The sequence below is a fragment of the Ylistrum balloti genome, unplaced genomic scaffold (genome assembly GCF_031769215.1).
Source record: "Ylistrum balloti isolate Yb309-2 unplaced genomic scaffold, AGI_CSIRO_Ybal_v1 Utg370138, whole genome shotgun sequence".
Lineage (NCBI taxonomy): Eukaryota > Metazoa > Mollusca > Bivalvia > Pectinida > Pectinidae > Ylistrum > Ylistrum balloti.
The window spans coordinates 741,708-813,796 of record NW_026782146.1 but is presented as its reverse complement, the minus strand read 5'-3'; the positions used below and the strand labels follow the sequence as shown (position 1 = coordinate 813,796).

At 36.8% G+C, this 72,089-nt stretch overlaps 4 protein-coding genes across 4 annotated transcripts; 2 read left to right on the top strand and 2 right to left on the bottom strand.

Moving 5' to 3' along the window:
• Positions 1–3,315: 3,315 nt before the first annotated feature.
• LOC132550654 (uncharacterized) lies at positions 3,316–14,473 on the bottom strand. The gene is made up of 7 exons (XM_060214746.1): positions 14,298–14,473; positions 13,345–13,447; positions 12,792–12,934; positions 5,905–5,992; positions 5,577–5,671; positions 3,904–4,030; positions 3,316–3,375 (listed from the first exon to the last, which is right to left on the bottom strand). Exons 1-7 carry the CDS (start codon positions 14,471–14,473, stop codon positions 3,316–3,318), a joined length of 792 nt encoding a protein of 263 aa, XP_060070729.1.
• A 5,383-nt stretch (positions 14,474–19,856) lies between these two features.
• LOC132550641 (elongation factor 1-beta-like) lies at positions 19,857–33,702 on the bottom strand. Its single transcript, XM_060214732.1, has 6 exons — positions 33,576–33,702; positions 31,555–31,680; positions 29,484–29,668; positions 27,112–27,237; positions 25,290–25,357; positions 19,857–20,007 (listed from the first exon to the last, which is right to left on the bottom strand). Exons 1-6 carry the CDS (start codon positions 33,653–33,655, stop codon positions 19,918–19,920), a joined length of 675 nt encoding a protein of 224 aa, XP_060070715.1. The 5' UTR covers positions 33,656–33,702; the 3' UTR covers positions 19,857–19,917.
• Positions 33,703–33,910: 208 nt separating this feature from the next.
• LOC132550639 (NADH-ubiquinone oxidoreductase 75 kDa subunit, mitochondrial-like) lies at positions 33,911–57,741 on the top strand. Its single transcript, XM_060214730.1, has 20 exons — positions 33,911–33,935; positions 35,552–35,615; positions 35,850–35,941; positions 37,753–37,860; positions 38,085–38,161; positions 38,812–38,893; positions 40,239–40,303; positions 40,635–40,712; positions 41,920–42,105; positions 42,514–42,613; positions 42,720–42,869; positions 44,038–44,183; positions 44,545–44,673; positions 44,868–44,934; positions 46,162–46,224; positions 49,992–50,153; positions 50,697–50,850; positions 51,335–51,510; positions 51,941–52,075; positions 57,230–57,741. The coding sequence occupies exons 2-20, from the start codon at positions 35,561–35,563 to the stop codon at positions 57,377–57,379; spliced, it is 2,175 nt and encodes a 724-aa protein (XP_060070713.1). The 5' UTR covers positions 33,911–33,935; positions 35,552–35,560; the 3' UTR covers positions 57,380–57,741.
• Positions 57,742–65,441: 7,700 nt separating this feature from the next.
• Positions 65,442–69,228, top strand: LOC132550678 (poly [ADP-ribose] polymerase tankyrase-2-like). Its single transcript, XM_060214769.1, has 4 exons — positions 65,442–65,757; positions 67,201–67,302; positions 67,659–67,865; positions 68,868–69,228. The coding sequence occupies exons 1-4, from the start codon at positions 65,442–65,444 to the stop codon at positions 69,065–69,067; spliced, it is 825 nt and encodes a 274-aa protein (XP_060070752.1). The 3' UTR covers positions 69,068–69,228.
• The last annotated feature ends 2,861 nt before the right edge of the window (positions 69,229–72,089 follow it).

Below are 72,089 nucleotides of genomic sequence, written 5' to 3'. Positions count from 1 at the left end.
CCAATTGCCAATCTACCCAATTGCGATTAGCGTCATCGCGAGTGTTTGCTGGGTTATTTTTCCTACCTAGAGAAAATACATATTTTCTCTCATTTCTAACGTCATATCACTGGTCTTTCCACGGCAATACACCCAAGTTCACTGTTCTTGTATTACACATCCATCCATACATATACAGGCACCTGCGTTTAGAACTATGACGTGTCCCTTCCCATGTGACGTCATCGGTTGTACAATGTATACAGATTTGTGTACGAACAGTTATTTACATTTACTTTTCATAGGACACATTTTGTTTGCCAAATCTAGGTGCGGATAAATCATTTTCTACGTCAATTTATCGATCAATTGTATGATAAAAGAATATAATGTTTTATGTGATATGACATCCTTAGTATATTGTCGACGATTTTGTGTTTTTTTTCTCAATATTTTGAAACGAGAGTAAAAACTCTATTTTGATATGTCTGGGTGAAGTATGGGATATTTCACCGTCGAGGGCATGAAATGTGAAATCTTCGACAAAGCCTCGGCCTCTACAACGACTCTGGTGTTACGACATTTTGTGACCAATCTTGTGGAATATCCTTACCCTACACTCCGACATATATATTGTATGAAAGAGTCTCATAAATATAACCGGAATGCATTTGCGGAGTATGGGAAACAAAGTGTCACGTGCAGGTCATTGCGATTCACACGTGAAGAAATAGTTTGGGTATATGATACTGTTGGATTTGTAAGTCGTAGTTACAAGTTAAACTGAAAGCTCAGAACATTAGAATATCCATGGAATGTATGACAAAATCCAACGTTTTTTAAATGCCATTTTCCGAAGGGAAGGTTCGATATACGTGTCTTTACGCTTCAAGTTTTTCGACAATTTCAGAATTGTATGTACATTGGAGTGCTTTTTGTATTAATTTATACTACTGACACAAATGAATTCCATGTTTTAATATGAATTTGCTATACATAATTAATAGATATGGTATTTGCTAAATAAGTAACAAAACAGCATTATACGATTGTTTCGTCTTTCAAGGACGCATAATCATTCCCAGAGGCAAAAATTGATACCCTGAAGGAATAAGTTGGACCGCTTAGTGGGCGGGCGTATCTCTATTCCACACCAACTCTAGGTACTAATGAGCAAAACGCTTGAATCAAATGTCTGTTCGCACGCGTTCTATTTTAACGCGATATATTCCGAGAGAGATCGTAGATACGCGTATTTGTTGGGTCCGCGTTATGATTACCTTACTGTCCGTTAGTATGTCCCCTTTTGAAGTAATTATATAAATCTGAGATGTAAGTACTTTGTCCTTCATTGTCTATTTTTGTTTTGGGTGAAATACCAGTCATAATTGTGGAATCGTGAGCTTTGTAAAACAATGTCTCCAATCTATTTCGAATTGTTTGTTTGTATTTGTGTTACCCATTTTCAATAAAAACAACAACAACACATTATTTTGATGTGTTCGCGTCTTGTACTGATTGGTTGATGACATTTCATATTAGCGTGAAATGTATTATTCCTAACATACAAATTTTGCTTGAATTACAGAATATTTATTGTGACATCAGAAAATATTACTTTTATCCTTATGATGATCGATGCTATTTAATTTCGTATTTCACTTTATCCTGATAACGAAAATACGTGTATAGATTAAATGATTTAGATAACATTAGCAGTATATCCCCTGTTTTGTTCTGATTGTCCATGGAACAGCTATTCCTGTTTCCTGTATTCCTGAAAGTTTTGTGAGGAGAAAATGGACCGATTCTGATACTGATTCGTGTAACACAATATAGTACATCTGATTTCACAGAGGAAAGTATACATCGCCGGCCAGTTTGTTGGTGAAAGTGTTACAAGTCTGTTCTGTTCGTGAGAGACACCAGGGACATGGGCGTGTAAAACCCTGCAAGGTAGCCATTGCATCCTCGATAATCTATAGGGACTATGGTCATTTTTGCTCTCTGCACCCCTGTAACAACATGTCCTGACAAAATTGAATGCAATAAAGAAATTGGATTGGTTCCGGAGGAAAAAAACTGACCAATCATAGGCTGATACGCTTCTTTTTAAGATCAGAAAGGAGCGAAAACCAACTTCAAAGCCAGTACCGTTATGCGTTCGATGCACACCATAGAATCAAACCAATCTTTTCGTCTTGTTCACAAGGTGTCGCAAACGAAACCTTCAAAATCGACATGACATATTACAAGGGTGCAGAGAGCGAAAGTGACCGTAACCCCTGGAGTGTCAAGGATGGTCCACAGGTGCAGAAAGAGAAAGTGATCGTAACCCCTGGAGTATCGAGGATGGTTCCAGAGAGCGAAAGTGATCGTGACCCCTGGAGTATCGAGGATGGTTCCAGGGGTGTAGAGAGCGAAAGTGATCGTGACCCCTGGAGTATCGAGGATGGTTCCAGGGGTGTAGAGAGTGAAAGTGATCGTAACCCCTGGAGTATTGAGGTTGGTTCGAGGGGTACAGAGAGCGAAAGTGATTGTAACCCCTGAAGTATCGGGGACATGTTCCAGCGGTGCAGAGAGCGAAAGTGATTGTAACCCCTGGAGTATCGAGGATGGTTCCAGGGGTGCAGAGAGTGAAACAGATCGTAACCTCTGGAGTATCGAGGATGGTTCCAGGGGTGCAGAGAGCGAAACAGATCGTAACCTCTGGAGTATCAAGGATGGTTCCAGGGGTGTAGAGAGCGAAGGAGATCGTAACCCCTCTAGTATCGAGGATGGTTCCAGGGGTGCAGAGAGCGAAACAGATCGTAACCTCTGGAGTATCGAAGATGGTTCCAGGGGTGTAGAGAGTGAAAGTGATCGTAACCCCTGGAGTATCGAAGATGGACAAACATTTTAAGCACAAATGGACGAGAATAGTGATCTGTAGAAACCATAAGTTGTAGAAATATTAAGCTTTACTTTTCTTCCTTTTGGACTTTTTGAATGTTTTCTCTGACGATGGTGCTTCAATGGATCGCCGTCCTCATTTTAATTCGACTTTGCGAGAACGTAGCGACTGATTAACGAATGGTATGTTTGTAATGAATTTAAGAGTTCCTCAGTTTTGCTTTTTCTGCCCGCTCTTTGATATTTACATGAATTATAAGAATGTGTTACCGAAATTCTTCCTTTTGGATGCTGTCGGTAAAGTGGAGACCACGATCAGACTGAAATCAATCCATATGTTCAACTGAATAAGTCTATACCTGATGTTTGGAATATGTAAACAAATATGATTTGGTATAGTACATTCGCTTCCTGTTGAGAGACACTGACCACCATTTCCCACTGTTAGATGTCTCTGTAGCCTTCAGGCATCCGACCTCTCGTGAAAACGAACAGAAACCCATCCTAAAAAAAATTACAGTTAGTTTCAAACTTTGTGATTCTTCGACAATTTTGTTGACAATCGCCTTAACGACTTGAATGTGAGCTATAAAGGCATGGTTATGGTACATATATGACAAAACATACATATTTAACATATGAGCCGATAGTTCATTTACCAAACCTATAAATACATTTCATTGCAGAGGGGGAAACAAAGCGCCATATTTAAATAATTACTTCCCGGTAAGTCTCGGTAATTTCCGCCATAAAGACACATGATTTTAGATGTTTAAATACCTGTCTTTATAAGTCCCGGTAATTTCCGCCATAAAGACACATAAGTTTAGATGTTTAAGTACTTAACTTTATAAGTACCGGTAAAATCCGCCATAAAGACACATGATTTTACATGTTTAAATACCTGTCTTTATATGTCCCGGTAATTTCCGCCATAAAGACACATGATTTTAGATGTTTAAATACCTGCCTTTATAAGTCCCGGTAACATCCGCCATAAAGACACATGATTTTAGATGTTTAAATACCTGCCTTTATAAGTCCCGGTAACATCCGCCATAAAGACACATTTGGAATCTTTTCCATTCCGGCATTCTTTTTATATAACGTGTTATAACTCACACCACCGATGACGTACACCAGAAGTAACACTAGTACCCTAAAGTCAAAACAACGCTAACATTTCAACATAATAAAGATGCTATTTGGTTAAGGGTGTTAGATGAATCTTTTGTGCAATTTTCAAAATAAGCTGTAGGATACAATTATTACAATGGTCCTATTAAAAGTTAAGCTGTAGGATACAATTATCACAATAGTCCTATTTATATTTAAGCTGTAGGATACAATTATCACAATAGTCCTATTGATATTTAAGCTGTAGGATACAATTATCACAATAGTCCTATTGATATTTAAGCTGTAGGATACAATTATCACAATAGTCCTATTGATATTTAAGCTGTAGGATACAATTATCACAAAGTCATATTGATATTTAAGCTGTAGGATACAATTATCACAATAGTCCTATTTATATTTAAGCTGTAGGATACAATTATCACAATAGTCCTATTGATATTTAAGCTGTAGGATACAATTATCACAATAGTCCTATTTATATTTAAGCTGTAGGATACAATTATCACAATAGTCCTATTGATATTTAAGCTGTAGGATACAATTATCACAATAGTCCTATTTATATTTAAGCTGTAGGATACAATTATCACAATAGTCCTATTTATATTTAAGCTGTAGGATACAATTATCACAATAGTCCTATTGATATTTAAGCTGTAGGATACAATTATCACAATAGTCCTATTGATATTTAAGCTGTAGGATACAATTATCACAAAGTCATATTGATATTTAAGCTGTAGGATACAATTATCACAATAGTCCTATTTATATTTAAGCTGTAGGATACAATTATCACAATAGTCCTATTGATATTTAAGCTGTAGGATAAAATTATCACAAAGTCCTATTGATATTTAAGCTGTAGGATACAATTATCACAAAGTCATATTGATATTTAAGCTGTAGAATTACGCATAATATATATAAAAGTCGAAATCATCTATATTACGTTTGTGTCTTAAATCAGAAGTTTACATGCTGCAGTAGAAATTAAACTTTTAATCGTATCGAAAATACTTGTACATATCATTGATGTTCACGTATAAAGATAAAGTGGACACAACAACGAGTCAATCAAAACACATTTATTGCCTGAATGAATTCAAATTAGAGTGCACTTAGTATTAAATGTGTGACTAACATAACGTTAAGTCATGATAGGCATTTATTTTAGTCAGTTTTAATTGTTGTTAGTAAAGTGAATAATTATTCTGAGACGACCATACAATTGTCATTATTTTCGGATTTTCTTATAATTATCCCTGAAAACATTAAAACAGTAAAACATTCTTAAACATAACATTTTAAACAAAGAAAGCCCACTTTAAGTACTTTTGGAGGGTTGACAGAAACCTACCGTCTCAGATAATAGTTTAAAATGGAAAAATAATCATGATACAAACTTCAGTTCTTTGAAAAATACCTGTACATTCCAACATTTTATCTAACCAATAAGTTATGTTCTGCAAAGTGTCGGCTTAAATAGATTCTTAACACCAGACAAAATATTTACGTTCAGCCCACCGAGAAAACTATATGGAGTAAATTGTTTTACTTACGACAAACAAATTATTGTTCCCACAGAGAACGGCTCTTCCGTATCCTCGTCGGTATTGTCTCCGTAACATGTGTATTTACTATGGAGCTCAAAGTGCTGTTAGATATAGAAAAAGCAATCGGTAAAAATTGTCTTCCTTTGTCGTGTGTGTTTTAAAGTCAGTATATCCTTTGATAAAACAAGTGTCGTATACACCTGTGTTGATAGGTATAACTGATGAAGTAAATATTTATCTAAAACATAAAATCAGTCTGATTTAAACAATACAATATTACTTTGTGTACTTATGATGTTTCCATAATACATTACTGGAAAAAAATCATGCTTACAAATTCACCACTTCCGGGTTCAAGTTCAAAAAGAGGCACGAACTTCCCATCCTCTGTCTGGTCGCAAAAGAGGGCGATATGAGAACTCCTACAACAGAACAACTGCTCAATCTAGGACAGAATGTCATATCACTTGGTAGGTATATAAAATTTACAGATATTGTAGACATGTTTTAATGGAGTACCATAAAAGAAAGGTAGTTTTGATCGCTGTTAAATGTTGTATTGTTTGATGATATATGTATATATACATTGTTTTGCTGCAATATTGAATTTTGATCTAGGATATTTTACTTATGTTTGATAGAACCAGCTAGATTCAAAATAAATATGTAGACATAATACAGAAACAAACGGGAGTGCGATCTCTTTATAAACAGCTTCTGAAAATCTGGAGTCAAGTTTAGATGGTAGAATTAACCAGTTCTAACTGTCAAGAGAGCTCATCTGTATGTCGGCTCAGTACCGTAACAATGGTATTTTTTGTGGTGACTGGTACTTAAACGTAAAGCCATGTACTGTATATGTCTATTTCTTTTTAAAGATTATGGCAAGGTGACAAGCATGACGTCGGCAAACGAAATTTGTAGAAGAAAATGTAGGTTATTGAACAAAGTTTATTGGCATTTATTCTATTGTCTGGAATTTACTAAGAAATAAAGGACGGAAATGCTTTGATACTCTTTGATGTTATTAATTGAGCCTCCTTGTTACATGGAGGTGGCAGAAACAAGACCGGAAAAACGGCACAAACGGCAGAAAGATTAACTCGGGAATTTTAAAAACGGGACAAAAAGAAGAAAGATTAACTCAGGAATTTTAAAAACGGGACAAACAGAAGAAAGATTCGCTCAGGAATTTTAAAAACGGGACAAACAGAAGAAAGATTCGCTCAGGAATTTTAAAAACGGGACAAACGGAAGAAAGATTTACCCAGGAATTTTAAAAACGGGACAAACAGAAGAAAGATTCGCTCAGGAATTTTAAAAACGGCACAAACAGAAGAAAGATTAACTCAGGAATTTTAAAAACGGCACAAACAGAACAAAGATTCGTCAAGGAATTTTAAAAACAGGACAAACAGAACAAAGATTTACCCAGGAATTTTAAAAACGGGACAAACAGAAGAAAGATTCGCTCAGGAATTTTAAAAACGGCACAAACAGAAGAAAGATTCACTCAGGAATTTTAAAAACGGCACAAACAGAAGAAAGATTTACCCAGGAATTTTAAAAACGGCACAAACAGAACAAAGATTCGTCAAGGAATTTTAAAAACGGGACAAACAGAAGAAAGATTTACCCAGGAATTTTAAAAACGGCACAAACAGAAGAAAGATTCGCTCAGGAATTTTAAAAACGGCACAAACAGAAGAAAGATTCACTCAGGAATTTTAAAAACGGCACAAACAGAAGAAAGATTCACTCAGGAATTTTAAAAACGGCACAAACAGAAGAAAGATTTACCCAGGAATTTTAAAAACGGCACAAACAGAACAAAGATTCGTCAAGGAATTTTAAAAACAGGACAAACAGAACAAAGATTCGTCAAGGAATTTTAAAAACAGGACAAACAGAAGAAAGATTTACCCAGGAATTTTAAAAAGGGGCATAAACGGTAGAAATATAACCTCGGGAATTTTAAAAACGGGACAAATAGAAGAAAGATTCTTCAAGAAATTTTTAAAAAGGCACAAACAGAACAAAGATTCGCTCAGGAATTTTAAAAACTGGACAAACAGAAGAAAGATTCTTCAAGAAATTTTAAAAACGGCACAAACAGAACAAAGATTCGCTCAGGAATTTAAAAAACGGGACAAACAGAAGAAAGATTCTTCAAGAAATTTTAAAAACGGCAAAAACAGAAGAAATATTCGCTCAGGAATTTTAAAAACGGCACAAACAGAAGAAAGATTCGCTCAGGAATTTTAAAAACGGGACAAACAGAAGAAAGATTCGCTCAGGAATTTTAAAAAAGGGACAAACAGAAGAAAGATTCGCTCAGGAATTTTAAAAAAGGGACAAACAGAAGAAAGATTCGCTCAGGAATTTTAAAAACGGCACAAACAGAAGAAAGATTTACCCAGGAATTTTAAAAACGGCAAAAACAGAAGAAATATTCGCTCAGGAATTTTAAAAACGGCACAAACAGAAGAAAGATTCGCTCAGGAATTTTAAAAACGGGACAAACAGAAGAAAGATTCGCTCAGCAATTTTAAAAAAGGGACAAACAGAAGAAAGATTCGCTCAGGAATTTTAAAAACGGGACAAACAGAAGAAAGATTCGCTCAGGAATTTTAAAAAAGGGACAAACAGAAGAAAGATTCGCTCAGGAATTTTAAAAAAGGGACAAACAGAAGAAAGATTCGCTCAGGAATTTTAAAAACGGCACAAACAGAAGAAAGATTTACCCAGGAATTTTAAAAAAGGGCATAAACGGTAGAAATATTACCTCGGGAATTTTTAAACGGCACAAAAAGAACAAAGATTTACCCAGGAATTTTAAAAAAGGGCATAAACGGTAGAAATATTACCTCGGGAATATTTAAACGGCACAAAAAGAAGAAAGATTCGCTCAGGAATTTTAAAAACGGCACAAACAGAACAAAGATTCGCTCAGGAATTTTAAAAACGGGACAAACAGAAGAAAGATTCACTCAGGAATTTTAAAAATGGGACAAACAGAAGAAAGATTCACTCAGGAATTTTAAAAAAAAAGGGCATAAACGTAGAAATATTACCTCGGGAATTTTTAAACGGCACAAAAAGAAGAAAGATTCGCTCGGGAATTTTAAAAACGGGACAAACAGAACAAAGATTCGCTCAGGAATTTTAAAAAGGGCATAAACGGTAGAAATATTACCTCAGGAATTTTTAAACGGCACAAAAAGAAGAAAGATTCGCCTAGGAATTTTAAAAACGGGACAAACAGAAGAAAGATTCACTCAGGAATTTTAAAAACGGCACAAACAGAACAAAGATTCGTCCAGGAATTTTAAAAACAGGACAAACAAAAGAAAGATTCACTCAGGAATTTTAAAAACGGCACAAACAGAACAAAGATTCGTCAAGGAATTTTAAAAACAGGACAAACAGAAGAAAGATTTACCCAGGAATTTTAAAAAGGGGCATAAACGGTAGAAATATTACCTCGGGAATTTTAAAAACGGGACAAATAGAAGAAAGATTCTTCAAGAAATTTTAAAAAAGGCACAAACAGAACAAAGATTCGCTCAGGAATTTTAAAAACGGCACAAACAGAAGAAAGATTCTTCAAGAAATTTTAAAAACGGCACAAACAGAACAAAGATTCGCTCAGGAATTTTAAAAACGGGACAAACAGAAGAAAGATTCTTCAAGAAATTTTAAAAACGGCAAAAACAGAAGAAATATTCGCTCAGGAATTTTAAAAACGGCACAAACAGAACAAAGATTCGCTCAGGAATTTTAAAAACGGGACAAACAGAAGAAAGATTCGCTCAGGAATTTTAAAAAAGGGACAAACAGAACAAAGATTCGCTCAGGAATTTTAAAAACGGGACAAACAGAAGAAAGATTCGCTCAGGAATTTTAAAAACGGCACAAACAGAACAAAGATTCGCTCAGGAATTTTAAAAACGGGACAAACAGAAGAAAGATTCTTCAAGAAATTTTAAAAACGGCACAAACAGAACAAAGATTCGCTCAGGAATTTTAAAAACGGGACAAACAGAAGAAAGATTCTTCAAGAAATTTTAAAAACGGCACAAACAGAACAAAGATTCGCTCAGGAATTTTAAAAACGGGACAAACAGAAGAAAGATTCTTCAAGAAATTTTAAAAACGGCAAAAACAGAAGAAATATTCGCTCAGGAATTTTAAAAACGGGACAAACAGAAGAAAGATTCTTCAAGAAATTTTAAAAACGGCACAAACAGAACAAAGATTCGCTCAGGAATTTTAAAAACGGGACAAACAGAAGAAAGATTCTTCAAGAAATTTTAAAAACGGCACAAACAGAACAAAGATTCGCTCAGGAATTTTAAAAACGGGACAAACAGAAGAAAGATTCTTCAAGAAATTTTAAAAACGGCACAAACAGAACAAAGATTCGCTCAGGAATTTTAAAAACGGGACAAACAGAAGAAAGATTCGCTCAGGAATTTTAAAAACGGGACAAACAGAAGAAAGATTCTTCAAGAAATTTTAAAAACGGGACAAACAGAAGAAAGATTCTTCAAGAAATTTTAAAAACGGCACAAACAGAACAAAGATTCGCTCAGGAATTTTAAAAACGGGACAAACAGAAGAAAGATTCGCTCAGGAATTTTAAAAACGGGACAAACAGAAGAAAGATTCTTCAAGAAATTTTAAAAACGGCACAAACAGAAGAAAGATTCTTCAAGAAATTTTAAAAACGGCACAAACAGAACAAAGATTCGCTCAGGAATTTTAAAAACGGCACAAACAGAAGAAAGATTCTTCAAGAAATTTTAAAAACGGCACAAACAGAACAAAGATTCGCTCAGGAATTTTAAAAACGGGACAAACAGAAGAAAGATTCTTCAAGAAATTTTAAAAACGGCACAAACAGAACAAAGATTCGCTCAGGAATTTTAAAAACAGGACAAACAGAAGAAAGATTCTTCAAGAAATTTTAAAAACGGCACAAACAGAACAAAGATTCGCTCAGGAATTTTAAAAACGGCACAAACAGAAGAAAGATTCTTCAAGAAATTTTAAAAACGGCACAAACAGAACAAAGATTCGCTCAGGAATTTTAAAAACGGCACAAACAGAAGAAAGATTCTTCAAGAAATTTTAAAAACGGCACAAACAGAACAAAGATTCGCTCAGGAATTTTAAAAACGGGACAAACAGAAGAAAGATTCTTCAAGAAATTTTAAAAACGGCACAAACAGAACAAAGATTCGCTCAGGAATTTTAAAAACGGGACAAACAGAAGAAAGATTCTTCAAGAAATTTTAAAAACGGCAAAAACAGAAGAAATATTCGCTCAGGAATTTTAAAAACGGCACAAACAGAACAAAGATTCGCTCAGGAATTTTAAAAACGGGACAAACAGAAGAAAGATTCGCTCAGGAATTTTAAAAACGGGACAAACAGAAGAAAGATTCTTCAAGAAATTTTAAAAACGGGACAAACAGAAGAAAGATTCTTCAAGAAATTTTAAAAACGGCACAAACAGAACAAAGATTCGCTCAGGAATTTTAAAAACGGGACAAACAGAAGAAAGATTCTTCAAGAAATTTTAAAAACGGCACAAACAGAACAAAGATTCGCTCAGGAATTTTAAAAACAGGACAAACAGAAGAAAGATTCTTCAAGAAATTTTAAAAACGGCACAAACAGAACAAAGATTCGCTCAGGAATTTTAAAAACGGCACAAACAGAAGAAAGATTCTTCAAGAAATTTTAAAAACGGCACAAACAGAACAAAGATTCGCTCAGGAATTTTAAAAACGGGACAAACAGAAGAAAGATTCTTCAAGAAATTTTAAAAACGGCACAAACAGAACAAAGATTCGCTCAGGAATTTTAAAAACGGGACAAACAGAAGAAAGATTCGCTCAGGAATTTTAAAAACGGGACAAACAGAAGAAAGATTCTTCAAGAAATTTTAAAAACGGGACAAACAGAAGAAAGATTCTTCAAGAAATTTTAAAAACGGCACAAACAGAACAAAGATTCGCTCAGGAATTTTAAAAACGGGACAAACAGAAGAAAGATTCTTCAAGAAATTTTAAAAACGGCACAAACAGAACAAAGATTCGCTCAGGAATTTTAAAAACAGGACAAACAGAAGAAAGATTCTTCAAGAAATTTTAAAAACGGCACAAACAGAACAAAGATTCGCTCAGGAATTTTAAAAACGGCACAAACAGAAGAAAGATTCTTCAAGAAATTTTAAAAACGGCACAAACAGAACAAAGATTCGCTCAGGAATTTTAAAAACGGCACAAACAGAAGAAAGATTCTTCAAGAAATTTTAAAAACGGCACAAACAGAACAAAGATTCGCTCAGGAATTTTAAAAACGGGACAAACAGAAGAAAGATTCTTCAAGAAATTTTAAAAACGGCACAAACAGAACAAAGATTCGCTCAGGAATTTTAAAAACGGGACAAACAGAAGAAAGATTCTTCAAGAAATTTTAAAAACGGCAAAAACAGAAGAAATATTCGCTCAGGAATTTTAAAAACGGCACAAACAGAACAAAGATTCGCTCAGGAATTTTAAAAACGGGACAAACAGAAGAAAGATTCGCTGAGGAATTTTAAAAACGGGACAAACAGAAGAAAGATTCGCTCAGGAATTTTAAAAAAGGGACAAACAGAAGAAAGATTCGCTCAGGAATTTTAAAAACGGCACAAACAGAACAAAGATTTACCCAGGAATTTTAAAAAAGGGCATAAACGGTAGAAATATTACCTCGGGAATTTTTAAACGGCACAAAAAGAAGAAAGATTCGCTCAGGAATTTTAAAAACGGCACAAACAGAAGAAAGATTTACCCAGGAATTTTAAAAAAGGGCATAAACGTAGAAATATTACCTCGGGTATTTTTAAACGGCACAAAAAGAACAAAGATTCGCTCAGGAATTTTGAAAAAGGGACAAACAGAAGAAAGATTCACTCAGGAATTTTAAAAACGGGACAAACAGAAGAAAGATTTACCCAGGAATTTTAAAAACGGCACAAACAGAAGGAAGATTCGCCCAGGAATTTTAAAAACGGCATAAACGGTAGAATGATTCGCCCAGGAATTAACAAAGACTCAAACGGGAGAAAGGTTCGCTCAGGAATTAGAAAAAACACAATCGGTAGGAAGGTTCGCTCAGGAATTAAAAAAGACACGAATAGGAGAAAGGTTCGCTGAGGAATTTTACCGTTGGATTGTTGGTGTGCCCGGGTCAATATGTTGGTAGGACACCACTACCTGTCCGGCATCGTTTGTGGAGAATACAGCTGAATCAGTCGTTCCCAGATTGAAGTAAATGGCCAGTGGTGGCGCCAGATGGATGTGACAAACCTTCAGATATTGATAAAATTTTCATGTTCACACGAAGTTTATTGAAATATAAAAGACATACAGCCAATCTTACCGTTACACACCGGCTGTTTTTGATGGACGATTATCTCCCTTTTTAAGCGTGGGACATCAACCTTATGTTATAAGAACTGTATCTGATACTGAATTGTAACTTATTTCGCACAATCATAGCTTTAGCCTTTGAATTGAGCTTCTCTCCATGTAAGAAAGGTAATTGGTTTTGCTACAAGTTATGAAAAACAAAAAAACAGGATCTTTAAAATGATCGGTGGGACGCTAATTTTAGAGAGTAACCCTGTAAAAATTAAATTAAACGGTTAAACATTACACTGGAGTAAAAACCACTTTCTACATCAATCATTTCTTTCCTATAAAGCTTTATTACTTACAGCCACACCTTCACACGTTGAACTGGACGGCTGTATAAAATCCACACACGGGTTCCAGGAAAACATATCATCACCGCCAGGGGTTACAGGTACATCGTAAAATCTAAAACATATCATCACCGCCAGGTGTTACAGGTACATCATCTAAAACAGATCATCACCGTCAGGTGTTACAGGTACATCATCTAAAACAGATCATCACCGCCAGGTGTTACAGGTACATCATCTAAAACAGATCATCACCGTCAGGTGTTACATGTACATCATCTAAAACAGATCATCACCGTCAGGTGTTACAGGTACATCATCTAAAACAGATAATCACCGTTAGGTGTTACAGGTACATCATCTAAAACAGATCATCACCGTCAGGTGTTACAGGTACATCATCTAAAACAGATCATCACCGCCAGGTGTTACATGTACATCATCTAAAACAGATCATCACCGTCAGGTGTTACAGGTACATCGTAAAATCTAAAACAGATCATCACCGCCAGGTGTTACAGGTACATCATCTGAAACAGATCATCACCGTCAGGTGTTACAGGTACATCGTAAAATCTAAAACAGATCATCACCGCCAGGAGTTACAGGTACATCATCTAAAACAGATAATCACCGCCAGGTGTTACAGGTACATCATCTAAAACAGATCATCACCGTCAGGTGTTACAGGTACATCATCTAAAACAGATCATCACCGCCAGGTGTTACAGGTACATCCTCTAAAACAGATCATCACCGTCAGGTGTTACAGGTACATCGTAAAATCTAAAACAGATCATCATCGTCAGGTGTTACAAGTACATTTGTAACATTATATAACATTTTTCTGTATAAAAAGAATGTAATCATTTATCTGATATTTGATGCCCATAGTGAGAATAATTTCTCTGGGACCATGGAGGAATATGCAGCTGACACAGTCTATAGTATATATAGTTACGTACCTTGGTGTGTTTACATCAGTACTTGATAACGGTGACAGGTCTATCGTTGTACCGTCAGAGAATTGACAAGAACACGAACTGATCTGTACACATTCCTCTTCTTTAGCGATCCCAGTAGTACATCTGATCAGAATCACCAATATTAAACATAAAGTCTGCGTCAATGACTTGGCCATTCCTCTTGTATTATAATTATTTATACAACAGTCCTATACCCATGTTTTGTATTCCACGTTCACCTGTGATAACAATATGAAACTGATAACTGTATATATTGTATGTAGATAAGTTAATCACGCTAACTTATCGGATATCCATATAAATGATATAATTAGATTCCATACTAAATTTGTACCTGTTATATGTACAATAAAATTCACTAGGTTCATTGGATCCCGACATTGATTTTTCATTTGTTTTTGTTATATTGATAATGCGATGGGTATGGACATGCAGGCTGAAATGCAGTAAATGTGACACGTGTAATGCTATTTTAGTTGTACATTTTCGTAGGATTAAAGACTACTTAAAACGAACATAAGAATTAACTATACAGACAAGTGTCCTAATCGTATTCAATAGATTTCACAACTTCAAATATAGGACGTTTTTAAAGAATATCAAGTAGGTGTATATACCTCCTGCTAATACAGTATAGCGATTTGTTACAACATCACGGCATCAGTTTTACTCAACCCCTGCTACTACTACAAGACGGCGATTTGTTACAACATCATGGCATCAGTTTTACTCGACCCCTGCTACTACTACAAGACGGTGAATTGTTACAACATCCCGTCATCAGTTTGAATCTATCCCTGCTACTACTACAAGACGGTGATTTGTTACAACCTCACGTCATCAGTTTTACTTTCCCCCTACTACTACTACTACTACTACTACAAGACGGTGAATTGTTACATCACATCAGTTTTACTCTCCCCCTACTACTACTACCAAACGGTGAATTGTTACAACATCACGTCATCAGTTTTACTCTCCCCCTGCTACTACTACAAGACGGTGAATTGTTACAACATCACGTCATCAGTTGGACTCTATACCTGCTACTACTACAAGACGGTGAATTGTTACAACATCACGTCATCAGTTGGACTCTATACCTGCTACTACAAGACGGTGAATTGTTACAACATCACGACATCAATTTTACTCTATCCCTGCTACTACTACAAGACGGTGAATTGTTACATCACGCCGTCAGTTTGACTCTCTCCCTGCTACTACTACAAGACGGTGAATTGTTACATCACGTCATCAGTTTTACTCTCCCCCTGCTACTACTACAAGACGGTGAATTGTTACATCACGTCATCAGTTTGACTCTCCCCCTGCTACTACTACAAGACGGTGAATTGTTACATCACGTCATCAGTTTTACTCTATACCTACTACTACAAGACGGTGAATTGTTACATCACGTCATCAGTTTTACTCTCCCCCTGCTACTACTACAAGACGGTGAATTGTTACATCACGTCATCAGTTTGACTCTCCCCCTGCTACTACTACAAGACGGTGAATTGTTACATCACGTCATCAGTTTTACTCTATACCTGCTACTACAAGACGGTGAATTGTTACATCACGTCATCAGTTTTACTCTCCCCCTGCTACTACTACAAGACGGTGAATTGTTACATCACGTCATCAGTTTTACTCTCCCCCTACTACTACTACAAGACGGTGAATTGTTACAACATCACGTCATCAGTTTGACTCTCCCCCTGCTACTACTACAAGACGGTGAATTGTTACAACATCACGTCATCAGTTGGACTCTATACCTGCTACTACTACAAGACGGTGAATTGTTACAACATCACGTCATCAGTTGGACTCTATACCTGCTACTACTACAAGACGGTGAATTGTAACAACCTCACGTCATCAGTTTTACTCTCCCCCTGCTACTACAAGACGGTGAATTGTAACATCATTGTAATGTGTTACCTGTATGATACAGTATCAGTTACGTCCCCTACTGTAATGTATTACCTGTATGATACAGTATCAGTTACGTCCCCTACACTACTGTAATGTATTACCTGTATGATACAGTATCAGTTACGTCCCTCATACTACTGTAATGTATTACCTGTATGATACAGTATCAGTTACGTCCCCTACACTACTGTAATGTATTACTTGTATGATACAGTATCAGTTACGTCCCCTACACTACTGTAATGTATTACCTGTATGATACAGTATCAGTTACGTCCCCTACACTACTGTAATGTATTACCTGTATGATACAGTATCAGTTACGTCCCCTACACTACTGTAATGTATTACCTGTATGATACAGTATCAGTTACGTCCCCTACACTACTGTAATGTATTACCTGTATGATACAGAATCAGTTACGTCCCCTACACTACTGTAATGTATTACCTGTATGATACAGTATCAGTTACGTCCCCTACACTACTGTAATGTATTACCTGTATGATACAGTATCAGTTACGTCCCCTACACTACTGTAATGTATTACCTGTATGATACAGTATCAGTTACGTCCCCTACACTACTGTAATGTATTACCTGTATGATACAGTATCAGTTACGTCCCCTACACTACTGTAATGTATTACCTGTATGATACAGTATCAGTTACGTCCCCTACTGTAATGTATTATCTGTATGATACAGTATCAGTTACGTCCCCTACACTACTGTAATGTATTACCTGTATGATACAGTATCAGTTATGTCCCCTACTGTAATGTATTACCTGTATGATACAGTATCAGTTACGTCCCCTACACTACTGTAATGTATTACCTGTATGATACAGTATCAGTTACGTCCCCTACACTACTGTAATGTATTACCTGTATGATACAGTATCAGTTACGTCCCCTACACTACTGTAATGTATTACCTGTATGATACAGTATCAGTTACGTCCCCTACTGTAATGTATTACCTGTATGATACAGTATCAGTTACGTCCCCTACACTACTGTAATGAATTACCTGTATGATACAGTATCAGTTACGTCCCCTACACTACTGTAATGTATTATCTGTATGATACAGTATCAGTTACGTCCCCTACTGTAATGCATTATCTGTATGATACAGTATCAGTTACGTCCCCTACACTACTGTAATGTATTACCTGTATGATACAGTATCAGTTACGTCCCCTACACTACTGTAATGTATTACCTGTATGATACAGTATCAGTTACGTCCCCTACACTACTGTAATGTATTACCTGTATGATACAGTATCAGTTACGTCCCCTACACTACTGTAATGTATTACCTGTATGATACAGTATCAGTTACGTCCCCTACACTACTGTAATGTATTACCTGTATGATACAGTATCAGTTACGTCCCCTACACTACTGTAATGTATTATCTGTATGATACAGTATCAGTTACGTCCCCTACTGTAATGCATTATCTGTATGATAGTATCAGTTACGTCCCCTACACTACTGTAATGTATTACCTGTATGATACAGTATCAGTTACGTCCCCTACACTACTGTAATGTATTACCTGTATGATACAGTATCAGTTACGTCCCCTACACTACTGTAATGTATTACCTGTATGATACAGTATCAGTTACGTCCCCTACACTACTGTAATGTATTACCTGTATGATACAGTATCAGTTACGTCCCCTACACTACTGTAATGTATTACCTGTATGATACAGTATCAGTTACGTCCCCTACACTACTGTAATGTATTACCTGTATGATACAGTATCAGTTACGTCCCCTACACTACTGTAATGTATTACCTGTATGATACAGTATCAGTTATGTCCCCTACACTACTGTAATGTATTACCTGTATAATACAGTATCAGTTACGTCCCCTACTGTAATGTATTATCTGTATGATACAGTATCAGTTACGTCCCCTACACTACTGTAATGTATTACCTGTATGATACAGTATCAGTTACGTCCCCTACACTACTGTAATGTATTACCTGTATGATACAGTATCAGTTACGTCCCCTACTGTAATGTATTACCTGTATGATACAGTATCAGTTACGTCCCCTACACTACTGTAATGTATTACCTGTATGATACAGTATCAGTTATGTCCCCTACACTACTGTAATGTATTACCTGTATAATACAGTATCAGTTACGTCCCCTACTGTAATGTATTATCTGTATGATACAGTATCAGTTACGTCCCCTACACTACTGTAATGTATTACCTGTATGATACAGTATCAGTTACGTCCCCTACACTACTGTAATGTATTACCTGTATGATACAGTATCAGTTACGTCCCCTACACTACTGTAATGTATTACCTGTATGATACAGTATCAGTTATGTCCCCTACTGTAATGTATTACCTGTATGATACAGTATCAGTTACGTCCCCTACACTACTGTAATGTATTACCTGTATGATACAGTATCAGTTACGTCCACTACACTACTGTAATGTATTACCTGTATGATACAGTATCAGTTACGTCCCCTACTGTAATGTATTACCTGTATGATACAGTATCAGTTACGTCCCCTACACTACTGTAATGTATTACCTGTATGATACAGTATCAGTTACGTCCCCTACACTACTGTAATGTATTACCTGTATGATACAGTATCAGTTACGTCCCCTACACTACTGTAATGTATTACCTGTATGATACAGTATCAGTTACGTCCCCTACACTACTGTAATGTATTACCTGTATGATACAGTATCAGTTACGTCCCCTACACTACTGTAATGTATTATCTGTATGATACAGTATCAGTTACGTCCCCTACACTACTGTAATGAATTACCTGTATGATACAGTATCAGTTACGTCCCCTACACTACTGTAATGTATTACCTGTATGATACAGTATCAGTTACGTCCCCTACACTACTGTAATGTATTACCTGTATGATACAGTATCAGTTACGTCCACTACACTACTGTAATGTATTACCTGTATGATACAGTATCAGTTACGTCCCCTACACTACTGTAATGTATTACCTGTATGATACAGTATCAGTTACGTCCCTCATACTACTGTAATGTATTACCTGTATGATACAGTATCAGTTACGTCCCCTACACTACTGTAATGTATTACCTGTATGATACAGTATCAGTTACGTCCCCTACACTACTGTAATGTATTACCTGTATGATACAGTATCAGTTACGTCCCCTACACTACTGTAATGTATTACCTGTATGATACAGAATCAGTTACGTCCCCTACACTACTGTAATGTATTACCTGTATGATACAGTATCAGTTACGTCCCCTACACTACTGTAATGTATTACATGTATGATACAGTATCAGTTACGTCCCCTACTGTAATGTATTACCTGTATGATACAGTATCAGTTACGTCCCCATACTACTGTAATGCGCGATATAAAAAGTTGACAACAATTCAATGCTGCAGCAGTATTGGAGACCTTGTATTTTGATCAAGTAATACATCAAATATGTTCATGTGATTCAAGGTTTTACACTTGTTTGGACATAAAGCACATGGAAAAAAATAAAGTAAAATAAAGGCGGTTGTTTATTATTTATTATAGGCAAATTAAGAGCACTTTAGACCCAGGTTTTCATTGACACTATATCTTCTGGAACAGATGAATGTCAACAGACTGTACATAATCTTCATAATCTGCTTCAATTTTTTCTGTGATGTCATCCACACTAACCTGCAAGTACACAAACACACATAAAGTGACCATAAAACAGGTTTCTCAATTTTTTTAGAAATAACATGTAATGTACTACTTTACTCGTTTACTTAGGAGACATCCAGGATACTGTGGATAGAAAACAATTTAAAATGAATGAAGTTGTGTGAAGAGCACCAAACGTGGGAGCATGATATCCACATCACACCCACCTAACAATGTAGTGATATTGAGAGCATGATATCCACGTCACACCCACCTAACAATGTAGTGATATTGACAGCATGATATCTCTGTCACACCCACCTAACAATGTAGTGATATTAAGAGCATGAAGCACTGTCACACCCACCTAACAATGTAGTGATATTGACAGCATGATATCCCTGTCACACCCACCTAACAATGTAGTGATATTGCCAGCATGATATCCCCGTCACACCCACCTAACAATGTAGTGATATTGACAGCATGATATCCCTGTCACACCCACCTAACAATGTAGTGATATTGAGAGCATGATATCGCTGTCACACCTACCTAACAATGAAATGATATTGAGAGCATGATATCGCTGTCACACCCACCTAACAATGTAGTGATATTGACAGCATGATATCTCCGTCACACCCACCTAACAATGTAGTGATATTAAGAGCATGAAGCACTGTCACATCCACCTAACAATGTAGTGATACTGAGAGCATGATATCCCTGTCACACCCACCTAACAATGTAGTGATATTGACAGCATGATATCCCCGTCACACCCACCTAACAATGTAGTGATATTGACAGCATGGTATCCCCATCACACCCACCTAACAATGTAGTGATATTGACAGCATGATATCCCTGTCACACCCACCTAACAATGTAGTGATATTGAGAGCATGATATCCCTGTCACACCCACCTAACAATGTAGTGATATTGAGAGCATGATATCGCTGTCACACCCACCTAACAATGTAGTGATATTGACAGCATGATATCCCTGTCACACCCAGCTAACAATGTAGTGATATTGACAGCATGATATCCCCGTCACATCCACCTAACAATGTAGTGATATTGACAGCATGATATCCCCGTCACACCCACCTAACAATGTAGTGATATTGAGAGCATGATATCCCTGTCACACCCACCTAACAATGTAGTGATATTGACAGCATGATATCGCTGTCACACCCACCTAACAATGTAGTGATATTGACAGCATGATATCCCTGTCACACCCACCTAACAATTTAGTGATATTGAGAGCATGATATCCCCGTCACACCCACCTAACAATGTAGTGATATTGACAGCATGATATCCCTGTCACACCCAGCTAACAATGTAGTGATATTGACAGCATGATATCCCCGTCACATCCACCTAACAATGTAGTGATATTGACAGCATGATATCCCTATTTTGTTAAATTTTCTTTTGTCACACCCACCTAACAATGTAGTGATATTGATAGCATGATATCCCTGTCACATTTATATACACCTAACAATGTAGTGATATTACACAGCATGAATCCCTGTCACACCCACCTAACAATGTAGTGATATTGATGATATCCCCGTCACACCCACCTTGTGTAATTTATATACAATCCTGCTAATGATATTGAGAGCATGAATATATACCCTGTCACAATATACCACCTCCAATTGTAGTGATATTTATATACAAATAATCCTGCTGTACTATTTATATACCAATTTTGTATTTATATATCCATTCAAGCATCCTGCTGTAATTTATATACCACCCTCCTGTTGTAACTGATATACAACACTTTTTCATTCATATACAACACTCCTGCTGTATTTATATACATCCTGCTGTATTTATATACAACGTATGGTTTTCTATTTTTGTTAATTTTTACTCCTGCTGTAATTTATATACCCTCCTGCTGTAACTTACATACCAAACTGCTGTCATAATTTATATACCAAACTGCTGTCATAATTTATATACCACTCCTGTTGTAATTTATATACAACACTCCTGCTGTAATTTATATTACACACTCCTGCTGTAATTTATATACCACACTCCTGCTGTAATTTATATACCACACTCCTGCTGTAATTAATATACAACACTCCTGGTGTAATTTATATACAACACTCCTGCTGTAATTTATATACCACACTCCTGCTGTAATTTATATACCACCCTCCTGCTGTAATTAATATACCACACTCCTTGTGTAATTTATATACAACACTCCTGCTGTAATTTATATACAACACTCCTGCTGTAATTTATATACCACACTCCTGCTGTAATTTATATACCACACTCCTGCTGTAATTTATATACAACACTCCTGCTGTAATTTATATACAACACTCCTGCTGTAATTTATATACCACACTCCTGCTGTAATTTATATACAACGCTACTGCTGTAATTTATATACCACACTCCTGTTGTAATTTATATACCACACTCCTGCTGTAATTTATATACAACACTCCTGCTGTAATTTATATACAACACTCCTGCTGTAATTTATATACAACACTCCTGCTGTAATTTATATACAACACTCCTGCTGTAATTTATATACAACACTCCTGTCGTAATTTATATACCACACTCCTGCTGTAATTTATCTACAACACTCCTGCTGTAATTTATATACAACAATTTATATACAACACTCCTGCTGTAATTTATATACAACACTCCTGCTGTAATTTATATACCACACTCCTGCTGTAATTTATATACCACCCTCCTGCTGTAATTTATATACAACACTCCTGCTGTAATTTATATACAACACTCCTGCTGTAATTTATATACCACACTCCTGCTGTAATTTATATACAACACTCCTGCTGTAATTTATATACAACACTCCTGCTGTAATTTATATACCACACTCCTGCTGCAATTTATATACAACACTCCTGCTACAATTTTTATACCAAACTCTTGCCGTAATTTATATACCACCCTTTTGCCGTAATTTTTATACTACTCCTGCTGTAATTTATATACAACACTCCTGCTGTAATTTATATACAACACTCCTGCTGTAATTTACATACAACACTCCTGCCGTAATATATATACCACACTCCTGCTGTAATTTATATACCACCCTCCTGCCGTAATTTTTATACTACTCCTGCTGTAATTTATATACCACACTCCTGCTGTAATTTATATACAACACTCCTGCTGTAATTTATATACAACACTCCTGCTGTAATTTATATACCACTTCTGCTGTAATTTATATACCACACTCCTGCTTTAATTTATATACCACTCCTGTTGTAATTTGCATACCACACTCCTGCCGTAAGTTTTATACTACTCCTGCTGTAATTTATATACAACACTCCTGCTGTAATTTATATACCACACTCCTGCTGTAATATATATACCACACTCCTGCTGCAATTTATATACAACACTACTGCTGTAATTTATACACAACACTTCTGCTGTAATTTATACACAACACTCTGCTGTAATTTATATACAACACTCCTGCTGCAATTTATATACAACACTCTGCTGCAATTTATATACCACACTCTGCTGTAATTTATATACCACACTCCTGCTGTAATTTATATACAACACTTTCATGTAATTCATATACAACACTCTGCTGTAATTGATATACAACACTCTGCTGTAATTGATATACCACACTCTGCTGTAATTGATATACCACACTCTGCTGTAATTGATATACCACACTCTGCTGTAATTGATATACCACACTCTGCTGTAATTGATATACCACACTCTGCTGTAATTGATATACCACACTCTGCTGTAATTGATATACCACACTCTGCTGTAATTGATATACCACACTCTGCTGTAATTGATATACCACACTCTGCTGTAATTGATATACCACACTCTGCTGTAATTGATATACCACACTCTGCTGTAATTGATATACCACACTCTGCTGTAATTATATACCACACTCTGCTGTAATTGATATACCACACTCTGCTGTAATTATATACCACACTCTGCTGTAATTGATATACCACACTCTGCTGTAATTGATATACCACACTCTGCTGTAATTGATATACCACAGTTCTTTTTTGATGATAATTGTCATACACATTTGTGTTGTAAAACACATATGCCTACAGTTTGCGGAGATCTGCTCTGGGCATTTTTGGTCAAATTTAAAAGGAATTTCTTGTATTTGTACACAATGCACATGCTTTTAAATAAACTCAGCAGGTCATTTTTGCCGTGCCAGACAAGTTTACACTTGTATTCAGATAAATTCTTATTGATCTAATTTTTTTTTCAAACATGCATTTGACTCTTGAGACTAATAAAGAAAAGATTTCTTTAATTAGCCAAATGTATCACAGTCCTTTTCTACTAAGTGTAACAAGTACTGTCCTCCTAAGTGTAACAAGTACTGTCCTCCTAAGTGTAACAAGTACTGTCCTCCTAAGTGTAACAAGTATTGTCCTCCTAAGTGTAACAAGTATCGTCCTCCTAAGTGTAACAAGTATCGTCCTCCTAAGTGTAACAAGTACTGTCCTCCTAAGTGTAACAAGTACTGTCCTCCTAAGTGTAACAAGTACTGTCCTCCTAAGTGTAACAAGTACTGTCCTCCTAAGTGTAACAAGTACTGTCCTCCTAAGTGTAACAAGTACTGTCCTCCTAAGTGTAACAAGTACTGTCCTCCTAAGTGTAACAAGTATCGTCCTCCTAAGTGTAACAAGTATCGTCCTCCTAAGTGTAACAAGTGTCGTCCTCCTAAGTGTAACAAGTGTTGTCCTCCTAAGTGTAACAAGTACTGTCCTCCTAAGTGTAACAAGTACTGTCCTCCTAAGTGTAACAAGTACTGTCCTCCTAAGTGTAACAAGTATTGTCCTCCTAAGTGTAACAAGTACTGTCCTCCTAAGTGTAACAAGTACTGTCCTCCTAAGTGTAACAAGTACTGTCCTCCTAAGTGTAACAAGTACTGTCCTCCTAAGTGTAACAAGTATTGTCCTACTAAGTGTAACAAGTATCGTCCTCCTAAGTGTAACAAGTACTGTCCTCCTAAGTGTAACAAGTGTTGTCCTCCTAAGTGTAACAAGTATCGTCCTCCTATGTGTAACAAGTGTTGTCCTTGTCCTCCTAAGTGTAACAAGTGTTGTCCTCCTAAGTGTAACAAGTGTTGTCCTCCTAAGTGTAACAAGTATCGTCCTCCTATGTGTAACAAGTATTGTCCAATTTTGCCAACAGAAATACCATTACAGAGGAATCATTTTCTCTGATGTATCAAGCTACACCTACCTTGGCGTCCTCCACCACCATGGCGATTTGTAATTTTTTGATGCCAAATGCAACAGGAACCAGTTTAGCTGAAAGTAAAACGAATAAAATCACCAGGATTCTAACAACAAAAACAGTTTTGCGCTTCCTGACCATATATATGTAACATGGTTGAAAATTACTTCTTCATTAACAACAAACAAGAGATTCTCATTGGCACTTAATGGCCTAGCTCTTATCTAATGTATATTGCAACATTCCAATCTAGGTACTTTGAATTGAATCAAGATGACGTTCTGGTGGGGACTTGTAGGGTACCAAACACTACAGACCAAATTGTAACTTCGTTAACACTAATGGACAAGGGAAATGTGAGACAGTTGATCATTATTATTTATCAGGCAAACTTGTATGAAGTTACTGTAGAACTTGTATCAAACTTATGTAAATTCTGATGCCTCATTGCTTTGCAGGCTTCATTGAATCATCTTTATATTGGTTCCATATAAGTCAGGTCTTTTTCTTTCCACTTAATTAACCTTTTTTTTAGACATTTTTATTTTTCAGCTGGAAAACAGCATGCACAACAAGAAACAAAGTGGAAATTTGAGATCCATACATCCTGTCCTCATCAAAGAGCAACACAATTTTAAAATCTAAATATGAATTTTGAGGGAGATCCAACGAGAATTTCTCAAGCAGAAGTGGCAAAATTTTGATATCAAAATCTAACATGATTTCCTTTTCAAGATCCCCCCAACCCCTAGAAAAATGAAGAGTATTGAAATTGATGAATGCTTCCCAAAAACTAAACATTTTTCTGTAGTTACGGGGCTTCAGGCCCTGAATTTGGTATACTGCTCTTTCTCTTAGTATGACCAAGGAACATATGTAAAAATGCAAGCAAAGCTATGATGATGACAAAGGGCAATAACACTGCACCTAGGTACACTGCACATTGTCTTCAAATGGTCAATGTATGCACCAAGATTCATTGTTCTAGTTTAAATGCAAATCAAGTTATTGCTATGGACACAAAATTGTAACCAAGGACAATAATAGAACTTGTTGTTATGATACTATGAGGTAAAAACAGTTTGTTGGTCTACAACTTCATTGTGTGCTGACTATATCAGCGAAGTTTCACAAAATTTACACAACAAAGAAGATAACTCTCAATCCACCAATGCATACATGATCGTTTTTGGTTTTTTTTCACTTCTTTTCTTATCAAATATACACAATAAGGGACAGACTATATATGAAATGTGAGAATCATCCATCTAGAACTTCTCCAGAAATAGTGATAACATCTGTTACTGTCAAAATTCAAGATGGCCACCTGTCAGCCATGTTGTTGTCTGATCAGTCCTAAAACAAATTATATACAATAAGGAACTAAGGAATATCTAAATGAAGTATCGGTTCTATCCGATATGTCCAAAGACATTAACAACAAAATATCTAAATGTCAAAATCCAATATGGTCGCCTGTCAAATGTTACTGAAAAGTAAAAATGGCCAAAGGAAATCAATATTATATGAAATTTGAGTTTGAACAATAACAGATATGTATAAGGAATGATAGATCATGGACAAAGGATGATTTGAACAACAGCCATATACCATTTGATGATGGTGAGCTAAAATCTACAGCAAGAGTTGTGGAGACTAGATCCTGTCCTTAGATAGAGGATCCAGTGTACTGATCTCGTGGAGCAAATAATTAGGTCAGTAGGGGTTTTTTTTAAGAGAAAAAGACACATGATCAACCAAACATAATCATAACTGGTTACATGAGATTCGGAAAAGAAACACAAGGAGACCTTTGGAAACGACATACCTGCTCCCCACAGCAGACCATCCATAGCAATGGTACGGACTTTTTGCTCTACTTCAGCCATGTCGGTCTCATCATCCAATGGTTTGATATCTAGAACTATATTACTCTTGGCAATGACAGTTGGTTCTGTAAAGGAAACAGAAATAACCTAGATTATCATCTGTCTGTAAGACAAAAAAAACACAAGTGAATAGTCAAAGTCTATACAGGGAGGTGCAGCAGCCCCATCAGTGAATAGTCAAAGTCTAGACAGGGAGGTGCAGCAGCCCCATCAGTGAATAGTCAAAGTCTAGACAGGGAGGTGCAGTAGCCCCATCAGTGAATAGTCAAAGTCTAGACAGGGAGGTGCAGCAGCCCCATCAGTGAATAGTCAAAGTCTAGACAGGGAGGTGCAGCAGCCCCATCAGTGAATAGTCAAAGTCTAGACAGGGAGGTGCAGCAGTCCTATAATTATATAAATTTTGTAATTTTCATAATCAATTATTATACATATGTTTTATTTCTTTCTTTCCTGGTGAGCATTTTTAATGTTTACTAAGTATAACAAGACAACACAAAATGAAATATTATTCCCGCGCCCCAAACACAAAGACACACAATTATATATGTGTTAATGTTACAACAAGTTTAATTCATATTTGTTATTCTTAATTGTTCCATACAAAGTATTGAAATTGAAAACTTTGTGATTTGGCCTATCTGTTTCCATGCTAACAAAAGAAAGTATTTTAATGGATACTAACTTACTTAATAGGTCTTTAAAGTTTTGAGTAATTATCTTGAATGGTTTCAGAGCACTGGTCTAGAAAATCTTAAATCTGTGATCAGGGTTATCTGTCTCCATGGTAACAGAAAACAAGAGATCCCAGAGGGATCTTGGCGCCCACCATTTGAGGATCTGTTTTCAGTTCTTGAAGATTTGTTTATTTTTTGTTTGTTTGTTACAGGTGTTTGTTAATGTTCAGGAACTGGTCTTCATTGAATGTACTCAATGATGGCACAAGATATTTTTATTAAGCACCTATTAGCAAATATCATTTGAAAAAGATCCCAAAGTATTATTAGATAGCAGTCAGTTACAGGTGGATAATGGACAATATACTTGTGCTGTATTACTGTTGACATCCAAGATGGCTGCCTGTGGGCCACCTTGATTTCAAATCAGTCCAAAAAAGGTACAATGCACAACTAGGGACCAAGGGAAACCAATATTTATGAAATATCAGAAGGATCCATCCAGTACTTCCTCAGATATAGCAGTAACAAGATTTTACTCTCAAAATCCAAGATGGCTGCCTGTCAGCCATCTTGATTTCGGATCAGTCCAAAAAGGTACAATGCACAACTTGGAACCAAAGGGAACCTGCATATGAAATTTGAGAAAGATCCATCTAGTACTTTCCAAGAAATAGCGGTAACAAACTTTTACATCCAAAATCCAAGATGGCCACCTGTCGGCCATCTTGAATTCGAATCCGTTCAAAAAAGGTAAAATGCACATCTAGTGACCAAGGGGAAACTGCATATGAAATATGAGAAAGATCCATCCAGTACTTTCCAAGAAATAGTGGTAACAAACTTTTACTTCCAAAATCCAAGATGGTCATCTGTCGGCCATCTTGAATTTGAATCAATCCAAAAAAAGTACAATGCACAACTAGGGACCAAGGGAAACCTGCATATGAAATTTGAGAAAGATCCATCAAGTACTTTTCCAGAAATAGCGGTAACAAGAATTGTTTACGGACGTATGGACGGACCACGGACGCAGGGCGATTTGAATACCCCACCATCTGATGATGGTGGGCTAAAAACTAGGGCACTAAATTACTATATACAGAAAGTTTTGTGGAGTTGAGTGGTTTCAAAGTTGTAGCTTGGAAAGGAAAGTAAACATTATTTTTGTATTTTTAAGCTATGTTTCCATGGTAACAGAAAAAATATAAGAAAAAAAAAATTGTCGCCAATATCAAAAGGCAAAACTAGGGCACCAACTTAATATATACAGCAAGTTTTGTGAAGTTGAGTTGGACAGTTTTGAAGTTATAGCCCAGAAAAGCCCTTCGACAGATGGACAGATGCATGGACGGAGCCCAAATTAATGTCCACTGTAAATGCATTTTGCAGGGGAAAACAATGAAAATCAAATTATATATAAAAAGGTAACTAACAATCTTATTTGTCCTTAGGTAAAAAGAATGAATCTTATCTGTCATTTGTTTCTTTCAAACTTCCATCCAAATTTGTGATTTCTTTTGCTGAAAATATTATACAACTAACATTCGAAGTCTGTAACTGAAGTGAAACATCCATATTCCATCCATCTGTATAGTGATACCTATTGTCTGTATTGTGCCAGCTATGATACCTACTTTTGGCCTTTTTGGCTGAGTATTCCTCTAATCTTTTCTGCTTTAATGCTGCTACTTCAGCGGCTTCCTCCTCATCACTGGAACCAAACAGGTCAATGTCATCGTCATCATCATCATCATCTTTACCAGGCTTGGCATCTCCTCCAGGTCCATATGTAGCCAAGTCTTTCTTCTGACCACCAAATCTACAAAAAGAGGATATGTAAAGTCTATATGAAAGACAATTGCGATAAAAATAAAAGATTTTTGAAAATCTGTTTTTAATGCACACTGTTTTATGTAAGGTCTAAAACATGTATCTTTCAGATGTCACTTTTTCAAAAAGTTTGGGTTGGAACATTAATTTTTATCTTCTTTTTTCAATTGTAATTTTTGATAGTGTTGATATATTTTACTTGTAAAACTACATAAGAACACGTTTTAAGTTATCAATACATTATTATTAAGTCGTTAAAAAGTTATTAGTTTTTAATGGATATATCAAAGTACTGAGTTATTCAGTGACCAAAGAAGGTCGACGATGTGTTGCCCTCTATAGCTGACCTGTTTGATCTGACAATGCATGTTTTTTGCAAAACTTGGTTTTCTGGTTATTACTATGCTAATCATGAAAAATATCATTTAATGGAAAACTTTCATTTTAAAAAGTTTCCAGTTTCACAATCTCACTTTATTACCCTGTAACAGGAAAGTTTCATTTAATTTCATAAATTCTACCTGGACATGGACATCATAATTATGTTACAATTAATGAATCTGATTCGGCTCAATGATACAATTTCACATTCTATAACAGATATCAATTAAGGCATCTTGGATACAGTAATATTTAAATATCTACTACCAGTTAGCTTGTAATAAGAATAATAAAAAAAACCCAGAGAATTTTATGAAAAATTGTATTCAAGTGACAGTAATATTAAAGATATATATCTTGACGCTTACCTAGATAGAAATAATAATAATTTTTCAAAATTAAATCAGACACATTTTTACTATTAGAGGGAATGATATCTCTTGAAGAAGCTTCAAATACTTTAAGAAATATGAAAAATAATAAAAGTCCTGGGTCAGATGGTTTCACCGCTGATTTTTACAATATATTTTTGGGGTGAATTAAGAAATTATGTGGCAAGATAAATCAATTATGGATTTATTAATGGTAAATTATCATAAACTCAAAGTAAGGGAATCATTACATGTATACCTAAGGGAGACAAACCAAGGCAGTTTCTTATAGAAATTGGAGACAAATTTCCTTAGTCAGGGTCATAAGCAAGTAGACTAAAAATGTTTTACGACAAATAGATAAATAGGGATCAAACAGTTTTATTATAGGGAGGTATATAAGGGGGAAATACAAGGCTAATTTACCATATCATGAGAATGCAGAAGAAAATGAAATACCTGGTATGCTCTTATCTATAGATTTTGAAAAGGTTTTCGATTATGTTAGTTGTTTACTAAGTCTAGTAGCTATAAAACGGAATGTGTATACATCCACTAAAGCAATTCATGTATGGTATTCCTATCAAATCAATTAATTTTTGTTCATTTTAGTCTCTATTTCAATTTAGTAACAGGTTTGACAAATACAATAGTCCTAGCTTACTTAGTCAATACAACATGTCATCAGGAAAACAGGACATCAAAATAAGCATCCTTACCATATACCATATAGAAAACAGGACATCAAAATAAGCATCCTTACCATATACCATATAGAAAACAGGACATCAAAATAAGCATCCTTACCATATACCATATAGAAAACAGGACATCAAAATAAGCATCCTTACCATATACCATATAGAAAACAGGACATCAAAATAAGCATCCTTACCATATACCATATAGAAAACAGGACATCAAAATAAGCATCCTTACCATATACCATATAGAAAACAGGACATCAAAATAAGCATCCTTATCATATACCATATAGAAAACAGGACATCAAAATAAGCATCCTTACCATATAGAAAACAGGACATCAAAATAAGCAGTATCTATTGTATTGCATTTATAATAGCATAACAGTAATAAATAAGTCTAACTCTTCATTACTAACCCTTTTTTTTCAGCATCACTGTAAGATTTAATATGATTGAACCATCTCAGTGCATTAGGTAGGTCAGCTGGTGGAGGCTGTGATAGCGCTGCAAATACTACGACATCAGCTTGTGAGGGCTGGAATCTACAAAATAACACACACCGCATCAGCTTGTGAGGGCTGGAATCTACAAAATAGCACACACCACATCAGCTTGTGAGGGCTGGAATCTACAAAATAACACACACCACATCAGCTTGTGAGGGCTGGTGTCTACAAAATAACACACACCACATCAGCTTGTGAGGGCTGGTATCTACAAACACACACCACATCAGCTTGTGAGGGCTGGTATCTACAAAATAACACACACCACATCAGCTTGTGAGGGCTGGTATCTACAAAATAACACACACCACATCAGCTTGTGAGAGCTGGTATCTACAAAACAAGAGGTTCAAAAGGCCTGAATCGCTCTCCCAGTATTCAATATTCATCTCAAATATACAAGTACTTCACACAATTGTTTTAAACTACCTTCAAACAAGACTCATCTTATGAACTTATCTGCTATATATCATAGTTCTTGGCATTTTGTTGGCAATTACTTCAATACATATGTACAGTCATGTAAAGTTTTAACAAAACAGACCCCTGTAACTTTGATTACAGAGTCAAGGTAATTTCTTTTCCAAACAATTGTCAGCCTTTATCTCATGAATCTATCAGAAAAATAAAAAAACAATATATCAAGCTTCTAGGCCTTTTGGCCAATCAGAAGTCATTTTAGGTTTTTACAAATATGACCCGTGTGGCCTTGAATATGAGCCATGGTTATTTCTTTTCACAATCTTTGTTAGGCTTCATCCCAGCAAGCCGACAGCCAAATACCATCACATTTTGTCTCTTAAGTTACAGAGCAGAAGTCATTTAGATGGACAGACATACAACAGGCAACGGACACTGCACCTTCAGGCCAGGTGAGCTAGTAACAGAAAAAGTTAATAAATAATTAGGGGTAATGGTTAGATCTATCTCAAAATTCATATGAAGGTTGTGACTGTAAAAGGGCAGCAAAAGCTCACACCATAGACAGTGGGTATACACACAGGCTTTGCTATATGGTTTATCAAACAATTATTGACAGTGTGCAGTGAAAGAGTTTAGAGGTGTTGGGTTACTTATGTAGAGTTGAGAGTACAGGTCGCCTTACTAGCCTCGGCTAGTAGGAATTTCCCTCCAGTCGAGTGGTGGAGTTTCCAGCTAGAGACTGAAGGATCAGAGTTCGAACCTTTGCAGTGGCAGGGTGATTCTCATTACTCCTTCCTAATACATATTTGGTGTCGTTGATCACTCCAAGGGTAGAAGCTATAAGAGATTGAGACGCTTCCATGGGGGATATTGATATTGTTGTTGTCTTCAGGGGTCAAAGACTTTATGAAGGGGGGAGTAGTGTAAAGTTGAGAGTACAGGTTTCCTTACTAGCCTTGGCTAGTGGGAATTTCCCTTTAGTCGACCGATAGTGTCTGGCTAAAGACTGAAGGGTCGCTAGTTCAAATCCCAGCGGTGGCTGGGTGTTTTTCATTACTCCTTCCTATTACACTTATACACAGTTTATGTTCAACACAAAACAACCGCAATAGTATGCACTCACAGGCAACTCTGAGAAACTGTCTATATTGGTTACTAGGCATTAAAGTAATGTCTAGGTAGCAGTATCATATACTCAGGAGAAACATACTAATCTTCTACCATGATTTAATCTACACAAGTGATCCATTCATGATTGTTATTTATTTGACTAGAACATTACGGAACTGTTTATTTATTTATAAAATTGGTACAGGTGCGTCCGTTAATAGTTGAATAATGAATTAACGAATAATTCCACACCGCCTGTATCGTTCAAACCGGGAAACGTGACAACGGACCAGGGATGATAAATCGTTTTAATACATTTATGTAGGCCTAGTAGTATTGTCACAGTCATTTACTAAAAGCATTAATAATTTCTGGCAAATCGACTTAAATATAATTACCCTTCAATGTAGCTTTTGTCGGCAACAAAAGCGTCCAATGCTTGTTGTCCAGCACGGCTTTTAAGATCTCCAAAACCCATCTTTGATACGACCGCTGATGATTCCAACGTGGTCTTGACACCGCACGGTCTCCGTCGAAAAGACCGGAAGCAGAAATATGTGCGCGATCATGAGCAAACACCGTAAAAATTATGTCGGCATTTTTTAAATTTCTGGTATTTATTGCATTTGACAAATAATAATGAAAAATAAATAGCTCGTCTTTGTATTAAAACTTGTGCATTTGATATATGTAAATTTTAGTAAGTGCGGAGATGAAATTCCTGAGTTCCGGTTTGGTGTCCCAGAAGGTTTGCCAAGGTGAGTTGTATAAGAAATATACACATTGACATAATTAAATCATTCATATTTGAAATGCAATGAGAATAATCACCATGCAGTGCGATGTTGTATTTGATATGCGGTACGATTTGATCTGACAAGGGTTTTTTTCTGGACATAGGAACAGCGCAGTTGATTTATCCTGTTGCCCCCCCCCCCTCCCCGGTATTTCAATCACACTCCACTGTATTGAAGTAGAGCAATTTATTTATACTGCGTGTAAGATAATAACGTGCCGGTGCGATGTATGCATGTATGTTTTGGTTTAGTGTCTATGGCATTCAAACATATTTTAATTCATTTATATATATTATACTTTACCATCATGCCAGAATGCACAATGGTAGTTCGAATCATTCTGATCACGACGTCCCGTCGACGGGAAGCAATGAATGTCTGAAATAAGTAACACGTGCTTGGTTCGGTATTCAAACTATAATTGCGGAAGAAATCATCATTTTAACATATCGCTCATGGATCAAAAGGTCTGTTCTTTATCTACAAGAAGATACCGATGTCATATTTTTGAAGTTCAGTGCAAACATATATTTTCATTCTTTTTCTGTATCTACCCATCTTTTGATGGCAATTACAACAGGAATTAGGAACCGTGACTTAACAAGATCTTGAGATACCCGAAGGTATTTCTCAAAAGTTATCACAGATATTATTACAAAAATAAATGTTCTTAGATAAAATTAGCTTTACATCTATCTGAACTGATTATGTTTTAGTCATATAAATATTTGGCTTCATTATTGTACAAATGGCACAGAAGTTACAAGAGTAAACTGTCTTTGTTTAAATTATCATCTGAATGTTTTCTTAATTATTTCATTAAAATTGACAAATTTATCATGCTATATGTAGGGAATGTCCAGTTTTTTGTGTTATGGGTAGAAAATATTCAGATGATTTAAAGTAACATAAGATAAAAAAATTCTTGATGTGTAAAATTTGGCATCATATGATAATGAATCCTCAGAACAGATATTACTTGTTAACAAAGTGTCTTCTTTGTAAATAAGCTGTGGTAGAAAAGGGTTACAGCGTCAGCCACAAAGCAAAAGATGGACAAAGGAAAACCCCAGTTTTTTGCTAGGGAAGCAATATGGCAGATGTTAACTGTTTCAGTTAGGAAAAAAATTGACACATTATGTTATCAGCGCTATATCTGAGTGGGATTACCTGAACAAACTGAGTGGTCAAGCTGGACATTGTAAATCAATTGTGAACAGTTGATTGTTCAATATATATCATATTGAAAAGTAGAAAGAATAATTTCAAATGAAAAAGGAATTAAAGAAATTCTGTTACAAGTGAGTTATTTATGTGTCAGTAACATGTTAACCATGCATACAACATTGGGCATCTAAACAGTCGAAGAAAAAATGTTGGAATGGCACCTATATTTTTAATGGCAGAAATGCATAGAAGTTTGTAGTTAAACTTTCATTTACAAAGAAAAAACTGTGGCCAAATTTCTTTAAGTGGTATAATTTTCATAGTAAAGCTTGAAATTAGTGGATGGTAATGTATTAGATTAATTTGATTCACTTCACCAAACTATTTGATTCATCATGTTTGCATTTCAGAAAAGGAAAATGCTCTGGCTTTGGACCAGGGGCCGAGTCCTTGGGGGCCGAGCTATCGCTGCTGGTAAGTTGAAGTGTATTTATATGATACATATATTATAAGTATTTGATGATTTAAAGATTGAGCTGGCTAAATACTTTTTTTTTGTCAATTTGAAATGTTATGAAATCATGAAGGCAACTTTGAAAACATTTGACTGAAAAAAAGATAATTTAATCCTATTCCAGATGTGTTTATCAGTAGGCCATATTTTGTCTTAACATAACTTAGACTGATGGAGACTGTTGATACTTTCAGTACGTTGCAGCAGCACTAGTGCTCCAGAGAAAGTGGAACTTTTTGTTGATGATAAACCAGTGTATGTGGAACCAGGAACTACAGTATTACAGGTATAGATACAGGCACTTGTTCAATTTAAACGCACTGATACAGGCACACAGTCAATTAAAACACAAAGATACAGGCACACAGTCAATTAAAACACAAAGATACAGGCACAAGGTACACAGTCAGGAAACAAACACAGGTACAGTACACTGTTAAGAAACATGGGTAGCGTACATAGAAACACAGGAACACCGACGCACAGGTACAGGAAAACAGGTACACAGCCAGTTAAGAAACACAGGTACTGTACAGCCAGTTAAGAAACACAAGTACTGTACAGCCAGTTAAGAAACACAAGTACTGTACATCCAGTTAAGAAACAAAAGTACTGTACAGCCAGTTAAGAAACACAGATAGTGCACAGCAAGATAAGGAAAACAGGTACTGTACAGCCAGTTAAGAAACACAAGTACTGTACAGCCAGTAAAGAAACACAGGTACTGTACAGCCAGTTAAGAAACACAAGTACTGTACAGCCAGTTAAGAAACACAGGTACTGTACAGTCAGTTAAGAAACACAAGTACTGTACAGCCAGTTAAGAAACACAAGTACTGTACAGCCAGTTAAGAAACACAGGTACTGTACAGCCAGTTAAGAAACACAAGTACTGTACATCCAGTTAAGAAACACAAGTACTGTATAGCCAGTTAAGAAACACAGGTACTGTACAGCCAGTTAAGAAACACACAAGTACTGTACAGCCAGTTAAGAAACACAGGTACTGCACAGTCAGTTAAGAAACACAAGTACTATACAGCCAGTTAAGGAACACAAGTACTGTACAGCCAGTTAAGAAACACAGGTACTGTACAGCCAGTTAAGAAACACAAGTACTGTACATCCAGTTAAGAAACACAAGTACTGTACAGCCAGTTAAGTAACAAAGGTACTGTACAGCCTGTTAAGAAACACAGTCACTGTACAGCCAGTTAAGAAACACAAGTACTGTACAGCCAGTTAAGAAACACAAGTACTGTACATCCAGTTAAGAAACACAGGTACTGTACAGTCAGTTAAGAAACACAAGTACTGTACAGCCAGTTAAGAAACACAAGTACTGTACAGCCAGTTAAGAAACACAGGTACTGTACAGCCAGTTAAGAAACACAAGTACTGTACATCCAGTTAAGAAACACAAGTACTGTATAGCCAGTTAAGAAACACAGGTACTGTACAGCCAGTTAAGAAACACACAAGTACTGTACAGCCAGTTAAGAAACACAGGTACTGCACAGTCAGTTAAGAAACACAAGTACTATACAGCCAGTTAAGGAACACAAGTACTGTACAGCCAGTTAAGAAACACAGGTACTGTACAGCCAGTTAAGAAACACAAGTACTGTACATCCAGTTAAGAAACACAAGTACTGTACAGCCAGTTAAGTAACAAAGGTACTGTACAGCCTGTTAAGAAACACAGTCACTGTACAGCCAGTTAAGAAACACAAGTACTGTACAGCCAGTTAAGAAACACAAGTACTGTACATCCAGTTAAGAAACACAAGTACTGTATAGCCAGTTAAGAAACACAGGTACTGTACAGCCAGTTAAGAAACACACAAGTACTGTACAGCCAGTTAAGAAACACAGGTACTGCACAGTCAGTTAAGAAACACAAGTACTATACAGCCAGTTAAGAAACACAAGTACTGTACAGCCAGTTAAGAAACACAGGTAGTGTACATAGTCAGGTTCCAAGATCCAGAGATACTCTACATAAAAAATAAAACTGGTGCACAGTCAAGTATATAAACACGCAACACAATTAGAATTCATGTCTGGTTATACCTAATGACATTGCTTTATTTTCAGGCATGTGCAGAAGCAGGAGTGGAGATACCCAGGTTCTGTTATCATGATCGACTGTCCATAGCGGGCAACTGTAGGATGTGTCTAGTGGAAGTGGAGAAATCTCCAAAGGTAAACAAAGCAGAGGCTAAACAAAAGATAAATCTTTATCAAAAGATAAACAAATCAGATCAAATGAACAACTTACAAACTACTTATCACTTTAACCACTATGAAAGTTGAAACATCTTTGTATCTAAACCAGACGTATACTGTATAATGTCATACACCAGTTTGATTAGAAGTTAAACTTTGTCAGTACTCTAAAGGATTATAGTGTGATATTGTATTTACAGCCCATTGCATCCTGTGCTATGCCAGTGATGAAAGGAATGAGGGTAAAAACTGATTCTCCAGTCACACGAAAGGCCAGGTATTGTTATCAATACACAACTAGTGGTATATGGAAGCTGTGTCACACGACAATACCATATTGTCATGCCCAGACTGCGTTATATAACAACACCATATTGTCATGCCCAGACTGCATCATATGACAACACCATATTGTCATGCCCAGACTGCGTCATATGACAATCCTGTATTCTTATACACTGACTGTGTCACATGACACCCCTGCTATACCCAGATTGAGTCACATGACAATCCTATTTTTGTTATACCTTGACTGTGTCACATGACACCACTATATTGTTGTACCCAGATTGAGTCACATGACACCACTGTATTGTTGTACCTAGATTGAGTCACATGACACCACTGTATTGTTGTACCCAGATTGAGTCACATGACACCACTGTATTGTTGTACCACATAACTTTGCTGAAACATTAATAAGACAATGGTCCCAACACATTGCTTCAGTTGTACAAGATGAGAGAATAACATTTACTAAGTAGATTTAAATGAACGTAAATATTAATTATGTTAAGAGCTTTTGAACATATGAGATAATCGTGAGATAGTAAGGCTACAATTATAATGATGGGAACCCTACCAGTATCTGTATCAGATTAATCCACGAGGATAACAACTCTTCAGCTTCTGTTCTTATGTCAACAGGGAAGGAGTGATGGAATTCCTATTGATGAATCATCCACTGGACTGTCCCATCTGTGATCAGGGTGGGGAATGTGACCTTCAGGTAAGTTAATAGGACTGCTCCATCTGTGATCAGGGTGGAGAATGTGACCTTCAGGTACGTTAGTAGGACTGTTCCATCTGTGATTAGGGTGGGGAATGTGACCTTCAGGTAAGTTGATAGGACTGTTCCATCTGATCAGGGCGGGGAATGTGACCTTCAGGTAAGTTGATAGGACTGTCCCATCTGTGATCAGGGCGGGGAATGTGACCTTCAGGTAAGTTAATAGGACTGTTCCATCTGTGATCAGGGTGGGGAATGTGACCTTCAGGTAAGTTGATAGGACTGTTCCATCTGATCAGGGCGGGGAATGTGACCAGGTAAGTTGATAGGACTGTCCCATCTGTGGTCAGTGCGGGGAATGTGACCTTCAGGTAAGTTGATAGGACTGTCCCATCTGTGATCAGGACGGGGAATGTGACCTTCAGGTAAGTTGATAGGACTGTCCCATTTGTGATCAGGGTGGGGAATGTGACCTTCAGGTAAGTTAATAGGACTGTTCCATCTGTGATCAGGGTGGAGAATGTGACCTTCAGGTAAGTTGATAGGACTGTTCCATCTGATCAGGGCGGGGAATGTGACCAGGTAAGTTGATAGGACTGTCCCATCTGTGGTCAGTGCGGGGAATGTGACCTTCAGGTAAGTTGATAGGACTGTTCCATCTGTGGTCAGTGCGGGGAATGTGACCTTCAGGTAAGTTGATAGGACTGTTCCATCTGATCAGGGCGGGGAATGTGACCAGGTAAGTTGATAGGACTGTCCCATCTGTGGTCAGTGCGGGGAATGTGACCTTCAGGTAAGTTGATAGGACTGTCCCATCTGTGATCAGGACGGGGAATGTGACCTTCAGGTAAGTTGATAGGACTGTCCCATTTGTGATCAGGGTGGGGAATGTGACCTTCAGGTAAGTTGATAGGACTGTTCCATCTGTGGTCAGTGCGGGGAATGTGACCTTCAGGTAAGTTGATAGGACTGTTCCATCTGATCAGGGCGGGGAATGTGACCAGGTAAGTTGATAGGACTGTCCCATCTGTGGTCAGTGCGGGGAATGTGACCTTCAGGTAAGTTGATAGGACTGTCCCATCTGTGATCAGGACGGGGAATGTGACCTTCAGGTAAGTTGATAGGACTGTCCCATTTGTGATCAGGGTGGGGAATGTGACCTTCAGGTAAGTTGATAGGACTGTTCCATCTGTGGTCAGTGCGGAGAATGTGACCTTTAACACTGTATTTCACTTCTTTTTTTCTTTTTTTTTTTCCTGACGTTGATGATGTAGACTTTAACTGACAACATTAGCTCCTTTAAATATGGCATGTAGCACCTGTACACATTATTTTGTTTGTCCAGGATCAGTCCATGAACTTTGGCAGTGACAGAAGTAGATTCACGGACATCAATTTTACTGGTAAAAGGTAAGGCTAGCCACCTCTGAACATTTCTACCTTACAGATATGTATTTATAATTTCTAGGAAAAGCTGAAAACATCAGAGAATACTTCTCTAATACTTGATTATCTTTATTATTTATCAAATCCCAGATTTCACCTCTGACAGTTTCTGTCATTTCACATTACATGTACCATTGTTTACATGTGTTTGTACCTAGTTTTATGATTACAGATATTTCAAGTTCTCCATAGATACCTTTACGGAGAGGTCCACTTAACATCAAAATTACTTATTATCATGTGATATTTTTTTTGCAAAATTGATACCATTTTCTTAACATTTTTTTCTTTTCAGAGCTGTTGAAGACAAGAACGTTGGTCCTCTGATTAAGACCATAATGACACGTTGTATACACTGTACTAGATGTATCAGGTAAGTGTAGACTGGACCATCGTCTCCAACACTGATGTTTACTGTTTCCTTTGATCGATAGCTTTAATGTAGACTGGTTAACTGTATAATACTGTATTAAGGGCAGGGTTAGAAAAATCCACTCGTTCGCTCGTCTAGACGAGTCAAAGCTACTTTGCTGATTTGTTTCAGCTACTTGTCCGGCGGCCAATTGAAATTTGTAGTTCTGACTATGGAATATTCCATAATAAATGACGTTTATCAACTTAAACACTCTTAAAACTAATTTAAATCCACTGATAGTCAATCAAATACATCCTTGTTTACACCCCGTGTCAAGACTCGGACTGATCCAGACTACGCAAAAACCTATTACGTCACCACAAACATTGTAAACAAGGTTGTTTTGTGTATGTAGTTACTGTCAAAAGTCGATGTTCTCGCTCGCATTAACAGTGAATTAAATATGAGTAAAACAATAAAAGCAAGTGTTGAGTTCAAACATTTGATACAGAAATTGATGAGTTCCTTAAATTATGTTTTGTTGCCTTTTTCCTTCGGGTGAGTGAATATTGGATTTGGGCAAGTGAATTTCTAGTTTCACTTGCCCGACATACGAGTAGCTTAAAATATTTTTTTCTAGCCCTGAAGGGGTCCACCATATTTATTCTCAATGTCAGGGGCTGGCTTATTTTAGAACAGTAACTGTACACTTTCTTGTTGTTGATTTTGCAGCACTAATATTTCGTGGTTGTCCCCGTGTTGGTTAGTCCACAGGTTTTTAATTTCGTGCCAGTTAATCAACTTATGTCCATGTATTCAGGCATAAATGATATTTCCTGAGATTTTCATTCACTGTAGAGCTGTTCACGGGTATTTTTGTCCATGATTTATAGTGCAATTAAATCCCACCCCAATATTACCAACTGTACAGTAAGTCCAGGGTCCAACATACTAAGTCTAACTCAATGTCAGGGGTGGGCTTATTACAGGACAATGAACAGGGGTCCAACATACTAAGTCTAACTCAATGTCAGGGGTGGGCTTATTACAGGACAATGAACAGAGGTCCAACATACATAGTCTAACTCAATGTCAGGGGTGGGCTTATTACAGGACAATACAATTATTTTATTGTTCTTCTACTAAACAGAGTTATGGATGTGCTTATTACCAGACATATAGTTATTACCAGTACTTAAGTGATATTGGTTATACTGTTTTCTAGGTTTGCCAGTGAAGTAGCTGGAGTAGACGACCTTGGTACCACAGGTAGGGGAGGAGACATGCAAGTCGGTACCTATGTAGAAAAAATGTTCCAGTCCGAGTTATCAGGGAATGTTATTGATCTGTGTCCTGTGGGAGCTTTAACATCTAAACCCTATGCTTTTACAGCGAGGCCGTGGGAAACCAGGTAAAGAAAACATCACAAAACAATTGTTTTGATTCAAACATTAAATTTGTGTGACACAGAGTTTCTTTAGTTCATTTGCATATAGTATCATGTCTTCTGGTCACCACTGACATATTCCTTAAAACCAGTTATTCTGAATAACTTGATTGACCAAAGTCCTTGTATTTGCCCAGTAAGAATGCTGGAATAAACAACTACAAAATTATGACTTTGGTGTCTACAGTGTGCTATGAGCAGGACTACCAACTTTTAAATATGAACATCGCACATCATGATACTTTGTTGTTAAAAGCATGATCATTTTTATTAGGTAAAAAAAATTTGACAATAAAAAAAGTAACACCTGCAGAAATAGCATTAACCAGCTATTTTCAAATGGAAGAATATAATGCCAATATTTGTTTACAGGAAAGTGGAGAGTGTGGACGTTATGGATGCTCTTGGCAGTAATATTGTCATCAGCACACGCACCAACGAGGTCATGCGTATTCTCCCTCGCATGAATGAGGTACGATTATAAATTATCAAAGAATTGAAAAATCATTTTCATGTACTCACTGAAAGATGTGTATAGTTTGACACTTCATTCATGTAATGATAATCATTTTTGGTAGGACATCAATGAAGAATGGATTTCAGACAAGACAAGATTTGCTTATGATGGTCTAAAGCGACAGAGGTTGACAAGTCCCTTTGTTAAGGATGGAACTGGAAACTTAGTGGCTGCAAGTTGGGAGAATGCCTTCATGGCTACAGCAGAAAGGGTTTGTAATACACACTGTTAACTACTGGGTTGCATGCAGAATGCAAGATCCACTTGTTTATTCCAACTTAAATGAAAATAAAAAAGAAATGAAATGGTTCTGCCTAAGTAATGATTGATGTTATATGACTAGTAAATAAGCGAAAGTTGATGTCATAAAAATTTTTAGATAATATAACAGATAAGTAAGTTCCAGCTTTTGTAAATGTTTCAGGTCTGCACTTTGAATAAAAGTATCAATTGAAGGGCTAGACACCATTCATATCTATATAATTGAGATAAAACCTTGACTAGGTTACCATGGGTACTGAATTCCTCTGATAAAATGGCTTTGTTGTAGACACCATTCATATCTACATAATTGAGATAAAACCTTGACTAGGTTACCATGGGTACTGAATTCATCTGATAAAGTGGCTTTGTTGTAGACACCATTCATATCTACATAATTGAGATAAAACCTTGACTAGGTTACCATGGGTACTGAATTCATCTGATAAAATGGCTTTGTTGTAGACACCATTCATATCTACATAATTGAGATAAAACCTTGTTACCATGGGTACTGAATTCATCTGATAAAGTGACTTTGTTGTAGACACCATTCATATCTACATAATTGAGATAAAACCTTGACTAGGTTACCATGGGTACTGAATTCATCTGATAAAATGGCTTTGTTGTAGACACCATTCATATCTACATAATTGAGATAAAACCTTGACTAGGTTACCATGGGTACTGAATTCATCTGATAAAGTGGCTTTGTTGTGAGAATCAAACTCAGTTTGAATAATTTGTATTCATAGAAATATTCGGCCTCATTCTCAGTTTAAGGAAAAAAAATTAGATTCTGTGACATTTCAATAGATAAACGACACCTCATGCAACCATATCAAGGAACACGTTTCAGAACCCTACTCAGCTATCTATTATGTCAAACTACTGATTTAGGTTAATTGTATGGGAATGTTTGTCTCAAAACAACTCTCAGTATGTTCTTGTATGTAAAGAGGTCAAGATTGAATTCTACATGTTAATGGAGAAATCAGTGGGGTGATCCTTGTTGATGAGAGAGGATGACTTGTTTTTGTATACATGATGTAAGGGTGTGTATACTACACATCTCCAATGAGTGTTAGAGTTTTTATATATCTGTTTCTCCTCAGTTGTCACGTGTCAAGGGAGAGGATATCTCTGGTATTGCTGGGGGACTCATGGATGCAGAAGCTCTTGTGGCTTTCAAAGATTTCCTGAACAGGATGGGCAGTGATGGGCTGTGTACCGAGGAGATCTTCCCAATGGATGGGGCAGGGTAATAAATTAGATTTGGAATCCTTGTCTTTTTTAGAAGGGAGAGAAAAACATGAAATTTTGGTGGACTTTTGAAACCTATTAGATGTTCAAATCTTTTTTTTTAAGACATTTTCATTAAATAATAATTATTATATTTGTTAACATAGCCAAAATACTATGAATATGCATTTTGGATGTTTCAATAAGAATGGCTTTTTTATATCGTTTAATATTAGAATGTTATTGGTAATTTTGAACAAACAATATCATGGGAAAAGATGAGACAAAAAGTTCCTTTTAATTCATAACATACCATACCAAATAAGGGATAGCTCAGGTGGCCTTGGTGACATACAATAGTATTTAACATTTTGTTCCAGAACTGACCTAAGATCAAATTACCTACTGAACACGAAGATAGCTGGAGTTGAGGAGGCAGACCTCATCCTGCTGGTCGGTACTAACCCTAGATTTGAGGCTCCTTTATTGAATGCTAGGATGAGGAAAAGGTAAATACACAGTAAGGTGCAGGACAATATAATACTCTGTCTCAAACACTAAAAAACATCACAAAGACCAGCTTCTGGAATACAAATGAGCTGGAAAATAATTCTGCCTATGAATTTGAGTAACATAGATGTACCTGATAAAATGGAGGGTTATTCAGACTTTACTTCTCACACTGTTGTCTTGTGTATTACAGCTGGATTCACAACGATTTAAGAGTTGCGCTGGTTGGATCTAAGGTTGACCTTACATATGAATATGATGTAAGTATTAATCACTTGACAAGAAAATGATTTTTTCAATATTGTTCTCATTTAAATAAATTCCTGTACTTCTGACTAATCCTTCAGGGTATTAATTAGAGACATTGAGAAGCAATGACCTTCAACATTTTGTCCCAGGCCTGGAACAGGCTGTCAAAATTATACTGTTCACCCTGTTATAGTCAAGGTCAAGGATCATTTCTGTAGTAAGTTCTATCTAATGCTATTTTTTTGTACCTGTCGGGTATACTGATCCATGCTATTTTTGTACCAGTCAGGTATACTGATCCATGCTATTTTTACCTGTCAGGTATACTGATCCATGCTATTTTTAACTGTCAGGTAAACTGATCCATGCTATTTTTTTGTATCTGTCAGGTATACTGGTCCATGCTATTTTTGTACCTGTAAGGTGTCCTGATCCATGCTATTTTTATCTGTCAGGTATATTGATCCATGCTCTTTTTACCTGTCAGGTATACTGATCCATGCTATTTTTGTACCTGTCAGGTGTCCTGATCCATGCTCTTTTTACCTGTCAGGTATACTGATCCATGCTATTTTTGTACCTGTCGGGTATACTGATCCATGCTATTTTTATCTGTCAGGTATACTGATCCTTGCTATTTTTTCCTGTAAGGTATACTGATCCGTGCTATTTTTATCTGTCAGGTATACTGGTCCATGCTATTTTTATCTGTCAGGTATACTGGTCCATGCTATTTGTCTGTCAGGTATACTGATCCATGCTATTTTTTCCTGTAAGGTATACTGATCCTTGCTATTTTTTCCTGTAAGGTATACTAATCCATGCTATTTTTATCTGTCAGGTATACTGGTCCATGCTATTTTTATCTGTCAGGTATACTGATCCATGCTATTTTTATCTGTCAGGTATACTGATCCATGCTATTTTTATCTGTCAGGTATACTGATCCATGCTATTTTTATCTGTCAGGTATACTAATCCATGCTGTTTTTATCTGTCAGGTATACTGATCCATGCTATTTTTATCTGTCAGGTATACTGATCCATGCTATTTTTATCTGTCAGGTATACTAATCCATGCTATTTTTATCTGTCAGGTATACTGATCCATGCTATTTTTATCTGTCAGGTATACTGATCCATGCTGTTTTTATCTGTCAGGTATACTGATCCATGCTATTTTTATCTGATTTCCTTACTGAACTACTTGTTGTACCTGCTTTGTTTATGTGTTTCAGCATCTTGGTGATTCTACAAAAGTACTACAAGATATTGCTAATGGAAGTCACCCTTTCTGTGAGGTGAGTTGATGATAGAACCATCATGTGCACCAGATACCTACCAAGACTTGCTGAAAGCATCCATCTACATCTGGAGAGGCTTATCAAACTAAAAATCAGTCTCAAACAATTACAACAATCTTCATTATAGATACAATCAGATCAGGTCTTCATTGGGGTGGTTTAATACTAAGTATCAGCATTTTGGTTTCTTAACCAAGGTTTACTTGTTGTCTTTATGATGTGATAAGGTGAGCTTCGACAGGGTTTACCTGTTGTCAGAATGATGTGACCAGGTGAGGTTAAGGACAGGGTTTACCTGTTATTAGTATGATGTGACCAGGTGAGGTTAACGACAGGGTTTACCTGTTGTCAGTATGATGTGATGAGGTGAGGTTAACGACAGGGTTTACCTGTTGTCAGTATGATGTGATGAGGTGAGGTTAACGACAAGGTTTACCTGTTACTTTTATGATGTGATGAGGTGAGGTTAACGACAGTGTTTACCTGTTTTTAGTATGATGTGACCAGGTGAGGTTAACAACAGGGTTTACCTGTTGTCAGATTAAAGTGACCAGGTGAGGTTAAGGACAGGGTTTACCTGTTTTTAGTGTGATGTGACCAGGTGAGGTTAATGACAGGGTTTACCTGTTGTCAGTATGATGTGACCAGGTGAGGTTAAGGACAGGGTTTACCTGTTATTAGTATGATGTGACCAGGTGAGGTTAACGACAGGGTTTACCTGTTGTCAGTATGATGTGATGAGGTGAGGTTAACGACAGGGTTTACCTGTTGTCAGTATGATGTGATGAGGTGAGGTTAACGACAAGGTTTACCTGTTACTATTATGATGTGATGAGGTGAGGTTAACGACAGGGTTTACCTGTTGTCAGTATGATGTGACCAGGTGAGGTTAAGGACAGGGTTTACCTGTTTTTAGTATGATGTGACCAGGTGAGGTTAACGACAGGGTTTACCTGTTGTCAGTATGATGTGACCAGGTGAGGTTAAGGACAGGGTTTACCTGTTATTAGTATGATGTGACCAGGTGAGGTTAACGACAGGGTTTACCTGTTGTCAGTATGATGTGATGAGGTGAGGTTAACGACAGGGTTTACCTGTTGTCAGTATGATGTGACCAGGTGAGGATAAGGACAGGGTTTACCTGTTATTAGTATGATGTGACCAGGTGAGGTTAACAACAGGGTTTACCTGTTATTAGTATGATGTGATGAGGTGAGGTTAACGACAAGGTTTACCTGTTACTATTATGATGTGATGAGGTGAGGTTAACGACAGGGTTTACCTGTTTTTAGTATGATGTGACCAGGTGAGGTTAACAACAGGGTTTACCTGTTGTCAGATTAAAGTGACCAGGTGAGGTTAACGACAGGGTTTACCTGTTTTTAGTGTGATGTGACCAGGTGAGGTTAATGACAGGGTTTACCTGTTGTCAGTATGATGTGACCAGGTGAGGTTAAGGACAGGGTTTACCTGTTTTTAGTATGATGTGACCAGGTGAGGTTAACGACAGGGTTTACCTGTTGTCAGTATGATGTGATGAGGTGAGGTTAACGACAGGGTTTACCTGTTGTCAGTATGATGTGATGAGGTGAGGTTAATGACAGGGTTTACCTGTTATTAGTATGATGTGACCAGGTGAGGTTAACGAGAGGGTTTACCTGTTATGTGAGGTTAACAACATGGTTTACCTGTTGTCAGTATGATGTGACCAGGTGAGGTTAACGAGTGGGTTTACCTGTTATTAGTATGATGTGACCAGGTGAGGTTAACGACAGGGTTTACCTGTTATTAGTAGGATGTGACCAGGTGAGGTTAACGACAGGGTTTACTTGTTGTCAGTATGATGTGACCAGGTAAGGTTAACAACAGGGTTTACCTGTTATGAGTATGATGTGACCTGGTGAGGTTAACGAGTGGGTTTACCTGTTATGAGTATGATGTGACCAGGTGAGGTTAACGACAGGGTTTACCTGTTATTAGTATGATGTGATGAGGTGAGGTTAACGACAGGGTTTACTTGTTGTCAGTATGATGTGACCAGGTAAGGTTAACAACAGGGTTTACCTGTTATGAGTATGATGTGACCAGGTGAGGTTAACGAGTGGGTTTACCTGTTATGAGTATGATGTGACCAGGTGAGGTTAACAACAGGGTTTACCTGTTATTAGTATGATGTGATGAGGTGAGGTTAACGACAGGGTTTACTTGTTATCATTATGATGTGACCAGGTGAGGTTAACGACAGGGTTTACCTGTTATTAGTATGATGTGATGAGGTGAGGTTAACGACAGGGTTTACTTGTTGTCAGTATGATGTGATGAGGTATTTACATTAACACAGAAGTCAGCATGAGTTCCTCACTGTTACAAAGGATGAGTCCAACACATGCATTCACTTTGCATGGACAGGAAGGCTGCTAATAAATGACTATAGAACATTAAACAATCCAAACCTAAAACCATTATTAGAGCAGTTTCAAACTGTATATCAGTTCAGCTGTCAGTTAGAGGGGAATTAAATAGAGGGTTAAAGGTGGTGGTGGGTTAGAGGTGAGTTAAGGCATTGGTTGAAGGTTAGTTAAGTGGTGTGTTAAAGGCGAGTTAATAGGTGGGTTAGAGGCGAGTTAAGGCATGGGTAAGAAGTGAGTTAAGGCATGGGTTAGAGGTGAGTTAAGTGGTGGGTTAGACATGAGTTAAATGGTGGGTTAGAGGTGAGTTAAGTTGTGGGTAAATGTGAGTTAAGTGGTGGGTTAGAGGGGTGTTCAATAGAGGGTTAAAGGTGAGTTAAGCAATGGTTTATGGTGAGATAAGGGGTGGATTAGAGGTGAGTTAAGTGGTGGGTTAGAGGTGAGTTAAGAGGTGGGTTAGCGTCAAGTTAAGTGGTGGGTTAGAGGTGAGTGAAGGTGTGGGTTAGAGGTGAGTTAAGTGATGGGTTAGAGGTGAGTTAAATGGTGGGTTAGAGGTGAGATAAGTGGTGGGTTAGAGGGGAGTTTAGTGGTGAGTTAGAGATGAGTTAAGTAGTGGGTTAGAGGCGAGTTTAGTGGTTGGTTAGAGGTGAGTTAAGGTGTGGGTTAGAGGTGAGTTAAGGTGTGGGTTAGAGGTGAGATAAGTGGTGGGTTAGAGGTGAGTTAAGAGGTGAGTTAAGGTGAGGGTTAGAGGTGAGTTAAGTGATGGGCTAGAGGTAAGTTTAAGTAGTGGGTTAGAGGCAAGTTTAGTGGTGGGTTAAGGTGAGTTAAGTAGTGGGTTAGAGGCAAGTTTAGTGGTGGGTTAGAGGTGAGTTAAGTGTTGGGTTAGATGTGAGTTAAGTGTTGGGTTAGAGGCGAGTTTAGTGGTAGGTTAGAGATGAGTTAAGAAGTGAGTTAAAGGTCTGTCTTGTTACTTACAATTCCTTGCTATCTCTGACTAATTTATAATGTACATCTTCAAATATATCTATATATATATTATTAACAAATCTGACTGAATTGACTTAAACGATAACATTACATATTAGTTAATTATAGTTAATATTTTAAATATGCGTATTTTTTAAAAATTTCACACAAATCCATGTAATTCTGATTTCTTTACTATGCTGGTGTAAAATGGAACATGATAGATGTTTTATAAATCAGCTTTACAATTATAAATACACAGATTTCTAAAACAGGTAAACTGAGGTGAGCAGAATAACCCATATATTTAACATTATTGTCTGAGTTTACTAACATTGGTTCTAAATCTTACAAATTTGATAATTATTATTGTTTAAATTACATTTTCAGACACTCAACAAAGCTCAGCGTCCAATGGTAATAGTCGGAAGTACAGCACTACAACGCCCAGACAATGGGGCCATACATGCTGCTGTATCACAGCTCAGTCAGTCTCTACGAGTCAAGTCCGACTGTGGGGACTCCTGGAAGGTTCTAAACATACTGCATAGGGTCAGTCCATTTCCAATGTACAGGAGGTTTTTTTTTGTTTTTTAATTATTTCAAGAAAAATTAGATATTTATTTTTTATCTTGTCTGAGGGATCAGCTGTCAGAAGTTAGCATATTCTGTAGGTCAAAATCTATTAACAATCTTCAAGTTATTATATATATCTTTAAGTTAGAAATTACCAGATATAGAAGTTGTGAGACTGGGATCTAAGCCGAGGACAGAGCCCAGATACAGCAGGTGTTAAACTGGGACCTAAGTCTAGGACAGAGCCCAGATACAGCAGGTGTTAAACTGGGATCTAAGTCTAGGACAGAGCCCAGATACAGCAGGTGTTAAACTGGGACCTAAGTCTAGGACAGAGACCAGATACAGCAGGTGTTAAACTGGGATCTAAGTCTAGGACAGAGCCCAGATACAGGGGGTTTAAAACTGGGACCTAAGTCTAGGACAGAGCCCAGATACAGGTATATACTGGGACCTGGGACAGATAAATGTTCTATTGTCTAGTTAACTTGGTTTTTTAGTGCTTCTTTCCCTTTACAGGTTGCTGGACAGGTGGCAGCACTTGACCTCGGTTTCAAGGCTGGTGTTGAACACATTCGCCAGAATCCTCCAAAAGTGCTCTATCTACTGGGAGCTGATGAGGGAGCTATTACACGAGAGGATATACCAAAAGACTGTTTCGTTATATACCAAGGTACACTGCCTAGTTTGTGTAATGTATTAAGAAACTATTTTGTTCCTCCCCAAAACTATAAAATTTTAGAAAGGCTTCATTGCAGGTCTGAAATTGAAGTCCAAGTAATCTAATGCTGATTTTAGGACATTTTTTGTGAAAAAATGGAAAGTTTCTTTATCATAACATTTTTTCATCAAAAACTCTCTTTTGGAATAAATTATTGAAAGGCTTCATAGTCCATAAACTAAGGTAGAATTTGTATCACCAATTTAATCCTTCTTCTTTAGAACCTACAGGCCTGGAATATTGATTGAGGAACATTCTGGCCCAGAGTGCTACAAACCTTCCTATTGGACGATTTGTTTGCTAGAACAAGGTCTTCTAAAATAATATTATATATTATTACACCATTTAAACCTTGTATATTAATGCCCAGTGGTAAACATTTTAGAACCATAGAACACATTCTGCCACAGCTTTCCAATATTATTTCCTTGTCCAGGTCACCATGGTGATATCGGTGCCTCCATGGCTGATGTGGTGTTCCCAGGGGCAGCTTACACGGAGAAAGATGGCACATATGTTAACACAGAGGGTCGATCCCAGCAGACTCGCATGGCTGTTTCTCCTCCAGGCCTGGCAAGAAATGACTGGAAGATCATTCGAGCACTTTCAGAGGTTAGTCAGAGGATAATTCAATGTCGTCTCCAGTCTCAAGTTTAGGTCACTCTGGTATGAAAACAAAATTTTTCAGCAATTTTTTTTCGCTCATGCAAACAGGTTTAAATAGTCAATATCCAATTGTAACTAAGGTACAGATAGAAAAGACTAAACTGTAGTGGTACTGTTTACTTGTAGTCTAGTCTGATACAAAAGTGATGGATATGAGGCTTATAGGACTAGCCCCATTGTCTACATCAAATAACAGGAAAAGTTGTTGAAGTGAAGAGATGGTGTCAAAGGAAGAAAAGCACTCCTAAAGCTATTGAACTTTTATTAAACTATTGAATTTCAGTGAGACTGATTTGATCATGATTTTGCTGGACTTTCCAACTTTTTATTGTGTACAGAGAAATAAGAATGAATTATTGATTTGTTGATATTACAGATTGTGGGCTCTCCATTACCATACGACAAACTGGAGGAGGTACAAGGTCGTTTATTTGAAATATCACCCAATCTCATCAAATATGGTGATGCTGAGGAAGCCAACTACTTCAAGCAGGCCCAGGAGCTTGCTCAGGTGTGTAACTTATCAAATAGTGTTTAAAAACAGGCGAATTAGCTTACTCAGGTGTGTAACTTATCATATAGTGTTTAAAAACAGGCGAAGTAGCTTACTCAGGTGGGTAACTTATCATATAGTGTTTAAAAACAGGCGAATTAGCTCACTTAGGTGTGTAACTTATCAAACAGTCTTTACAAATAGGCTAATTAGCTTACTCAGGTGTGTAACTTATCATATAGTGTTTAAAAACAGGCGAATTAGCTTACTCAGGTGTGTAACTTATCATATAGTGTTTAAAAACAGGCGAATTAGCTTACTCAGGTGTGTAACTTATCATATAGTGTTTAAAAACAGGCGAATTAGCTTACTCAGGTGGGTAACTTATCATATAGTGTTTAAAAACAGGCGAATTAGCTTACTCAGGTGGGTAACTTATCATATAGTGTTTAAAAACAGGCGAATTAGCTCACTTAGGTGTGTAACTTATCAAACAGTCTTTACAAATAGGCTAATTAGCTCACTCAGGTGAGTAACTTATCATATAGTGTTTAAAAACATGCTAATTAGCTTACTCAGGTGTGTAACTTATCATAAAGTGTTTAAAAACAGGCGAATTAGCTCACTTAGGTGTGTAACTTATCATACAGTGTTTAAAAACAGGCGAATTAGCTCACTCAGGTGTGTAACTTATCAAATAGTGTTTACAAATAGGCTAATTAGCTCATTCAGGTGTGTAGAATATCACATAGTGTTTAAAAAAAGGTGAATTAGCTCACTCAGGTGTGTAGAATATCACATAGTGTTTACAAATAGGATAATTAGCTCACTCAGGTGTGTAGAATATCACATAGTGTTTACAAGTAGGCTAATTAGCTTACTCAGGTGTGCAGATTATCACATAGTGTTTACAAATAGGCTAATTAGCTCACTCAGGTGTGTAACTTATCAAATAGTGTTTACAAATAGGCTAATTAGCTCACTCAGGTGTGTAGAATATCACATAATGTTTAAAAACAGGCGAATTAGCTCACTCAGGTGTGTAACTTATCATATAGTGTTTACAATAGGCTAATTAGCTCACTCAGGTGTGTAGAATATCACATAGTGTTTAAAAACAGGCGAATTAGCTCACTTAGGTGTGTAACTTATCAAACAGTCTTTACAAATAGGCTAATTAGCTTACTCAGGTGTGTAACTTATCATATAGTGTTTAAAAACAGGCGAATTAGCTTACTCAGGTGGGTAACTTATCATATAGTGTTTAAAAACAGGCGAATTAGCTTACTCAGGTGGGTAACTTATCATATAGTGTTTAAAAACAGGCGAATTAGCTCACTTAGGTGTGTAACTTATCAAACAGTCTTTACAAATAGGCTAATTAGCTCACTCAGGTGAGTAACTTATCATATAGTGTTTAAAAACATGCTAATTAGCTTACTCAGGTGTGTAACTTATCATAAAGTGTTTAAAAACAGGCGAATTAGCTCACTTAGGTGTGTAACTTATCATACAGTGTTTAAAAACAGGCGAATTAGCTCACTCAGGTGTGTAACTTATCAAATAGTGTTTACAAATAGGCTAATTAGCTCACTCAGGTGTGTAGAATATCACATAGTGTTTACAAATAGGCTAATTAGCTCACTCAGGTGTGCAGATTATCACATAGTATTTACAAATAGGCTAATTAGCTTACTCAGGTGTGTAACTTATCATAAAGTGTTTAAAAACAGGCGAATTAGCTCATTCAGGTGTGTAGAATATCACATAGTGTTTACAAATAGGCTAATTAGCTCACTCAGGTGTGTAGAATATCACATAATGTTTAAAAACAGGCTAATTAGCTCACTCAGGTGTGTAACTTATCAAATAGTGTTTACAAATAGGCTAATTAGCTCATTCAGGTGTGTAGAATATCACATAGTGTTTACAAATAGGCTAATTAGCTCACTCAGGTGTGTAGAATATCACATAATGTTTAAAAACAGGCGAATTAGCTCACTCAGGTGTGTAGAATATCACATAATGTTTAAAAATAGGCTAATTAGCTCACTCAGGTGTGTAGAATATCACATAGTGTTTACAAATAGGCTTATTAGCTCACTCAGGTGTGTAGAATATCACATAGTGTTTACAAATAGGCTAATTAACTCACTCAGGTGTGTAGAATATCACATAGTGTTTAAAAACAGGCGAATTAGCTCACTCAGGTGTGTAACTTATCAAATAGTGTTTACAATAGGCTAATTAGCTCACTCAGGTGTGTAACTTATCATATAGTGTTTAAAAACAGGCGAATTAGCTTACTCAGGTGTGTAACTTATCATAAAGTGTTTAAAAACAGGCGAATTAGCTCACTCAGGTGTGTAACTTATCATATAGTGTTTACAATAGGCTAATTAGCTCACTCAGGTGTGCAACTTATCATATAGTGTTTAAAAACATGCTAATTAGCTTACTCAGGTGTGTAACTTATCATATAGTGTTTAAAAACAGGCGAATTAGCTCACTCAGGTGTGCAACTTATCATAAAGTGTTTAAAAACAGGCGAATTAGCTCACTCAGGTGTGTAACTTATCAAATAGTGTTTACAAATAGGCTAATTAGCTCATTCAGGTGTGTAGAATATCACATAGTGTTTAAAAACAGGCGAATTAGCTCACTCAGGTGTGTAACTTATCAAATAGTGTTTACAAATAGGCTAATTAGCTCATTCAGGTGTGTAGAATATCACATAGTGTTTAAAAAAATGCGAATTAGCTCACTCAGGTGTGAAGAATATCACATAGTGTTTACAAATAGGCTAATTAGCTCACTCAGGTGTGTAGAATATCACATAGTGTTTAAACACAGGCGAATTAGCTCACTCAGGTGTGCAGATTAGCACATAGTGTTTACAAATAGGCTAATTAGCTCACTCAGGTGTGTAGAATATCACATAGTGTTTAAACACAGGCGAATTAGCTCACTCAGGTGTGTAGAATATCACAAAGTGTTTAAAAACAGGCTAATTAGCTCACTCAGGTGTGTAGATTATCACATAGTGTTTAAAAATAGGCTAATTAGCTCACTCAGGTGTGTAGAATATCACATAGTGTTTACAAATAGGCTAATTAGCTCACTCAGGTGTGTAGAATATCACATAGTGTTTACAAATAGGCTAATTAGCTCACTCAGGTGTGTAGAATATCACATAGTGTTTACAAATAGGTTAATTAGCTCACTCAGGTGTGTAGAATATCACATAGTGTTTACAAATAGGCTAATTAGCTCACTCAGGTGTGTAGAATATCACATAGTGTTTACAAATAGGCTAATTAGCTCACTCAGGTGTGTAGAATATCACATAGTGTTTACAAATAGGTTAATTAGCTCACTCAGGTGTGTAGAATATCACATAGTGTTTACAAATAGGCTAATTAGCTCACTCAGGTGTGTAGAATATCACATAGTGTTTACAAATAGGCTAATTAGCTCACTCAGGTGTGTAGAATATCACATAGTGTTTACAAATAGGCTAATTAGCTCACTCAGGTGTGTAGATTATCACATAGTGTTTACAAATAGGCTAATTAGCTCACTCAGGTGTGTAGAATATCACATAGTGTTTACAAATAGGCTAATTAGCTCACTCAGGTGTGTAGAATATCACATAGTGTTTACAAATAGGCTAATTAGCTCACTCAGGTGTGTAGAATATCACATAGTGTTTACAAATAGGTTAATTAGCTCACTCAGGTGTGTAGAATATCACATAGTGTTTACAAATAGGCTAATTAGCTCACTCAGGTGTGTAGAATATCACATAATGTTTACAAATAGGCTAATTAGCTCACTCAGGTGTGTAGAATATCACATAGTGTTTACAAATAGGCTAATTAGCTCACTCAGGTGTGTAGATTATCACATAATGTTTACAAATAGGCTAATTAGCTCACTCAGGTGTGTAGAATATCACATAATGTTTACAAATAGGCTAATTAGCCCACTCAGGTGTGTAGAATATCAGATATTGTTTAAACACAGGCTAATTAGCTCACTCAGGTGTGTAGAATATCACATAATGTTTAAAAATAGGCTAATTAGCTCACTCAGGTGTGTAGAATATCACATAGTGTTAAAAAACAGGCTAATTAGCTCACTCAGGTGTGTAGAATATCACAAAGTGTTAAAAAACAGGCTAATTAGCTCACTCAGGTGTGTAGAATATCACAAAGTGTTTAAAAACAGGCTAATTAGCTTACTCAGGTGTGTAGATTATCACATAGTGTTTAAAAATAGGCTAATTAGCTCACTCAGGTGTGTAGAATATCACATAGTGTTTAAAAACAGGCTAATTAGCTCACTCAGGTGTGTAGAATATCACATAGTGTTTACAAATAGGCTAATTAGCTCACTCAGGTGTGTAGAATATCACATAGTGTTTACAAATAGGCTAATTAGCTCACTCAGGTGTGTAGAATATCACATAGTGTTTACAAATAGGTTAATTAGCTCACTCAGGTGTGTAGAATATCACATAGTGTTTACAAATAGGCTAATTAGCTCACTCAGGTGTGTAGAATATCACATAATGTTTACAAATAGGCTAATTAGCTCACTCAGGTGTGTAGAATATCACATAGTGTTTACAAATAGGCTAATTAGCTCACTCAGGTGTGTAGATTATCACATAATGTTTACAAATAGGCTAATTAGCTCACTCAGGTGTGTAGAATATCACATAATGTTTACAAATAGGCTAATTAGCCCACTCAGGTGTGTAGAATATCACATATTGTTTAAACACAGGCTAATTAGCTCACTCAGGTGTGTAGAATATCACATAATGTTTAAAAATAGGCTAATTAGCTCACTCAGGTGTGTAGAATATCACATAGTGTTAAAAAACAGGCTAATTAGCTCATTCAGGTGTGTAGAATATCACAGTGTTTAAAAACAGGCTAATTAGCTCACTCAGGTGTGTAGAATATCACATAGTGTTTAAAAACAGGCGAATTAGCTCACTCAGGTGTGTAGAATATCACATAGTGTTTACAAATAGGCTTATTAGCTCACTCAGGTGTCAGTTATGTGGTGATGAAGGTAGAGGACAGTGCTGCTTTATTATTATGAGATTTGTCTCATAATTCATAATTTTGAAGATTTTAAGTGAGTTTATTTTTCTTTCAGCTGGCAAAAGGACAGCTGGACAGTGCCCCTCTCACCGCAGATATAAGTATTCTCAGTGATTTCTACATGACGAACTCTATCAGTCGCGCCTCACCAACCATGGCAAAGTGTGTGTCTGCCTCAATAGAGGCTGCAGCCAGCAAATACTGATCTGTGTTTCCAAGTGTAAATAAACTTTAACATATTTTTTAGCTGTTTGACAGGAAATAATCTCCTGTATACGCCATTACATTGTGTTAATGGATGATCCATGCAGTATGCTCCCCAACAAGGACAGATTTTTAAGGTACGAGGGGAAAACCAACGCCATACAAGTACCTCAGCTGTCTAGATACATTACACAAAACACATTGGGTAGGTCTCCCAGCTTGGCCACCTATCACAAAGGATAAAATAAATACTATGTGAAATGAGGAAGCATTTTGTTATCATAAGATTTGTGTGTGTGAAGAATTTATCACGGCACCAACGTTGATGTAACGTTTGAATTGAAATAAAATGTGTATGGTTAATCTGTGGTTGTCTGGTTTTTTGCCCACCATCTGATGATAGTGGACTCTTCATATTTGTCTTTGTCTGTTGTCCATTGTCAATCATTCTCATTTTCAGTACATTTGTTATGGACAGGCGGTCATATTGGATTTTGAAAGTTTGTTATTGCTGTTTGATTGGAAATACTTAATGGAATTTCACAAAGTTCATTTGTAACTCCCCTTTTGACTATTTTTGTGCTGTTCAATTTTTTTGGACATTTAAAAAAAATGACTGACAGGCGGCCATATTGAAATTTGACAGTATTTTTTTATTGCTATTTCTTGATTAGTACTGAATATATGTTGTTTATTGACAGTAAGTAAGTATGTTTAATGTGGTACTGAACTATGTAAGATCAATTTCAAAACTAATTGGAAAAAGGAAATTGCCAACAGGCAGCCATCTTGGTTTTTGAAACTTTTAAGTTTGTCAAAACAATATCTTCAGAAGCACTGACAGCTCATTCTCCAATGTCATTTTCACTAGCACTTAACTGTGCTTTGTTTATCCTGGGATGGAAAGTAATGAAAATATGGCTGCCAGGCAGCCATATTGGATTTTGACAGTTAAAGTTTGTATTTGCTATTGATGTCAGAATTCTGTAGGGATCATTCCCCGATTGTATATGAAGGTTTTCAGTCATCTAGAAGGATAAGATATATATGAAGGCTTTCCTTCATCTGGAGGGAAAAGAAACTGGGCCAGTGATGACTTCTGTAGCGTTAGCTTATGTGTTTGTTCAGTGTGAGGTGAAGTTCCCTCTTCTCACTGCTGTTGTCTAATCTTATCTTCCTCTATCCCATTCACTTCAATCTATACGTAGTTATGTAGTAACATGCTCTGCTCAGAGCTTTTTACTCACAACATGTGACACAGTGTCTCCATCATTTTGTTTATTCACTTGGATGAAACAGTCATAAGCATATATATATTGTACCTAGACCAATAGTTAACTCGTGCAATTACAGCCTATTTGATTAACGCATCTGATACAAACACTCTTCACTATGTGATGACTACTAAAGCAGAATGCTAAATAACCCAGTTGCAATCATTAGATTTGGTTAAATTCAGTAATAAGTAAATAGTGGATGCAGGCAAAACTAATTCCTCTATATCCATATCTAAAGTTATATGTAGATCTGGAGATGTTTCCTATAAAAAGTCTAATATTCTCAGTTATTACATATGTATAGCCAATTAAAAGCTAAAAAGCATAAACAATTCACTATTTTCAAGTTGAAATGACATTAAAAGTTTCCTCTTTATATATTGTTTCTGGGAAGGCGGTCCACGGACACGGTATACATAATCCTCCGTTTCATTGTTGTCTTTCTGCTTCGCTTCCTTTTATAATGCCTTCTCTGCTTCTCTTTCACAATGTGTTAAGTCGTTTCTTATTCCTATTGAGGAAAGTTGGCTTGATTTCTTACTTTTCTAATATTTTTAAAGATTCCTTTCTTTGGTTGTTGTGACTCAAAATGAACTAGAATAGGCCGGCTGTTATTAGTTAGGTCACTGGACTCTGGTCTCTTTCCCAATATATAATTTTTCCAGGCCTATCTTTGTTTGACACTCCACAGACTTGTAATAAATTTCCTACAACTTTAGTATCTTCTTCCATACGTTTCTTTCCTTCGTGATGGGACTGTTCTGGAACTCCAAATAGAATTATGTTGTTTTCCCTCTCTGTTCGCTCTTTAATTTCAGCAACTATTTCGTCTTTGCTTGGTGCAGATTTCTCACATTTCAAGTTCATTTCCAGTTCAGCGATTAACCCTTTTACCTCCCTTTCAAGTTCCGCAATTCTGTCTTCAAATTCTTGCGTGATTTGCCTACACCTCTCTTCTATTTTTCTGTCCGTGAGAATATTCTTTTCGACTGTCATTCTGCATGGTGGACAAAACCACACGGTATCTGATTTTGATAGGATGTCCTGTTTCTTTGAATCAAATTCAGAAAAATGTATGACGTGCAAATACTTATTGAGCAAATTTAAATGAATCGATTGCGACTCGATTATAATTGCCGAACTATTGTTTCACAGGACTGGTAAAATACTCAAAAGGCTTATACAAAAAAGTAACACTTACCTCTTCGTAGGGAAAGAGAGCTTTATTCAGGGGACACAACCCGTAGATCGCGAAACATACGGCACGACGATTCTACAAACAATATGGAGATTTAAATGGTTGATTAATAGATCCAAGATATTTGCATTTACCAGAATTGGAAAAAAATGAACTTCACAGAAATGAAATGCCAGAACATATCTTGTATAAAGCAAAAAGATGCAAAATTTCAAATACGCATGGAATTGAAATTAACATTATCAAAAGATCGATCAACTTGACAAACTATTACAAAAAATATACTAACTTTAACTTTATGATATAATCAATATGGACAGAAATATTTATAATTAGTACAAAACCAAGAATAGACAATGTTTAATCAATGTAAAACATAATCTGTACTCGGAACCTATTCCAGAACTGGATATATTTTTAATATATATATAATATTTTAAGTTGACATCAGAGGGACGAAACATTTATAACCAATCAGCCTGTGTTCAGTAGGAGCGAGTACGTGCGCAATGACCAGCAGTCAGTAACATACATTTCCCCTTTGGCCTGTAAAACCGGATCACATAACATGAGCAATTGCATACAATTCCATCCCAAAATAATGAATCAGAATTCAATCATCTCTTTTTGTTGTTTTAAATACATTACATGTACATTACATTACATTACATTGAACATCGAATCAACTGCGACATGTTAACACCACAGATTGAGGATACAGGAATGCTACTATCCAGAAACAGAAAAAAAATCACAATAGGGAAATAGAAATCGTCACGCTTATCACACAGCCTGTTGGAAAACTGTATGTTTCTTTGCAGAAGTCTATTGATTTAAAATAATGATGGATATAACATCAACATATCTGAAAGTGAAATTGAATGTTTTCTCTTGTTTTTTTTTTAACCTGTTTTGATAAGTTAATACTGAGTGTACGAGCTTGTTAGGTCTCCCTCAGGATTCACGTATTATCCTCTCGTGTAAGAGTGGTCATACTGAATTAACGTCCTGACGTTGGACGTTTTAAATCGACAATATAATCTATTGATTTGGCGGGTATAGGGTTAAATGAGTGGTACGCTGTTTGTGGAGATTTACCGATCTGACCTTGTAACAACCTCCGCTGATATTCTGAAACATTTTCTTCAACTGGTTGTTCTATAGGAACTTCTATTCTATCAATATCTGCTAATGTATTACAAATCAACCAGTCGTTATCGGATCGAAGGATGTTATCATGGTGAACTGGCCATTTGTCTGACGAAGGTGACCGTGCAGTCATCGGAACGTCACACTCTAATCTTCTACTGGTTGTGTTATAACATGAAGGTGACCGTGTAGTCATTAAAACGTCACACTCTAATCTTCTACTGGTTGTATTATAAGACGAATGTGACCGTGCAGTCATCGAAACGTCACACTCTAATCCTCTACTGGTTGTGATGTAAGATGAAGGTGACCGTGTCGTCATCGAAACGTCACACTCTAATCCTCTACTGGTTGTGATGTAAGATGAAGGTGACCGTGCAGTCATCGAAACGTCACACTCTAATCCTCTACTGGTTGTGATGTAAGATGAAGGTGACCGTGTCGTCATCGAAACGTCACACTCTAATCCTCTACTGGTTGTGTCTTTTCTATTATCGTTACCAACATGAAGAAAATGTTCCGTCTCTTTCTTTCTCTGTTAGCTTGGTTTTGGTAAATGTTATGTTGGGTGAATATTTTTATCGCGGAATCTTTTTTTCTCCGCCGGTATATAAAGACGAGAGACGGATTTCCTTTTCCTAATTCTTCGAATGAGAGTGAATTTTTTGTGCTTTGTCAAACTTGTCATGTCCGGCTATCCTGTGAACACTCCCTAATTAACGAGACTATAAGCACTTTTTTTAAATAACGAAACATATACAGTTAGATATAAGTTATCTACCTGAAACATGTAGGTGTTTGTGTGTCTTTTGTATGATTGAGTTTGTTAGGCCTGCAAAAGTGAAAAAATAAAAACCTGATGAAATATTTTATACAATTACTTGATACAAAAGTACTATGTTCTTGTACAGCATTATCATTATCAGTACAACGGAACACCATTTAAGTGAATGGCATTATGTCAAAAAGAAATAAAACTCCTTGATAAAGTTTTGAACTGCGACGAGAAAACATGGACTGGAACATTCCGACGAGAAAGCATGTGCTTAGACATCCCGACGAGAAAACATGGACTGGGACATCCCGACGAGAAAACATGTGCTTAGACATCCCGACGAGAAAACATGGACTGGGACATCCAGACGAGAAAAAATGTGCTGGGACATCCCGACGAGAAAACATGTGCTTAGACATCCCGACGAGAAAACATGGACTGGGACATTCCGACGAGAAAACATGTGCTTAGACATCCCGACGAGAAAACATGGACTGGGACATCCCGACGAGAAAACATGTGCTTAGACATCCCGACGAGAAAACATGGACTGGGACATTCCGACGAGAAAACATGTGCTTAGACATCCCGACGAGAAAACATGGACTGGGACATCCCGACGAGAAAACATGTGCTTAGACATTCCGACGAGAAAACATGGACTGGGACATTCCGACGAGAAAACATGTGCTTAGACATCCCGACGAGAAAACATGGACTGGGACATCCCGACGAGAAAACATGTGCTTAGACATTCCGACGAGAAAACATGTGCTTAGACATTCCGACGAGAAAACATGTGCTTAGACATTCCGACGAGAAAACATGTGCTTAGACATCCCGACGAGAAAACATGGACTGGGACATCCCGACGAGAAAACATGGACTGGGACATTCCGACGAGAAAACATGGACTAGAACATTCCGACGAGAAAACATGTGCTTAGACATCCCGACGAGAAAACATGGACTGGGACATCCCGACGAGAAAACATGGACTGGGACATCCCGACGAGAAAACATGGACTGGGACATTCCGACGAGAAAACATGTGCTTAGACATCCCGACGAGAAAACATGGACTGGGACATCCCGACGAGAAAACATGTGCTTAGACATCCCGACGAGAAAACATGGACTGGGACATCCCGACGAGAAAAAATGTGCTGGGACATCCCGACGAGAAAACATGTGCTTAGACATCCCGACGAGAAAACATGGACTGGGACATTCCGACGAGAAAACATGTGCTTAGACATCCCGACGAGAAAACATGGACTGGGACATCCCGACGAGAAAACATGTGCTTAGACATCCCGACGAGAAAACATGGACTGGGACATTCCGACGAGAAAACATGTACTTAGACATCCCGACGAGAAAACATGGACTGGGACATCCCGACGAGAAAACATGTGCTTAGACATCCCGACGAGAAAACATGGACTGGGACATCCCGACGAGAAAACATGTGCTGGGACATCCCGGGGAGAAAACATGTGCTAGGACATCCCGACGAGAAAACATGTGCTGGGACATCCCGACGAGAAAACATGTGCTAGGACATCCCGAGGAGAAAAAGGTCACAGCAGATAGAACAGGTGACCAAGGTCACAGTTACCTCAGGTAGAACAGGTGATCAAGATCACAGTAAATAGAACAGGTGGGCATGGTCACAGAGAGCCCAGATAGGATAGGTTAAGGTCACAGCAGATAGAACAGATGGCCAAGGTCACAGTTACATTAGGTAGAATCTGTGGACAAGGTTACTTCAGGTAGAACAGTTTATATTGGTCACTGGCTTAGTTATCTGTGTGCCAGGCCCCTGTGATTAAACAAGAGGCCCAGTGGGCCTGCACCTTTCACATGTTAATCAATGATTATCACAAATATTTATCCATTGAATTTGAAGATTCTAGCAACGTTTACCCCAGAGATCATGCTAAAGGGTCAAGGTAATTTTGTCAGCCCTGGAGACTACCGGTCCAATGTCGTGATTGTAAGATTTTTAGATGACTTTGCGACTCAGAAGAGGTCGTTTGAGGGTTTTTTTTAGCAATGTGGCCCTTGTGACTTTGATTATGGGCTTATATCATCCTAGGAACCTACCAGGTGAATAGTATGACTCTTGTAGCCTTTCAGTTATTGAGAAGAATTCGCTTCAGGAAAAAAGGACGAGTGGACCGCACCGCGACAAAAGCTTATCTGACCTTGGTAACGAGAGCTGAAGAGGTGTTCTAAAAAAACTTCGACAAGCAGTGCAGTTACCATTGGAATGTTTGATTAAAAACACTTGCATATTCAGGTATATATGTATACGATATTGTTTGGGATTCGTTCCAAGTCATGTTATACATCCACTAATTTTATGGAGATGTTATGCGGAATACGATGCAAAATATAAATGTAGAGATGTGACAAATGTTCACGATCGTAATGTTTTATACATGTAATTTGCAAAAGTGTTTGTCATGTGAGAATATTAGTAAATGTGATGTAGTAAACGATGTCTCGCGATCTTTTTTATAACAAGTATAAGTTGGTTGACGCTACCAGGCCTGTATATATCTGTAAACGCTAAAAAGGGGGACTTTGATCATTGTGTGATCCTAAATATCTTTTCATTAAACTAGAATTCACACAATGTTCTTGTTTGTTATCTTATTTTAATATGTTATTGATTTGCATTCAAATGACTTTGTTATTATGAGAGAACAATAAACATGAAAAAATGCATCATTTAATTACAAAATCGGAATATCAATTTGACCGCAAAAGTTCTTTAATTTACCGCCATTCTATCTTGTAGTCACAACGAAACCACAAAATCATAAATTAAGTTTAATTTTGTACCAGCTGTCCTAGCACCAATTTACCATTGAAATTACGCAATGCTTTAGAGGACAAAGTGGTAGCCACTATTTGTTATCGTACAGATCTGCTGTTTCTTTTGGCAACATGTAAGATGTATTAATCAGCTGTGCGAGTGTTCGTCCGATTAGGCTTTAAGCCTAGGATCCTGGTACCAACATCTTAAACCAACAACGCAATTACAAGTCATGTGCTACTTTGTGGGCGGGGCCAATAATTTGTTTTGATCTGGTAATTGACATGTACATTCTTCTGGTTTAATAGTCCGGATAAATCACAAGAAACTTCTGGCAGATCTCACAGTTTATCATTAGTAGTTATCAAAGCTTATATAACGATAAAGTGCGAGGCTGTCCGCTGCTGTGGGCGGGGTTGTTTGTGGGCGGTCTCCCGACGTCTCTTGATTGACAGAAATAAGACACCTTTACACAATGACGCAGTATAGTAAGGAATGCTAGTTCCCCCCGGGGATAAAGGTTTTAAACCTTCGTTGATGGACAACCGTGACAGAAATATATACAGAGACATATTTTGGGTTTCCCAGTCCATGTGTGTATCAGTCGACCCTAGTACACCGTCTCGTCCACAGTTTACTTGACGTGGTAGAGAACACCCAGAGTATTTACCGTAATCTTGGATATCTAATTATCTCAAGGTAATTAAGTCCGTGATAACTGGAAACGCACGCCTTACAATACTAAAGTTAATTTAACTTATCTTATCTTTTACCGGAAGTAATTTTGAAACATAATCTTATTTCAGATTATTTTGTCTGTCTGTGTGGAAATTAGATATGACAATTACATCATCAGGATCCAGCTGGAGTTTGTTGTCTTGGTCGACGCCGTTGCTGAAACGCAGGAGGAAAGGCACCGAGTCCCAGAAGACATCACGTGTTTCCAAGTGTAGTTGTGAGGAAGTGAACAAGCTAGACACTTATGGAAGAAGTCTTCTTTTCTATGCAGCCCGGTATGATCAACCGGAAGTTGCTATTCAGCTTCTGGAAGCCGGATGTGACCCAAATGTCGGTGATGATGACGGGATAACACCATTGCATGAGGCTGTAGACGCCGGAAGTTACGATGTTCTGAAACTGCTTATCAAACAAGGTAGGATAAAAAATAAACCGACTTCAAGTCACATAAAAAATGTCGGAAAGTCGTGATATCACCTATAACTAGGTATTACCTGTAATCACCTATAACTAGGTATTACCTATAATCACCTATAACTAGGTATTACCTGTAATCACCTATAACTAGGTATTGCCTATAATCACCTATAACTAGGTATTACCTGTAATCACATATAACTAGGTATTGCCTATAATCACCTATAACTAGGTATTGCCTATACTCACCTATAACTAGGTATTACCTGTAATCACCTATAACTAGGTATTACCTGTAATCACCTATAACTAGGTATTGCCTGTAATCACCTATAACTAGGTATTGCCTATAATCACCTATAACTAGGTATTGCCTATAATCACCTATAACTAGGTATTACCTGTAATCACCTATAACTAGGTATTACCTGTAATCACCTATAACTAGTGGTGTTTACCAATGGCTGTAGACTCTGTAAGTTAAGAGAACATCGATTTTCGTTTCATGTGGTGAGTATGATATTGGATTTTATTTCTTGCGAAACAGGACACTACCTAGAAAAGTCTTAAAAGAAATAAAAAGAACAAAAACAAAAAAATATGCATGTTTAATGACAAGTTATGAATTATTTCCTAGAAATGTTTGCTGTTTAATTAAAATTTACATACTTCCTTTATGAACAGTCCTTACATTGATCACAAATCTGTCTATTTAATTTACATACGGAAACAGGACCAGGTAACATCAGTATGATTTGTCAAATATCGCGGACAAGATTGATAATGCCGAGATATATTTATAACTGTTAGATGTAATGAATGTCTAGGTCCTCAGGTAAATTTCTGCATTTTAAGGACGTACTTTGTCTCGGCTGATTGGCCCGGGGTTTAGTAAGGAAATTCCTGTGTTACATTAATTAACGTTGGTGTACGCCGTGACTTTGTGACTACCGCTCACATGTTCAGATTTCTTTATGTGTCATACAAATGTAGGTTTTGAGTCATGACTTGGTAAACAAGAAAACCGATATAGAGTTGTTACGTGTTCTGGTAAATGTCTATTGCTTAGTCTCGTTAAGGCTGTAAGCGACACGTTTCTGACACCAATTTACATGAACGAACACGACCATTAATACATTACATCGTGGTTAATGTATTTGTTTTCAAACTTGAAACACATGTAACCCTGGTTAATTCTAGCCTCAATATACCGCTCGGCTAGAGTGAACTTCTCTATATCTCGATCGGTTGAGCGTCAGACTAATAAGTCCCGTGTTCGAATCCGAGTGGAGGCATCGAAATCAATAATGGCATCTGTCACACACAGTCATGACAATTTCATAATATTTACAATATATGTTATATAAAAAACGAGACCATTGAAAGCTTGCCAAATTATCATAATTGTAAATTATTTTAATCGATAACCTTGATTTAACAGGATGCTGTGACGTAAACAGGGTCGACAATGCCGGGGAAAGCCCACTGATGTATGCTACCATGAAGGACGACATCGAGATGACGAAGTTGCTGATTAAATCGGGTAAGCGTGAAAAATTATCGGAAATAATTTATAAATATCCAAGTAGTAAACAAAGACACATTTCAATAACTTTCACTGTAAAAAACTTGTTTTGATAATATAAAAGTATCTCAGTAATAAGGATAGATTTCTGTACGATTTTGATTACAGATGAATAAGTAGACAAATGAATAAAATAAAATCACGAACTTCGAGATGAATATTAGTGACACAGGAGATGTAAACGTATAGAGTCGTATTAAGGAGTAATGGTAGTGAAAAAGACGAGCACATCTACTCCCCGCCTGACAGGGTCATTGCCTGAGAAAGTGAACTAATGACGGACAGATTTTACGACACGCTATTTGTCATTACAGGAGCCAGGATTAACGACGTAGACAATATGGGCAGATCGGCCTTTCTGATTGGCTTACATCTAGGGTCAGAGAGGGCATGTTTACACCTGCTGAAATGTGGATGTGACGTCAATCAGACTGACCTTGAGGGTCACTCAGCACTCCATTTCGCCACTTACGCAACTGACCTTCAAACTCTCGACATTGCCAGGAAATTACTTAAGTCAGGTAGGTACTATACAATTAGAGATGGACAATGACGTCACAATGACGTCACTGACCTGTTTTAATATTGAAATTATGTTTTTGTTGCTTTAAGCGTCGTAGAAAATTTAAGTAATTTAGGTGCGGAACCTTATAGTTTGTGCATGTGATTTTTGAGATTTACCAACCTTCGTCTATATCATAGTGTAATTATGCAAATTTTTACTCTAATTAAATAACAGGCTACTTTATCACTCTGAAAAACATTCCTAAAAATGTCAGGAAACCGATAAAAATGTTTCGATTGAACTATTTCACCAGGTGTCTCCTGGTGATAAACGATGCTTTTATTGGAAGTGTCCCTGAAACCAAACACGTGTAGAATGTTGCTTGTTGCATATGTCCTTGAAACCAAACACGTGTGTAAACTTAGTGCTCTCACGTTGATTATTGCAACACGTGCCCCTGAAATAGTGCAAGCACCTACATATATAAATATGTGTTCCTTCCTGATTTAGCCCCAAGGCACAAATCTACTCTCCTAGTCCTCGTAAGTAATGAGGACACGTCTATGTAGGTCCTACAGAATAACACCAGAATTATCGGTCGAATACAATGAGAATGACAGTCATTCTGACCTAGTAATACAGCTGTCAAAGCCGACAGTCTATTTAAAAAACACTTCTAATCATGCATAAAATGTTATATGCTAGTTACTTACTTAAAGGTTGAAAGGTCAACGAATTTAATGTTAATTTTATTCGTAAGCATGCATAGTGGATATTTCATCAAGGACGTGCTTTTTTTTATATCAATGTCAACTATCCGTGCATGCCCTATATATAGGGTAAAGACACTGCTGTCACTGGCGCACAGCTCCCTGTCCTACACTGCCCGTTAAGGTTATTGTTAGGATTTTACAAATGAACACATAAGCAAACTAATGTGACGAAGTATTTAATAGAATATTGATTAATATATGAATTAATTAGTTATTGGATTTTAATTGTGTACTTTATATTGCAGGGTACACAGCCAGGAAAGATTCGGAGTGGCTTAAGAAAGCTGGAGAGTGTTCTTCATGTTTATTTCAGAAAGACGAAAAGTTTTACAAACATGTCTTGTCTAAGGCTGGAATCAAAAGTAAAAAAAGCGAAAAACCGGAACTGATTAAAACAGTGCGACTCACATACATACACAAAGTGTTTCATACCCGAGCGTCCTAATTGACAGCTTGGATGCGATTGGATATATGTAAATGATATGTTAATGACATGTAAATGTCATGTTAATGATATGTAAATGAATCAGATGGGGAATACAGTGCTGAAATCCCGTTATGATACAACGATATGTTATTGTCAATTTCTTACCATCTGCGATATATAGAAGCTTTGTGTATAGTAAAATTTGTTTATATTTTCCTTTATGTGTCATCTTTGCTTATTGCGTTGGTTTTCTGAATCCATTTTTATAAAAAGTCCAAGAAATGTAAAAATAGAATGTTGACAAGTTTTAGTATATCCACCTTCATACGAAAATGTATAATGAAGTAATGAAGTGTCCACTAAAGTATAATTTCCAGTTAAAAAAAACGATATACGAAGTCAACTTAATTTTACAGTATACAACAAAAATGTTTTTGAAGACATGAAAAACGAGATAATTCTGGTGAGTTCTGAACATAGCAAAAAAGGGTTAGAGTCCCGAAAATTTCTGTGACGTCTAGTGGTCAGTTTTATGACTACACCTGACGGTCATTTATGGTCTATAACACTGATGGATCGTCACACTTGGATGACATGTCAATCTGGTCATACATCACTGCCACCGTTATTTTGTCACACAGTGGAGGTGTATTCCGTGTTATTTTCTGTGTATTCTGTATATAACAGTCCCGTTGTCATTACTGTATCATTTTTTCTTTAATAAAATATTTTGTATAAATTTGTTGAAGGTCGTCTTAACCACTGGGTATTGATGATGACTGACCTACGTATATCTGTTACGACTGGTTTTGAATGTCGTTTGTGTAGTGTTAGCGGACTACGTATGAGTCAGTAGAATGGCGATTTGTTAGTGTATCTGAGGACGGTTGATATTACTCTGTACTTACAGTCAGATGGCCGTTCCGGCTCATTGGCCTCTTTTTAATTATTGAAATAGACGTACAGTCTATTTTCTAATAATTTCACATTTAGAAATTAATGTAAAATTAGAGGAATAATTTTGATACGTATTAGATATTACGTGTTGTAATGTATGACGACATGGATTATACTATCAGATAGTTGCACGTGTTGACAGAAGAATCCAGATCAAAACACTGAAATTTCAACTGAAAGTCAATGGAAAATCGTAAATAACAAAGATGTCTAACTTTAGACTAAAGAAAAGATAATAAGACGAGGTGTTCCAGAATGGTAAAGACCAGGGCCCGTATTCATGAAACCGTTCTCATGCTCAAGCATGATTTTTGTGCTCAAGCCTTATGTCTTGTTTAAGTTAAAAATGACTAAATAAGGCGTATAGTGTATGACCCCATTCCTCTTCCGCTCTTTCCTAAACCTAGTGCTGCGACGCGCCTAGTTTGAGTTAGGTTATAACTAAGATTAGGCAATGGTCGGTCTTCAAAATTATATTTTAAGAAATAGACGGTCCCTGTGCCTCACCTCTGTATCCCTGTCTCTCTCATTGCTTCTTATTTGTCCCTTTCTACTCATTTTCTTATCTTTTTCGCTGAAAGGTCGTAATAGTGGATGTAAAAAAAACCGTTAGATAAACTAATGAGATAAACAAATGTGTCTAGGGGATACAGACTAGGGTACAGAGACATTGTATTGTAAACATCATTTCCACATCCTCCGAAAGGATTTTGTCGTAACTAGCATGAACTGGTTCCAATATAATACTTACCAATATTCTTATCATTCAATGTCTTGCAAAGTCCGAGATGACATTTCACTGCTATCTTGAAAAGCACTTTTTTTGTGGTCTTTATTCTAGCTGAAATCTACATACTACAAGCAAATACTTTGTGACCCATGTGACTTTTAAACTGGGTCAATGCCATTCATATATTAAAAAAAAAAATCACAATGGAAGTTTAATGGAAGGTTTAATCTTCCAGAGTTACCTCCCCTCGTTTCTCCCTGTCTGAGTTCTTGATCAACCAAAGTTACCTTCCCTCCTTTCTCCCTGTCTGAGCATTCAAAGCACATAATTTATCCATTGTGAAAAGATTATTCCTGCAAAGATGTCCATATACATGTTTCAATAAACGTCAATAAATTGACATCAGATAACTGTTTATGGTAGCCGATATCGGTCGCGAACGTTGATGCTAAAACTGCAGATTTACAAAATTATGAGAAATCAAGCATGGTGGTATATCAAAGGAAAATACATCTGATGTCATACTGTGTAAAATAACATTTTCTGGAAAGCAACCTGCCTGCTTCCGCAGCCTATGGTGGTTACATGTCCAGTTATTTCGATATTCGAAGGTCTGGTCCAGTTATCACGATTTTTTTTGTGCAAGAACTCGTCAATGGACGTTCAAACCATCCGCGGAACACAGGGTTTAAAAAATGAAAATTATTGAGAAGACTTACGTGATTTCATTAAGAACTATTCTATTTCTAATGATTAAAAATACAAAAGTACACGTTGGTGTAAGAGCAATTGTATGTGAGCATTGGCTTTATACTGTTATATGGGACTATCGTTGTAATGATGTCGAAATTATCAATGGGAGTTGTCTCCCTTATGCCTTTAAATAAATGTAAGACCTGGGCGATGAAATTGAAATAAAATCATTCTCGTTGAGCGCTATTTGTTGAAAGTTTTATTTTTCGATGCTTGAGCATTATAATTTTTTGACCTATCTGGAAAACGAAGTCCATCTTTTGTTCCTATTTCGTTAGATCCTTTCCATTGGTAGGTCTAATACAATCATAGGATTAACAAAACAATCTTTAATTCTATCAATTAAATTGTTGTTATCGCTGTTTCTAGAGGAGAACCGAAGTGATAATTCTTTGGTCCCTTTTAAACTAAAACTGTCAAAATCCAAGCCGGCCATCAGTTGGTCAGTTTTTATATTCCCATCAGTCCCAAAACAGACATCGCGTGTCAAGGGGTCAAGGGCAACCAAGATATGTAAAAACGATGTTGTAAACGCATTTCTTACAGAATAAGGATAAGAGATTATAAAGGTCAACATTCAATTTATCAGTTCAAGACGGA

Coding starts and splice junctions, on each gene's coding strand:
- LOC132550654 (XM_060214746.1), bottom strand. CDS start 14,473: ATGGCCAAGTCATTGACGCAGACTTTATGTTTAATATTGGTGATTCTG. Junction 12,935..13,344: donor CAACGTGTGAAGGTGTGGCT/GTAAGTAATAAA, acceptor CAATATCTGAAG/GTTTGTCACATCCATCTGGC. Junction 5,993..12,791: donor GGCACACCAACAATCCAACG/GTAAAATTCCTC, acceptor GTTCTGTTGTAG/GAGTTCTCATATCGCCCTCT.
- LOC132550641 (XM_060214732.1), bottom strand. CDS start 33,655: ATGGGTTTTGGAGATCTTAAAAGCCGTGCTGGACAACAAGCATTGGAC. Junction 31,681..33,575: donor GACAAAAGCTACATTGAAGG/GTAATTATATTT, acceptor GTTATTTTGTAG/ATTCCAGCCCTCACAAGCTG. Junction 20,008..25,289: donor TGGTGGTGGAGGACGCCAAG/GTAGGTGTAGCT, acceptor GTGTACTTGCAG/GTTAGTGTGGATGACATCAC.
- LOC132550639 (XM_060214730.1), top strand. CDS start 35,561: ATGCTCTGGCTTTGGACCAGGGGCCGAGTCCTTGGGGGCCGAGCTATC. Junction 40,304..40,634: donor ATCAATTTTACTGGTAAAAG/GTAAGGCTAGCC, acceptor TTTTCTTTTCAG/AGCTGTTGAAGACAAGAACG. Junction 42,106..42,513: donor GCGAGGCCGTGGGAAACCAG/GTAAAGAAAACA, acceptor ATTTGTTTACAG/GAAAGTGGAGAGTGTGGACG.
- LOC132550678 (XM_060214769.1), top strand. CDS start 65,442: ATGACAATTACATCATCAGGATCCAGCTGGAGTTTGTTGTCTTGGTCG. Junction 67,303..67,658: donor GAAGTTGCTGATTAAATCGG/GTAAGCGTGAAA, acceptor TTGTCATTACAG/GAGCCAGGATTAACGACGTA. Junction 67,866..68,867: donor CAGGAAATTACTTAAGTCAG/GTAGGTACTATA, acceptor TTTATATTGCAG/GGTACACAGCCAGGAAAGAT.